Genomic DNA, 61,978 nt, shown 5'->3' with positions numbered 1-61,978 from the left:
TCTCTAGTGTATAAATATCCTTTATGAGTTTTGTGTAGTAATTCTTTGCGTTATTTTTGTTGCATATATCTTCTCCAGGTCTGTCTTATCTTTTAACTTTATGGTATCATTGGTCATGGCAAAGATTTACTTTTTTTTTTTTTGAAACTGTCTCATGCTGTCACCTGGGCTGGAGTACAGTGGTGTGGTGATGGCTCACTGCAGCCTCCAATTCCTGGGCTAAGTGATCCTACTGCCTCAGCATCTTGAGTAGCTAGGACTAAAGGTGTGTGTGCCATGGCACCTGGATAATTTGTGAATGTTTTGTTTAGAGATGGGGTCTTGCTGTGTTTCCCAGGCTGAAAATTTTACATTAATAGAAGGCATTGAGATAGAGTATGCTAAACTTTAAATATTCAGTAATTATGTTAAATGTAAATAATTATTAAAGTACAGTTTTACAGAACAGATTTCACAAGAATATCTGTTTACAATAGACATAAAACAATGATATGGAATGAGTGAAAACAAACAAATGGAAAACATCCTACACATATACCCATAGAGAACAATATTAGTATCAAAGTACACATTAAGACAACGTTAAGACAAAATGTATTATTAGAGAAAAAGCAGGTACTTAATAAGTGGTCTCATCAAAAATAATATAAAAATTTAAATTTGTATTCACCTAAATATAGTTTAGTAGTATGCAAATGTTAAGGCTGAAATTAATGAGAAAATACAAAAATTTAGAAAATTAGTGAAACCAAAATCTGGTTCTTTAAAAAAAAATTTGACACACCTTTACTATATTGGCCAAGATTATAAAAAGGCAAATTACTAGAATCAAAAATTAAGGACAGGCCGGGCGCGGTGGCTCACGCCTGTAATCCTAGCACTCTGGGAGGCCGAGGCGGGTGGATCGCTCGAGGTCAGGAGTTCGAGACCAGCCTGAGCAAGAGTGAGACCCCGTCTCTACTAAAAATAGAAAGAAATTATATGGACAACTAAAATATATATATACAAAAAATTAGCCGGGCATGGTGGCGCATGCCTGTAGTCCCAGCTACTCGGGAGGCTGAGGCAGGAGGATCGCTTGAGCCCAGGAGTTTGAGGTTGCTGTGAGCTAGGCTGAAGCCACGGCACTCACTCTAGCCCGGGCAACAGAGTGAGACTCTGTCTCAAAAAAAAAAAAAAAAAAAAAAAAAAATTAAGGACAGTACTACTGGCTTTGATGAATTTTTTGAAAAGTTATTAAAGGAAAACAATTTTTAAAAAGGAAAATGAACGATTGAGCACAAATTATATAAATTAGGTGAAATGGATAAATTTCTAGAAACACAGCAACTGCTGAAAGAGACTAAAGAAGATATAGACAATCTGAATAGAATTATAAATAGGGAAGAGATTGAATTAGTAATTAAAAAAACTACTCACAAAGCCCAGGACCAGGTACCTTCACCACTGAATTCTACCAAAAATTTAAAGAGGAATTCATGCCACTTTATCTCAGAGACTTCCAGAAAACAAAAGAGAGGGAATATTTCTCAACTCATTTTATGCAGCCAGTATTACCCTGATGCCAAAACCAAAGACATAATTAAGAAAACTACAGAATAGTATCTCTTATGAGTATGGATGCAAAAGTCCTTAAAAAAAAAAAAAAACCCCAAAAACCCATGGATATAAAATCCAGCCACATATAAAAAGAATTACACATGATAACTAAGTGGTATTTATCCCAGGAATGCAAAGCTATTTTAACACCTGAAAATTAATGTAATACATCATAAATAGAATAAAAAACAAAAATCATCTCTAAATGCAGAAAGAGCATTTGATAAAATCCAGCACCTTTTCATGTTGAAAACTGTCAACAAACTAGGAATAAAAGAAATTCACCAACTCAATAAAGGGCATCTATGAAAACCCCACAGCTAGCATATTTAACGGCAAAAAAAAAAAACAAAAACTGAAGGTTTTCCTAAAATATCAAGAACAGGACAAGAATATCCAGTCTTTCCACTTCTATTCTGCATTATACTGGAGGTTCCAGCCAGAGCAAGTAGGCAGGAGAAAGAAAGAAAATTATCTCTATTCACTTGTGTATAGAAAATCCTCAGTAATCTAAAAAAAAAAAAAGATTAGAACTAATAAGTTCAGCAAGTTAGCAGGATACAATAGCAATATACAAAATTAATTGTGTTTTTATACATTTGCAATAAACAATCCAAAAGGTAAAATTTACAAAGCATCCCATTTTTAATAGCATCAAAAAGAATAAGATAATTATGAATAAACTTAGCTAAAGACTGCAAAATGTATATTTCAAAAACTACAAAACACTGTTGAACAAAATTTTAAAAGACTTAAGCACTTGGGAAAACTTCCTACATTTATAGATGAGAAGACTTAACATTTTAAGATGGCAGTAGTCCTCAAAATGATCTATAGATTCACTTCAATCCCTATCAGAATCCCAGTTGACTCTTTTCTGAAAATTGATAGCTGATTATAAAATTTATGTGGGTTTCTAAGGGACAAAAAACAATTTTGAAAAAGAGGACCAAAATAGGAAGACATATTTCTGCACAGTTTCAAAATGTAGTACAAAATAATGGTAATCAACACATTATGGTACCAGAACAAAACAGACACAGAGACCAGTGGAAGAGAATTGAGAGTCCAGAATAAAGCCATATATCTTTAGCCAACTGAGTTTTGACAAAGGTGCCAAGATGATCTAATGGGGAATGAATGGTCTTTTCAACAAGTGGTGCTGGGATAACTGGATAGCCACAAAAATAAATGAAGTCGGACCCTTACCTCACTATATAAAAACTAACAGTGTGAATCAAAGACACAAATGTAACACATAAAACTATAAAACTCTTAGAAGAAAACAAGGTTAAATCTTCGGAGTTGGCAAAGGATTCTTATATATGATACCAGAAGCAAAAGCAACAAAAGAAAAACATAGATGTTGGACTTCATCAAAATTTAAAACTTTTCTGGTTCAAAGTATACAATCAAGAAAGTTAAAGATAGCCCTTAGGGAGAAAATATTCACAAATCATATATGGGATAAGTGATTTGTATCCATAGTATATAAGGAATGTTTGCAACCCAATAATTAAAAAACAATTCAATTAAAAACTGGTAAAGGGTTTAGATGTTAATTGTAATCCCCAAGGCAACCAGTAAGAAAATAATAACAATAACATATATAGAAAAGCAAAGAAGAGAATCAAAATGGTACAAAGCAAAAAATTAACTAAATACCAAAAAAGGCAGTTATGGAGAAATTGAGGAATAAAAAACATATATAAGACAGAAAAAAAGGCAGTTATGGAGAAATTGAGGAATAAAAAACATATATAAGACAGAAAACAAATAGCTAAATTGGAGAAATATATTTTTAAATTAGTAATCACATTGGAATGTAAATGTATTAAACACTCCTGTTAAAAGACAAATTGCCATATCGGATAAGTAAACAGAATATATCTATACACAGTCTACAAGAGTCTCAGTTTTGATATAAGGACAAAATGAGGTTGAGAATAAAAGGATGGAAAAAAGATATTCTGTGTGAATAGTAATCAAAAGACTGTAAGAGTGGCTATATTATTGTTACACAAAGTCCACTTTAAATTCAAAAAAAGCTTAAAGAGACAAAAAATGACATTGTATATTGTTAAAAGATTCAATACGGCAAGAAGTTTGAATAATCATAAACATATGCACATAACAAAGGGGCTCCAAATGTGTGAAGGCAAAATTGATAGGAAGGAAGAAATAGACATTTATACAATAATCAAAACTTCAGTACCCCACTTTCACTAATGAGTAGAAGAACCAGACAGATGATCAGAAGAAATAGAGGACTTGAACAACTCTATAAACTTATTAGATCTAACACATATATATAGAGCACTCCACCCAACAGTGGCAGAATACACACTCTTTTCAAGTGCACATACTCTTGGATAGACTGTATGTTCAGCCACAAAACAAGTTTTATTGATTTAAAAAATATTGAAATCATACATAGCATCTTTTCAGATTATAATATAATGAAACTTTCATATTAATAATAGAAAATTCACAGTATGTGGAAATGAAACAACACACTCTTAACAAATGGGACAAAGAGGAAATCACAAGGAAAAGTAGAAAATATTTTGAGATTAATGAAAACAAAAACACAACATACCAAAACTTACAGGATGCAGCAGTGATAAGAGGGGAATTTATAGGCATAAATGCATACATTATAAAAAAAGAAATATCTACGATTATTAACCAAATTGTACACCTTAAGGAACTAGGAAAAGAAGAGCAAACTAAAGCCAAAGCTAGCAGAAGGAAGGAAACAATAAAGTTTAGAGCTGAGATAAATAAGATAGAAGGTAGAAGAACAATGGGGAAAATTAATGAAATCAAAAGTTGGTTCTTTCAAAAGACCAACAAAATTGACAGACCTTTAGCTAAACTGACTAGGGAATAAAAGAGTGAACTCAAATTACTAATATTAGAAATGAAAGTGGAGATATTACTAACAACTTTATAGAAATAAAAAGGATTTTAAGAATACCATGAGCCATTGTATGCCAACAAACTAGATAACCTAGATGAAATGGACAAATTGATAGAAACACAGTCTACCAAAACTGACTCAGTAAGAAATAGAAAATCTGAATAGATCTATAAATAGTAAGGAGATTGAATCAGTAATCAAAAACCTCCCAAAAAAGGAACTCCAAGATCAGATGGCTTTACTGGTGAATTCTACCAAACATTTAAAGAAGAATTACCGCCAGATATTCTCAAACTATTCTGAAAAATAGAAGAGGACAGAATATGTCCTGAGGCCAGCATTACTCTGATTCTAGAACCAGACACCGACACCACAAGAAAACCACAGAACCATGTCCTTTATGAATATTGATAAAAAATACATCAACAAAATAATAGCAAACCAAATTGGCCAGCATATTAAGAGGATTATACACAATGAGAAAGTGGGATTTATTCCGAGAATGAAAAGATGTGAACATACAAAAATTAATTAGCACATTAATAGAATGGAGGAAATAAACTACATGATCATCCCAACTGAGGCGGCACAAACTTTTGACAAAATTCAACACCCTTTTTTGATAAAAATCAATAAACTGGGAATAGAAGGAAACTTCCTCAACAGATAAAAGCCATATATGAAACATTCACAGCCAACATCATGGTCACTGGGGAAAGTCTGAAACCTTTCCCCCTAAGATCAGGAACAGAACAAACATGCCCAATTTTGCCTCTTTCATTCATTGTAGCATTCATTGTAGTTCTTGCCAGAGCAGTTAGGCAAGAAAAGAAATAAAAGACATGCAAATTGGAAAGGAAGAAGTAAAATAATCTGTCTTCACAGATGATATGATTTTATATGTAGAAACCCTAAATGAAGTGCCTGTGAGGGAAAAAGATTTCAGTTTTAACAGACAAAGACTTCAAAGTTGCCACTAAAAATATGTTCAAAGAATTAAAAGAAACCATGCTTAAAGAAATAAAAGATATGATGACAATATGTCACCAAGTATAGAATATTAATAAAGAGAAATATAAAAATGAACCAAGTGGAAACCCTGGAGTTGAAAAGTACAGTAACCAAAATGAAAAGTTCATTAGAAGGCTCAGTAGTAGATTTAAACTGTCAGAATATAGACTTATGACTTGAAGATAGCATGATAGGAATTGTGCAATCCATAGAACATAGAGAAAAAGGAAAGAAGAAAGATGAACAGGACTTCAAAGAAATGTGAGAGACCATTAAGTGCACAAATACATGTGTTATAAAAATACTAGAAGAAAAGAAGATAGAATAAAAGAGCAGAGAAAAATTCATAGAAACAATGTCTGAAAACATCCCAAATTAGGTAGTATTAATTGCACACCTAAGAAGGACAATGGGCATTAAGTATTATAAAAGCAAAAATAGCTACATCTAGACACATCAACAGTAAAAATGCTGAAAGCCAGAGACGAAATCTTGACAGCAGCAAGGAACAACAACAAAAAAGACTTATCATGTACAAAGTAAGCCCAATAAGAATTATCACTGACTGCTTATCAGAAACAATGAAGAACATAAGGCAGTGGAATTATATATTCAAAGTGATCAAGAGAAAATACCTGTCAACCAAAAATCCAGCAAAACTATCTTTCAAAAATGAAAGTTGATGAAGATATTTCCAGATAAACAAAAATAAAGAACTGTCTGCTTTTAGACCTGTTTTGTAAAGAAACACTAAAGGAAATTCTTCAGACTGAAAGCAAGTGACCCCAGATGATAATTTAAATATTTTACAAAAATATCAAATAACACTGATAAATATAATAATGTCCTAATGGTAGGTTAGGTTGAGGAAAAGTAGAATTGTCTTCTGCAATAGATATAGCACTTGAACAGGATAAGGAAATGGTAAGTTTATGAGTTATGAAGTTACTGACTTTTGTGTTCTGTCTTAGAAGCCTTGAAGATAGGACAGATTCAAGTTAGCCAAGAGCCTATTGATGACATTATGTGAGGACTTACTATAGAATCAAAGAGTACCATGATGCTTGCCAGGGGTTGGGGACAGGAAGAAATGAGGAGTTGCTATGCAGCAGGTTCCAGTTATGCAAGAGGACTAAGTCCTAGAGATCTCCTGTGCAACACTGCACCTATAGTTAGTAATACTGTATTGTAACCTTTGTTACAATGGTAGATCTCATGTTAAATGTTCTTACCAAAATAAAAAAGGTGTGTAAAAGAAATACATTTTACATGCTCCTGTATATATTTTACAATAATTAAGTTCATACATGCAACTGAAATAAAAATTTCACAAAGAAAAATTAAAAAATAAAAACAGGCTGTGTGGATGTGCTCTTAAAGAATACACTTAGGTTAGGGCCAGTCTTGGTGGCTCATGCCTGTAATCCTAGCACTCTGGGAGGCCGAGGTGGGTGGATTGTTTGAGCTCAGGAGTTCGAGACCAGCCTGAGCAAGAGCGAGACCCCATCTCTACTAAAAATAGAAAGAAATTATGTGGACAGCTAAAATATATATAGAAAAAAATTAGCCAGGCATGGTGGTGCATGCCTGTAGTCCCAGCTACTTGGAAGGCTGAGGCAGGAGGATTGCTTGAGCCCAGGAGTTTGAGGTTGCTGTGAGCTAGGCTGATGCCACAGCACTCTAGTCCGGGCAACAGAGTGAGATGCTGTCTCAAAATAAAATAAAATAAACCAAAAAATAGACTCCTAATTAACATATCAATTAAAGAATAAATCTCATGAGAAATTAAAAATATTTTGAATTACGTGAAAATGCAACATTTCAAAATTTGTGGACTAACCCAAGACAGTGTTATAATCTATGCTTTAAACAGTCATATTTATTTTAAAGAAATCAAGATTTTAAAAACCCTTTTATTTTTACCCAAACATTTACTGTTTCTGATGCTCTTTATTTGTTCTTTAAAATCTGAGTTTCTTTCTAGTATCATTTCCTTTCATCTATAAGAACTTCCCTTAGCATTTCTTGTAGGGAAGACCTGCTGGATATAAATTCCTTAGTTTTTCTTTATTTGAAATGTCTGTTTTCAGCCTTCACTCTTTTTTTTTTTTTTTTGAGACAGAGTCTCGCTTTGTTGCCCGGGCTAGAGTGAGTACTGTGGCGTCAGCCTAGCTCATAGCAACCTCAAACTCCTGGGCTTAAGCGATCCTACTGCCTCAGCCTCCCGAGTAGCTGGGACTACAGGCATGCGCCACCATGCCCAGCTAATTTTTTCTCTATATATTTTTAGTTGTTCAGATAATTTCTTTCTATTTTTAGTAGAGACAGGGGTCTCGCTCTGGCTCAGGTTGGTGTCAAACTCCTGAGCTCAAAGGATCCACCCACCTCGGCCTCCCAGAGTGCTAGGATTACAGGCGTGAGCCACCGTGCCCGGCCTTTAGCTTTCACTCTTTAAGGATAATTTTGTTGGATATGCAATTGTAGATTGACCTTTTTTTCTTTCAGTACTGAAAAGATGTTGCTCCATTGTCTTCTGACGTTTTAAATGTATTCTCTTCATTCGTGTTTTTTTTTTTTTAGTAGTTTGATTCTCATATATCTAGACTTGGTTTTCTTCATATTCAATCATCACGTTTAGAATTAAATATTATTTTTATACAATCCTCTCTCTCCCTTCCTAGGACTCCAATCCCATGTGTATTAGACGTTTTGATTGGTTCCACATGTCTAATGTTTTAATTTTTTTCCCAACTCTTTATTTCTATCTCTCCTTTAAATTGGACATTTTCTATTAATTTTTCTTCAAATTTACTTACTCTTTGTTCTGCCGTTTCTATTATACTAATAAAATCATCCACTGAATTTTTATTTCAGATTTTATATTTTTCTATTTTAAAATTTCCAATTGGTATTTTTTAAGAATTCCTATTTCTGTGCTAGGACTTCCTATCTTTTCACTCATAAGTGTATTTTCTTTTATCTCACTGAGTGTAGTTATAATGGATGTTTTAAAGTTCTTATCAGATAATTACAAACCTGGACAATCTTGATGTTGGCCTTTTTTGATCATCTTTTCCCTTGAGAATGAGTTATACTTTCTTGGTTCTTCCCATATTGAGTAATTTTACATTATATCCTGCATGTGGAAAATGTAATGTTGTGGAGACTCTCGATTCTGTTATGTTGCCCTGGATGATTCTGTCTTGGCAGGCAATTAACTTGGTTAGACTATAGCTGAAAACTTATTTCACGTGTAGTGGGTCATAGCTGAAACATAGGTTCAGATCGTTTGTAGTCCGTCCTGTACAGATCAGATCCTGTGTGGGTCCAGAGTCAGTCAGTGTCTCGGGAAAGTTCATATACAGAATTTGATGTTTCTCTTCTCTACTTCTCCTGTTTTTAGGATTCTCCCCTGTCACTCTCCAACAGCCCTTGTTCTAGGCTCTTTCCTTGGCTCATTCAGCCAGAAAAATGGTGAATTTTCTGTTAGAATTTTATCTGCCGTGCCATGCTGTTAATGTGTCTGCCCTGCCCTGTGAACAAGCCACAAAAATGGAAAATTCACCCCATGCTAGCTTTTTAAAAAATTGACGGGCAGGGGTTGTTTTATTTTATCCAGAATTTATAGTTGTTATCTGTGGGAGAGTCAAATTGTTAGGAACTCAGTTTTCCAAGGAAGAAGCAGAACTTTGCCTCATTGCTTTCAGACTGGTAACTAACTCAGCATAGCTTAGTGGGGGAAATATTATACAATCTCTTCTACACTGAAAACTTACTCTGAGGAGTTTTTTGCCAGACCTTGTTGAGGAGGGACCCTGCAATGGCAGCACAAGTGTTTTCTATATATATTCTCCTAATCCTTTCCCTAAAGTATTTACAGTCATTTACAAGAGCAAATGAGCACCAGAGAAAGGGCAACATCTACACTTTTGGGGAACTGTGGGCCCAGAGTGCTATCTGACACCATCATGACTCCCAGTTATTAATAGAAGGGGTCTTATGCAGACCAGTTGATATACGGGCCTGTCACAGTTCATTTTCATAGTTAGTGCACCTACGGATCCAGCCTGCAGTCATTTCCCCAGTTCCCATGTGTGTTCTTGGGATGCATATAGCTAGCAGAGCCCTCATCTCAGTGCTCTACCCTGAGAGTAAAAGTCATTATGGTAAGAAGGGTCAAGTGGAAGCCTCTGGAACTTTTCCCTGGCCAAGATAGTACTTCATCCAGGGTGGTAATTTAGAGACCCTTGAAAACATAAAGGATTCAGGGCTGCTTTGTCCACATTATGTCCCAATTTGTTTTACTTATTTGACCCCTGAAAAAACCAGATGGGGCAGATGATGGTGGACTACCATAAACTTAACCAAAATTACCCAATTTTAGAAGTTTTGCTAGATGTGATATCTTTACTAGAATAAACACAGCCTTTTGTTTATAATCTGGAAAATGTGTTCTTTTTTATTTATTTATTTATTTATTTTTTTATTTCATTTTGTTATGGGGGATACAGAATTGCAGGTTACATACGTTGCTCCTGTACCGCCTTTTCCCCCAAGTCAGAGCTCCAGGCGTGTCTGTTCCCCAGGTAGTGCGCGTTGCACCCATCATGTAGGTATATATCCCTCCCTTCCCCACCCCCCTTCCCGAGTCAGCACCTTCAAGCGTGACCATTCCCCAAACGGTGCGCAATGCACTCATTGTGTAGGCATACACCCATCCCCCCCCCCCACCTCAGTCTGATATCCAATTGGTGTCGTTCCCAGATGTGTATTTAGGTGATGTTCAGGGAAACCAATTTTCTGGTGAGTACATGTGATGCTTGTTTTTCCATTCTTGGGATACTTCACTTAATATAATGGGTTCCAGCTCTCTCCAGGAGAACCATAGAGATGTCGTATCTTCATTATTCCTTATAGCTGAGTAATATTCCATGGTATACATATGCCACAGCTTACTAATCCAATCACGTATTGATGGGCATTTGGGTTGTTTCCACATCTTTGCTATTGTGAATTGTGCTGCTATAAACATTCGGGTACATGTGTCTTTGTTACAGAATGACCTTTTTTCTTTTGGGTATATGCCCAGTAATGGGATTGCTGGGTCAAATGGCAGGTCTACTTGAATCTGTTTCAGATACCTCCATAATGCTTTCCACAGGGGTTGCACTAGTTTGCAGTCCCACCAGCAGTGTATGAGTGTTCCTGTCTCTCCACATCCATGCCAACATGTGTTGTTTTGGGTTTTTTTGATAAAGTCCATTCTCATTGGAGTTAAGTGATATCTCATTGTGGTTTTGATTTGCATTTCTCTGATGATTAGGGATGTTGAGCATTTTTTCATATGTTTGTTATTCTTATATCTTCTTTCGAGAAGTTTCTATTCATGTCATTTGCCCACTTTTTGATAGGGTTGCTTGATTTTTTCTTGCTGATTTTCCTGAGTTCTAAATAGATTCTTGTTATCAGTCCTTTATCTGATGTGTAGTATGCAAAAATTTTTTCCCATTCTGTAGGTGGTCTGTTTATTCTCGTGACTGTTTCTTTGGCTGTGCAGAAGCTTTTTAATTTAGTCATGTCCCATTCATTTATTTTTGTTGCTGCTGTGATTGCCTTGGGGGTCTTCTTCATAAATTCTTTGCCTAGGCCAATGTCTGTAAGAGTCTTTCCTACATTTTCTTCTAGAATTCTGATTGTATCACGCCTAAGGTTTAAGTCTGTTATCCACCGTGATTTGATTTTTGTGAGAGGTGAAAGCTGTGGGTCCTGTTTCAGTCTTCTACAAGTGGCTAACCAATTCTCCCAGCACCATTTATTGAATAGGGATTCTTGTCCCCAGAGTATATTCTTTCCCAAAGCTTTGTCAAAAATTAGGTGACTATATGAGGATGGTTCTATATTTGGATTTTCTGTTGTGTTCCACTGGTCTGTGTCCCTGCACTTGAAAATGTGTTCTTTTAAACCCCATTAGTAAAAGGGATCAAAAGCATTTTGACTTTATGTGGAGTGAGCAGCAGTATACACCGTCTTGCTCCAGAGCTGTGGTTACACACCTTCTCTCTGTCACAATACAATTTTGGGGGGGCCTTGATCATCTTCTGTAGAAGAGCAAACTAGTCCATCATATTGAAGTCATTGTGCTAATCAGACCTGGTAAACAAGAAGTAGGAAATGCTTTGGATGCCTTAGTAGTTAGACACATTATGCCAGAAAGATGAGAGAGAAACCATCCAAAATTGTAGAGCTCTGCCACATTGTTAATTTTTTTTCAGGACCCCAAGGGTCTGGGAAAGACAGGGCATAACTTTAAATAAGAAGTTTTTGCAGTTTGCACCCCCTCCTACTAGAAGGTTCAGCACTGTCTGCGTTTAAGAAGCAAAACATAATGAACTTGGGAAAACTATTCTGACTCAGGTATTGCTGATCGCTTTGAATAGGGCCCACAAGAAGAATGGACGCTACAGCAGGTGTAGTCTTTCGTGCAAGCTTTGCTGACATTCAGGCCCTCTGACCTGCCAGTTTCAATCTTACTTTTCCCAGGCTCCTAATCAGCAAGGCACTTGCCATCGCCAGAGAATCCATGCACAGTCACACTTCCGGCTGCTTTTGTATACCTAGAATTGATGACTAGGTTTACTGCTCGCTCAGAGCATATCTCCCCCCACTGTCAGGCCTGGTGCTCAGGCAAACTCAAGACAGCATCAGCTCATTTTTTTAACTTTCGCTGTCATGTTGCACTAATCTATCCATAAACTGGGCCTGGTTCTTCCCCTTCTCCATCCGCTGGCTGGTCCCAGGAAACTCCAACAAGGTAGGGGAGGGGCAGTAGTGGCAGGTCACACGTGGTCTGGGCCACCTCTCTGTGCAGCATGCACTGTGGACACACGTTTCTGTTTTACAGTGTTGACACTTCATTTTGTTCTTTGCCAATCTCTTCTCTGTGTATGTACATATTTTACATAGACATGCAGACCCATAATCAGTATCATTTTGTACCTATGCTTGTTGTTTTCTTTTTTCTTTAACTTTATAGTTAACTAGTTTTCCATATTTAAATACAATTTGAAAACATAATTTTTTTTTTTTTTTTTTTTTTTTGAGACAGAGTCTCACTCTGTTGCCCAGGCTAGAGTGAGTGCCGTGGCGTCAGCCTAGCTCACAGCAACCTCAAACTTCTGAGCTCAAGCGATCCTCCTGTCTCAGCCTCCCGAGTAGCTGGGACTACAGGCATGCACCACCATGCCCGGCTAATTTTTTCTATATATATTTTTAGCTGTCCATATAATTTCTTTCTATTTTTAGTAGAGATGGGGTCTCGCTCTTGCCCAGGCTGGTCTCGAACTCCTGAGCTCAAACGATCCGCCCACCTCGGCCTCCCAGAGTGCTAGGATTACAGGCGTGAGCCACCGCGCCCGGCCTGAAAACATAATTATTAATGGTTATATAATAGTCTATCATCTATTTTCCATAATTTATTTATTATGTTCCCTCATCTCCAATTTTATTGATGTTACATGTAACACCATATAAATCTTTGTCTCCATCCATGACTTCTTTAGGGTAATATCCTAGAAAGGGGAATTAGTGAGTGAAAGGATCAGAACTAGTTCATGCCATGTTACCACCAAGGAGATTGCGCCGATTCACATTCCTACCCGCAGTGCAAGAGTGCAGTTCTCCAAATGCATGCTAATGTCATATTTGCTAAATTGGTAAGTGGAAAAAGTTATGGTTGTTTGATTTTACAATTTGTACTGAACATTTTTCCTTAATTTATTTTCATGTGAATGTCTTCTACTGTGTCTTGCCTAACCATATCGTTTGCCCATTTTCTGTTTTCATTTTAGGATTTTGTTTTTCTTGCTAATCCACTTTGTGAGGTCTTTTTATGCTTGATATATTAGCCCTTGTTCTCTCCAACACAATGGTAAATGATTTCCTAATTTTTAAATTTTTTTAAATTGACAAAATTGTATATATTGACCATGTAAAAAATGACGTTTTGAAATGTATATACATTGTGGAATGGCTAAATTGAGCTCATTAATATATGCATTACCTAACATAGATATCATTTTTGTGGTGAGAACACTTACAATCTACTCTTAGCATTTCTCAAGAATACAACATATTGTTAATATTAACTATAGGCATCATGTTGCACAATGAATCTCTTGAATTTACTGCTGTCTAACTGGAATTTTGTATCCTTTGGCCAACATCTCCCTTACTCCTCCCCCACCGCCCTAGGCCTGGTAACCACCACTCTACTCTCTACTTCTATGAGTTCAACTTTTTTAGATTCAACATATAAGTGAGATCATGTGGTATTTGTCTTTCACTTAACATAATGTCCTCTGGAATGTACCATTTCCGTCATAAGATAAATTGCTGCTTCATCTGTAAGACCTATCCTAGGGCTGGATATCTCAACAATAGCCAGTGCTTGGTGGCAGCTTCATTTTCATAGTCACCTCTTGTCTTGGTCAGACACTAAGAGGGCCAGTAGCATTCCCAGCTTTTCAAATGGAGAAGAGTTCTTTACTGAAAAATACGTTTCTAGCCACAGAAGCCTAGGAACTTGCACTGCAACTTTCCTATTGTGGTTCTCCAGAGATTCCCACGGCATTCTAATCTAACAGGACCATTGGCGCTGTCATCTTACATGGCCTGTGTGGTGGGATGCGTGTATTGCAGCCTGATCCTTTCTGAAAGAATCCGCTCCCCCTGACAGCAGGCAGGCCGTGGGTGGGCGGTGTTGCCCACAGTGGTGCACAGTATCTCCCAAATCCAAAGGGGCCTATTGATTGCTCTGCCTCTTTCTTGGTAGAGGGTGTGGTGCAGTGACTTGTCTTTTGCCTTGGAGGGATATCCCGTGGGCCCCAGAACACTGTCTTTGAGAGCTTCCCTGAAGTGACAAGCCCCAACTGTACTCCGCATCTGTCCCCCACCCTCTGTTGCTCCTGTTTCTGACCATACCATCTCAGTACTTGCTGCTTGTTACTGATACCATGTTATCAATAGAGGAATCACGGTGTTCTTCAGAATTCCATGATAATCAAGGTCCCTCAGGGATGTATTGTGGTGGAGAAAAGGAGAGTTAACAGTCACGGGGCAAGACAGCAAATGTGTACTGCTGTCCACCCAAGAGAAGCAGCGTTGATCTTTTGAGTTAAGTAAGTCAAGCAATACCCTCATTAATTAACTACTGACTGCCTGACTCTTAGGAGCGCGACAGTCTACAGGCTGCCACCTCGCATCCCTGGGGGTCGAGGTCCCCTGGTTGCCATTTTGGCCTGCTGCCCTTTGTAGTATTCCTGCCCACTTTGCTTCTGAGTGTGGCGCTGCTACCTGGTTGCTGCTGTTTCAGAATTCTGTCATCTCCACTGCCTTCGGGAGCCCAGTTCCACTGCAGCGTCTCCTGCCACTAATCTTGCCCCACAGAGGGCAGTCATGGCCGGGCGTCTCCAGGGTGCAGGGCTCCCTCGCTCACCAACTCCCGATTGCTTTAGAGTCCTCTGGGCCCTCTGGGGTAACACGTCATTTAGGAGTCTGTTGCGGCAGCTTTTCGCTCCTGAGCTCGGTAGCGAAGGAATAATTACTTGAGACATATAGTTTTAGAGCGAAGGGGGGAGGCCAAAGTCTGAAGGAGAAAATGGCCTCCTCACCTAACGTCCTTCCCTTATTTATTTCCAAGGACATGTGCAAAAGGTCAGGGCTGTTTGCTAATTTCTTTAACAACTTCCCTACAGGTCACTTCACACACAGCAAACAGGCAGGTTCGGGCAGGTGTCTTCGCCTGACCCTTCATTCACCTGCTCATGTTCTTTCCATCCATCCATCCTTTCTTTAGGCCCAGCCCCCACAGGAGTCCTCTACCCCTTTGTGATAACACCATTCTAAATTGCGGTTACCCGAGTCATCTGACCCTTTCCTCAATGTGCTGTCAGTGTTGTTGCATTATCTGCATCTTTGCATTGTGGAGTATTGTTCTTTCCAAGATGCAGTGAGCCTCCAGGGCCAGCACCAGGTGTTCTTGCCAAGATGCTGACTCACAGGAGGGCGGCCCATTATCAATAAACTCTCCACATCAAGTCTTAATTCCACCATGCCTGGTCCAGGATCTATCACTTGCATTTTATCTGGTCGTATAGGTGTTTTGATGGCATGTCCATTTTCTCCACTGAGACACTGAATCCAGCAATCTCATTCCTCTTTGTAACCACCGCAGCTTTGGTTTTAAGCCTGGGGCAGAACACCCATTAATTGGTTGTGAAATTCTTCAGTGGATTTGGGCAAAATGTTTTCATATATGAGGTTGCAATTAGAATATAAAATAGAGTATATTGTAGTGAGAGTATTCTTTCCAGAAAATGTTTTGGGATATCTATTTTCTTAATTGTTTGTACAATAGATATACACATTTTTTTTCTTCTGCCTTTAATGCTTTTACTCTAGATAGCAACATGGGCTCCTTCTCCTATATTCTTCAGGTTTTCCTCAAATGTAACCTCAATGAGAATTTCCTTGACCACACACTGTATGCCTCTTCCTTGAATTCTCTAGCTTTCTTTCTGAGGTTTTTCTCTAAGAATTTACCATAATCGCCCATAATAAGTATTTTACTTTTTCCCTCCTGTCTTCCCCAAGTAGAATAAAACCTCTATGAGGGTATGTGGTTTTCTTTTGCTTACTGCTGTAAACCCCATGCCAAGAATAGTCCCTGCTACATAGTAAGTGCTGAAAGGTGGTTGTATTCAGGATGTGCACATTTATGTTTTTATTGTCATACAAACAAAAGTGCATTGCTTAGAGTGGATTAAGTCTAAAAAAGCAGAAAAAAAAAAAACTGTCTAGAGAAACTCTCATAATCTGTCCAAGACCTATATAAGTGTTCATATCAATAAGAAAAAGGATAAAATAGTACAAAATTGATTAGAAAATATAAAACACATCATGGGTAGAAATGGTAAGTGTTGTTTCTGAAACTCAATGTTTCAAGTTGATATACGTATATTATTCAGTTTTGAATACATTTGTAAATATATGTATAATTATGTATATTATCTATAAATACCACATATCCACATATATATTCCCACACAAATCCACTAAGTCCACTTCCTCATTCTTTAGTTATTTGCTGAAATGTCAGTTTCTCAGCAAGACCTTCCTTGACTACCTTTTAAAATTGAATCACCTCTCTATAATTTCCTACCTAGTTTTCTTTCTTTAAATAGCACTGGCCAATCTCACCTACTATATATTTTTATTTTTTATATTGCTCAGATTCCGTTCCTGTCCTCTCCCTTCCCTCCTCTAGGATATAAGCACCGTTAGGGCAAGGGTGCTGTCATTCACTACTGTTTCCCAGCACCTGCAAGAGTCCCTGATGAATGGTAGGCACTTAGCACAATTTGTAAATGAACTTAGGTATTTGTGGGTGTGTTGAGTCTTAAAGTATAACAAATTATTTCCTACAGGGTGTTAAGCATTTTCATGTCTGTGTTGTAGTGTTTTTAAAAAAAAAGTTTAAAAATATGTTTAAAACACTCTATAAAGAAATTCTTACATGCAGAAGACATGAGCAAAATTTATTTTTATTATAATAGTGAAATTATTTTACTATATTTCACTACTTATAGTAATGGAAAATTGGAAACATTTAAAATGTTCAACAATTGAGAACATTATTGTAGTTTTATAAACTAGAATATTACACATCAGTTAAAATAACCAACTGGAGCTATATAGATCAACATGGATAAATCCCAAAACCATAGAATAGCGAGTTTCAGAAGAGCATACGTTACCATTGATATAAAAACCAGCAAACCAAAAATACACATTTACAGATACAAACATAGGAAGTAAAAATGTGAATAAGTAGAGAGGATCAGCAAACACCGAGCTGAGAGTGGCTGTCCACAGTGGGAGAACTGTTGGCCAGGGGATGATTTTACAAGGATATATGTGGACATTGAGTTTTGTAATCTTTTACTTGTTAACAGGGGAATAAGTGGTCATGTTATTCTCTGTTCTTTCCTGTTCACGTGAAATCCTGTATTTAAAAAATTACCAAGCGTCCTATACCCTAAGAGGGTTGGCTCTCAGTGCATGTCCCCTGCCCCCACTGCTTTCTGGGAACGGAAGCCCTGGGGGCCTCTGGGATGGCAGTTCTCCAGCCCTGGGTGCCGCCAGGAGAGGCAGAATACCCTTGGGGTAACAGTGTCACCCACTACCACTGGCTGCTCTCAGTCTCTGTTCAGGGGAAGTTTTGACCAACCTTAAGCGTCCCTAAGGACAACTCTAGAATGAAACAGACAGGCAGGCAGCAAAAGCTGACAGTCGTGTGACAAACAGGTGAAATGCGAAAGTCACAGTTTTGCAAGGATTGCCCCCAAAGTATGACAAGAGGCTGAGGACAGACTTTGATGCCAAGGGAATGATGAGATACAGGCACTAAGTGTTGCAACCTCTGAAAGGATGTCTATAATTAGGAAGTGGATATTTTGTCAAAGAATTACTTAGACATATTTTGCTTTCTACATACAAATTTGCTGATATTAAAAAGCTGCTCATTGGGCTCTTGTCAATGGACAAATGATGAAATAGGATTCGTATGTGAGGGCAAGTAGGCAATCGGAGATACAATGGGAAAATGAAGCTGCTGTTTATATTTTTAGGTAGACGTAGTTGGCAGCTACGAGATCAGTCTGGGAAGTCTGTGTATCCTGTCCAGAACACCCAAAAAAATATTAGTTTTCATGGATTCTCTGAAAAAACTTGAGAATTTGGCTGTTGAGTATATGTGACAGGTTGTCTCTTTAAAATCTGTCTGTATCCTATGAACAACTCGGCTACAGCAGATCTGCATTAATTACCTCATTGGAATTGCTCAATTTCCCTCATTTTGATCAAAGCAATTTTGACTATGAAATCTTTAGTTTCCTTAACACACAGTCATCATTTGGATGTCAGCTGAGCAAACTGGCTGTGTAACAACATTTAAGCATCTGGAAATCATATAGATAGATAGATAGATAGATATACTCTTTCTATGTGATGTGCAACATCAATTTCATTACTGTAGTCAGTAAATTTATTTTAGTCTGAAGGGCCTTTACAATTTAACCTGTTTTGTCATTTGTTTCAAAGTAAGAAATAAATAATGAACCACACATTCTGGTAATTTTTAGCCATTGTTTTCTTCTTGATATATTTATATAATGGTCATCTTCCGTGTGATTTTAAGGCTTACATGGATTGGTGTCTTTCTAAACATACTTAATCTCATTATGTTACTGTCTGCTGAGTGGAGGTTCTTTTGGGTTCTTGGTGATCATTGGAAAAAAAGAATTTTAGGAGGTACCACACAAGCCAAGGCAAGCAGCTTTTACTGCAAGACTGAAAGTGAAAATACACCCTTTTGAGAGAGAGGGCGCTGCACCAGGAGAATGTGGTTTTTGGTCTTACGAAGTCCTACTAATTGGGGGGAGGAATATTCAAGGCTAAGGGGTTGGTGTTTACTAATAATTTGGGTAGTAATTCCTAGAATTGGGTTCCTTCCCATTTTCATACTTTATATAGTTGTTTCAGAACTTTCATGGTGATTTCAAGGGCAGAGAAATTTTAAAACCACAATGCAAATGATATTGTAATTAGCCAAAGTTCATGTAAGGTGACCTAGATAGCTGACAAGCTGGCTGAAGCTGGTTCTGGTTTCTGGTTATCAACCCCCCTTAGTTAGACTTAAACACCTGCAACCACTTTGCAAGCCCCTGCACCTGCTCTCAGCCTTGTCTCCTACTCTAACAATCATATAATATGTAGAGATGTTTCTGGTGACTTCCCCTTTAGAAATGCACAGTTTTCACCTGTTGGGCATATGACTGTGTACCTGACATGAGTGATTTGGTAATCTCAATTTGGAATCTGTGAGGGGAAAATCCAAGCCAAGTTTCAGATTGTTTAGTAACAATTTTATATGACAGTTTATAGGTATTTTATGGTTTAGATCATATTGTCATTATCGTTAAGGATAGTTGTAGAACTTTCAGCTAAGGAATATGAACTTTTTTGACAGTATAGTGTATTATATTAATTATGTTTTTTAGAATTTTCTGTATCTATAATATTTTGACATTTTAAAAAACTTACTGGCCCCAGAGAGACTGCCCCGCCCAAGACTAGACAATTCCTACGATAGCAAAGTGCTCCGCCTAGAGCACATCTTTGATTTGCAAACTGACAGTCCCAACCCCAGTCACCTCCTTATCTCACTCTCACACATCAAGCCAGTATTTATCCTACCCTAAATCATCCCAAGGTCAGGTATCAGACAACTAGAGACCAACCCCAAAGCCTGCTGGAATTATTTACACTAGCCAATCCTAAACTGTTTGTGTACCCTGCCTTGTCTTTTCCCTGGATACCCCAATAAAGGGCATGGCCTAGGCCTTCCCCTCAGTCCTGCTTCTGCCTCCTGACTGACACTAGTGGCTTGCTGTAGCCCTGTGTGGCACATGGTGACCACTCTCTGGGACCTGTGAGCGTAATAAATGTCTTCCTACCAAGCCTTGTTCTCATTTTCTCCTGTGGCTACACCAACTTTCCCACACAGTGTCCGACATTTACATTCTTAGAACACAGAGAAAATTTTGAATCTAAGGCAATTCACTTGTTTTATCTTTTCAGAGATTTGTGGATTACATAGATGGTGAAACTTATTTTTAATGAGAGTATCTTCATAGTTTAAGTATTTCACTAGGAAATGAATCTCAAGGTAGGAAAAAAAAATCAGAACACTCTTGAATCAAAATATTGGTTCTTTCACAAGGGAAAGTTTTAATCCAAACAATTTACATAAACTATTCTAAAAACATTTCATGCTTGAAGCAGTTGAATTGAATTCATTTGTAAATGGCTACATGCTCTATGAGGGTGGGTCCCAAGCCATGTCTCAAACTTTACAGATAAGGCAAGATCTGATCACCTGTTGAATCTCCTGGATAAAATTCTTATTTAGAAAAATATGAACAGGTTTTTCCTGTTATTTGGGTGTATTCTTTGCTACATAAGTTTCCAGTTCTGGACATAGTTTTGGGTGACACCATGCATTATAAGACAATCTAATTTCACCAACACTGCTTTTCTTTCATGGGGGCAGATTGTTATATTTGAGTAAGTCCTTTTTAGAAATCAGATTAAACAATTCTCATTCTAAATGTTTTCAGACTTCTGATGGCCACTCACACTGCATAACTATAATTGTGAAAGAAGGGACTATCCAGTTTCTCAAAAAAGTTTTTTTTATTGCTTATTTCCTGTTTCAGTCCAAAGTGCCCAAAACCTAATGGCTTAAAAAAATTATTTATTTATTACTTCTGTGTGTAGACTGGGTGGTTCTTCCGCTACACTTGGCATTGGCTGGAGTCTCCAATCGGGCCAGCTATGTTCGGCCAGCAGAGAGGCTGGGCTGGAGAGGCTAAGAAGGCTTCACTCATATGCCTAGTACCATGGGGTCCACCACAGGTGGCTTGACTTTCTTCGTGACATGTCCACAGACTAGTCCCACTTTTTGCATGATGGTTAGCTTCAAGAAGGAAAGTGGAAGCTGCCACACTTCCGAAAGGGTATGCCTAGAACCTCTGCCATACCCTACTAGGCCAAAGCAAGTCACAGGCCAGCCCAGATTCAAGGATGGGAAAGAGAATCTCCCTGCTGTGAGCAGAGTGGCAGGAGGGAAGGAGTTGATAGTGCTCCTCTGGCCGTCACGCTAACCAAAGAACCATACTTGTAAATCACAGTCAAAGTATGAGATGGTACAAGGCTTTGGGAAATAGAGGATTCAGGGAACAGCGAGCTTTCGAAAGCAGGAGTGTTGAGGGACTGGCTTTCTTTCAGCTGTAAAAGTGTGGTCACTGGGCTGAGCCAACTTGCTAACTTTCCAAAGCATGGTCAGCGTGAAAGCTGTTGTTGACTGCCTTTCAGAAATGTGTCACTGTCACAGATTGGGTGGCCTTCATAAGCATATATGCTGATAAGGGATCAATTAATTTCTATCAATGTTTGATCAGTTGTCTCATTAATTTTGGTGTGACCAATTCATGGCTTGCAACTATGCCCAAGAAACAGTCTCAGGTTTGAATCTGGAGAATAGGAACATCATTGAATTATTGAATAGGAATATTCTCATCAGCTAGAACATTTTTTTAAGTATTCTCAAAAGTATAGGCTTTATTCTTTTTAACAGATTTGCCTTGTCAGTTATTTGAATGTCCCCAGAGAGTACTAATTTCTATTTAATTTTTGATTGAGAAGCCTGAAGAATTTAGAAAGTTTATTTCTTTATTTCACACAGGCTGAAATAAAGAACGACCTTAAAGGCCTATCTATAGATAGATGTTACCATAAGCCTCTATCAAGATGGCTTGCTCACAACAGAGCTGAGTAGAATGAGATATTGGTAACAATATCTTCCCATAGAGTATTCAGAAGTTATAACATGTAAGTACAGAGTATACCTTAGTTAATCACTAAATATCTTCATATTAGGTGTTCATCAGTGCTTAACATAAGACAAATCAGAATGAGGAATCATGCTTAAGAAGCTGAACATCAGTGAAAATAATCTGTATTAGGAAGGGGAGGCAAGATGCTGGCAGGGTTTAGGTTGGAGTAGCATTTGCAAATTATAGGAAATGCAGGCAATGAAATAATTTTATAGGTTACTAGTAATGTAGCTGGTGTAATTGGTATAAGTTTTTTGTTTCTGGGTTATGTAAGTTAAATATGACATAAAGATGGTATCTTATGGGATAATAATATAATTATAAGATGATATAGCAAAAACTGGCCATTCACTTGAAGGAAAATAAAGGAATACTGTGGGGAGGAATCAATTAATAATTTGATTTAATTTAGACAATGTTTATTTCATATATTTACTGCTTCATTCCATCAGGAAACATCTTATTTTGATGTTATAACAATTCAGCAAGTAAAAAACACATTTCTTTGGGAAAAAATACTTCTAAACTTAGGCTTTTAACATATAAATATAATACACAAAATAAATATACTGAACAAAAACCACCCACCCAAATGAAGCTGTCTGCTTCATTTCTGAAACACATAACATTTATCAAAGTGTATCTCTACATTGGTTGTGATGTTTGCAGCTCTAAGTAACAGAAAAACTTATTTTGTGAAGTGCCAAAGAGTAAGTACCTTATGCTCTGTAGGCCACATGGTATCTGCCACAGCTACTCAACCATGCAGGGGTAGTACAAAGATAGCCACAGGCAAAACATAAACAAATGGTTTTTGTTTGTGTTAGTGTTCTCAAAACTTTATTTATGGACACTGAAATGTGAATATCATATAATTTTCATGTGTCACAAAATATTCTTTGATTTTTTTTCATGCATTTAGAAATATAAAACCATTCTTAGCTTGCAGGCTACATAAATGGGCAGTGGGCCAGATCTGTCTGACAGCTATAGTTTGCCAACCCCTGACTTCACCTCCTCAGGACCTGCCCCTGAATCACTTACAGGAAAATGACCTACCAAACCAAATCAAGGCATTAGCAGCAATATGGTGGGGCATGAATTTGGGTAGCCAACTTTTTTTTTCCCAGCACAATTCAGGAAATACAAATAATAATAATGATGTCTAACATGTAACTCTTCTTGTGTCTCGGACACTATTCTAAGTGCTTTAAAAATATTAATTCATTTGGACCTCAAAGCAATCCTAAGGAGTTGTTACTATCACTACTCTTACAGAAAAAGAACTGAGGTCCAGAGAGGTACAGTGGCATGCCTCATGCTGGAATCTGGACCTGGGCAGCAGGAGTCCAGAGTCCACACCCTCAATTGACTATGCCATGTTGCCTCTACTGGGAAGGACAAGGTAGTGAAGAACATTTAGGACTCCCAGACAAAATATAAACGCAGATAGCTCTGCACCCTGCTAAAACATCAACAGTATAATAAATAGTATTTCTTACATAGCACTATTCTATTTCATTGTGTAGACTGTAATAAATATTACTGTTTTCAGCTGCTTGAAAAACAGCTCAGGCTTTTGCTATAAATAAAGGCAAAATTTGGCTGACCACAAGACAGTTGAAAATTTTACAAAAACATTTTAGCTTCTTTTTGAAGTGCTAGTTTAGTAACAATGTCTACATCCCATTTACAAATAGGATAAAAAGATACATTATAATTTAAAAATATTACACTTACAATATATTAACAAGAGTCACTACTGAAACTTAATGTGAGACATCTTCATACACATAATAGTTGTTGAACTAAGGTTATATATTTCCCTATGTACAATTATGGATGGGTTCCACATACAGGCCAAACACGCACAAGATATGTTTTGTAGCATGCTCACAAAGTCCTGCATACTAAAGGACTTGGCATGTGTGTTTAATGCTGTTGCCTGATTTTTTAATTTCTTTGTGCTTTTTAAAAGCTTCATATATGTAGACATTTAAAGGTTTCCTTTAAAGACAAAAAAAAAAACCTTAAAATCAGATCTGCAACAGGACTTCTAGTATAATTGTTTCTCTTGTTCAAATTCTTTGAATTTTTGTTAAAAATCTTTCAAATATTTAAAGTATCTATCCAAGTACCATTGATCTGACAGTCAATGAAATATCAGTTCTTGATAAAGGCTTCTACATCTGTCACGATCTTTGTAGCAATCCCTGTTGAATTCTCTGATATAAGAGCCCCACCTGTGTAAGAGATTTTTGAATACTCAGGATCCTCAAAGGAGTTTCTCACTCATGTGACGTTTTGCATGTCTAGTGCTGGCTGCCCTGACAGAAAACTTCTTGACATTTATTTCACTTACAGGATTTCTCTGTGTGATTTCTATGTTATAAAACAAAATATGACTTTTAACAGAAAGGTTCCTCTCATGTTTTACAAGTTGTATGATTTCTGCCACCTATGCCGTCTGACATTTAGTAAAGTCTACCACATGGTAAAAATTTCTCCCTAATAAGTTTACAGAATTTTTATGTATTTGTTGATATACTGTAAGGAAAGATTGTGGCTAAAGATTTTACCATTTTGATGATATCTCTAGGAATTCACACCTCAATATCATTATGAATGAACCTTATGAACATCACTCCCTATTGATATTCATAAGGTTGCCCTCATGTGAATCATCTTATTATTCTGAAGGATGAATTCAGACAGAAGGATTTCTCAACTCATACTACTTGTCAGCTTTTCCCTTCTTTGTGTGTATCTTCTGATGTGCAGTGAGTTGTGACTTCTGGATAAAGGTTTCCCCACATTCCTTACACTCATAGGGTTTCTCCCCTGTATGTTTTCTCTGATGTATGATAAAATGTGACTTCTGAGAAAAGGACTTCCCACATTCCTTGCATTCATAGGGTTTCTCTCCTGTGTGGGTCCTTTGATGTAATCTGAGGACTGAATTCACAGAGAAAGATTTACCACATTCTGTACATTCATAGGGCTTCTCCCCTGTGTGTTTTCTCTGATGTTTAGTGAGGTCTGATTTATAGTAAAAGTTTTTCCCACATTTATTACATTCAAAGGGTTTCTCCCCTGTGTGAGTTCGCTGATGTACTGTGAGGGCTGACTTCTGGTAGAAGCATTTTCTACATTCCTTACATTCATAGGGTTTCTCTCCTGTGTGAGTTCTCTGATGGGTTTTGAGATGTGAATTTCTAGAAAATAATTTCCCACATTCCTTACATTTATAGGGCTTCTCCCCTGTGTGTGTTCTCTGATGCACTGTGAGGTGTGACTTCTGGGAAAAGGCTTTCCCACATTCCTTACACTCAAAGGGTTTCTCCCCTGTGTGTGTTTTCTGATGTACCATGAGGTAAGCCTTCACGTAGAAGAACTTCCCACATTCAGTGCATTCAAAAGGTTTCTCTCCCGTGTGTGTTTTCTGATGTTCAACGAGATGTGGCTTCTGGTAGAAGGATTTCTCACACTGATTACATTCATAGGGTTTCTCCCCTGCATGGGTTCTCAGATGTCTACTAAGAGATGACAGGTGGTAGAAAATTTTTTTACATTCTTTACACTCATAGGTTTTCTCTCTGGTATGAGTTTTCTGATGGGTTGTGAGTTCTTCATTTTTAGAGAAAGATTTCTCACATTTATCACAGTCATAGGATTTGTTCTTTGAATGACTATGCTGATGTACTATGAGGGCAGTCTTCTGGCAGAAGAACTTTCCACATTCCTTACATTCATAGGCTTTCTCTCCGGTATGAGTTTTCTGATGTTTTTTGAGTTTTCCATTCCTAGATAAAAAGTTCCAAATTCATTAATGTATGAGAATTTTAAGGCGTCTTTTCCCTGCTGTGTATATTTTCCAAGTAACTCTGAGGGCTGATTTTTAGAGATGTTCCCATATTCATTAGATCCACAGGGCTTCTCTACTGTGTGCATTCTCTGACATACACTGTAGTTTACATCTGATAGAATGAACCTTACCTGCATTATATTGACAGGGTCTCTCAACTGCCTGTGTTCTATTTTGTGTACTAAAGCCTTCCTCATTACATAATTCAGAAAAGTCAAAAGATTACTTCAAAGTTTGAATTTCCTAATCCTGAATAAGGCTCTATGAAAAATGGCATTCCCATCTGGATTATATTCTTTGGGATTCACTCCAGTGTTAGTTTTCTCACATTAGTATTAACTAGTGCTCTCCCATTTCCAGTAATCACTACAGGATTCTGTTTTTACAAAGCTTCTATCTTAAACATTAATTCTTGAACTTGCCTTGAATTTCCAGCTTGGCTTTCCTGGTTTCTTGCTCCTAGGTCATGAATATTCCATAGGTCTTCTACAAAGGAATCCAAAATTTAATACTTAATAAATCTTAACACATTATTATGATCATAGGGTTGATTCTAGCTTCAGGCCAATCTCTCAAAATGAAAGAACTCTCAAATGCAAATTTCCTCTCTCCTATTGTTTTAGAAAAAAACTATAAAAAACACTATAGCAGACAGGGGAAGGAACCTGGTTATAAACCCAGGTAGTTTGACACTTTAACAAAGTTTTTAAAAAACTTAGAGGAGAAAGTTCAGATAAAAAACAAAAAATAGGAAGCAGAGAACAAAATATATTCAAAGTGTTGCTGAAAGGGAATGCAGGAGTCATAGAGAATGCTGTGGGTCCCTTAAGAACAATGAACAGGAAGTAGGATAAGAAAAAGCTGTGTTCATTGGAAATATCAGGGAAAAGATTAAATTGGATAAAGGAGCTAAAGTATAGGCCTTATCCCCTCAAACCTAGATTACTGTGTTAGGATTCTTAGTAGTTAGCAAACTATAAGCTTCTACTTTGTTTCCTCTTTATCCATCTACAACAATCTCGTCGACACTAAAGTGATTTTCTCAGAACATCAGTTTCCTCCCACTTAGGGGAATAGTTCTATAGCTTGGGCTTTCACTCTCCATCTAGTTGGCTTAATTGTCACTCGGACAGGAAGGCCCAGGAACACATACATCCAAAAGAAAGGATTTTTTAAAAAGCAGAGGGTAAGCCTTCTATCCAAAGATGAATTCCCAGTTGCATCATCAGAGATTTTCAATCCTGAACTTAGACTGGGCACCAAATCCTGCACTTCCAAAGCAGCGTTACTCACGGCCCAGCACTAGGAGTTCTGCTTTCATATCTGGCCTCCTATATCTCTACTTCCAATTTACTACATGATCTTTAAAGATTAGATTATTTAACATCATTCTAGAACCTTCACTGACTTCCGTATTTATTCATCTTTAAATGCATGGAAGCAAGTGAAAGACTATAAGCAGAGGCTTGGGGTTAGAATTTCATGGCATTTGTGGGTCACACATAAGAGAAGTCATTTGATGGGGACTTGTGTAACTTCAATACAGACTAAATAAGATCCTATGTATGGAAAATATTTAAGAGGATGGTAAAATGGAGATTAACATGTGTTTGGGGGCTATAAGGAGAAATAAGAGGTGGTAGGCAAGAAAGGGCCAGACTAGTTCTTGACAGAAAATTAATTTAAATGTGTATTGAACTAGTGAGTGAGTGTAAGTTTACCATGACAGGCTAGTGGCAATATAAGTTTGCCAGATTATATAAGTACTATGAGACTTTAAGAATTTGTTTCTGAAACTGGGTGCAGTGGCTCACACGTGTAATCCTAGCACTCTGGGAGGCCAAGTCAGGGAGGATTACCTGAGCTCAGGAGTTCGAGACCAGCCTGAGCAAGACAAGACTCTGTCTCTACCAAAAATAGAAAAAATTAGCCTGGTATGGCAGTACGTGCCTGTAGTCCCAGCTACTTGGGAGGCTGAGGCAGGAGGATTGTTTGAGCCCAGGTGTTTGAGATTGCTGTGAGCTATCATGACACTGCTGCACTCTCCCCGGGGTGACAGAGTGAGACTCTGCCTCAAAAAAAAAAAAAAAAAAAAACCAAAAGAATTTGTTTTTGATTCTAAGAAGGAAGAAAGCAGACTCAGTGGAACTATTTTATAAGAATGTAAAATATGGGACCAGAATACAAATACAACAAGGATGCTGGAGAGGTCGATCTTAGGACTTCTTAGCGTAAAAACCAATCCTTAATAATGGATGAACCCTTGCAGGAGTTACCATGAAGAGTATAAAGCAAAAGATAGAGAGTGTCTGTCTCTTGTTAATAAAAATTCACTTCAACAAATATCTAGTGAGCAAGTAATATGTACCAAGCATTGTTCCTGATCCTGGCAACACATCAGAGCACAAGTCAGAAAATACAAGAAAAACAATGAAGGAAGCAGGATGAGATTATCTTAGTGTTATAACACACCAAATAAGGTGCAGGAGATTTTAGGAAGGATAATCAGCATTTTGTGTGAAAGATAAACACAAGATAGAAGGAAGTATCAATTCTGAAATGATATACTAATAACTGATGAGTGGCATAATGATTTATAATCTGCATTCAGAGTTTACAGAAAGAATAGGAAGTTAAAACTGGTGCCAAAAATAATTGAGGCACTTTGTTGTTAGTAAAAGAAGAGAGGTGTCATTTGAAAAAAAATTGTAAGTCAGATTTATAAACACTAAGGTTATAGTTGTATACTCCAATGGCAGAGAGTAACTGGGAATTCTACAGAAAAAGACGAAATGAAAGTCTCAGACAAGGTTATGTAGAGATTAGAGTTTGTATGTAGGTAAGAAAAGTAAATCAATTTTTTGAAAGTCAAGCAAAGAAGAGAATTTAAGTGGAGAGATTGGAGGTGTGATTTAGGTTTCTGACATGCGTACATCAAGTGTCCTCAATCATTTCCAGAACGATATTTAAGAAAGTCCTGAAAAACATTTCAAAAGGCAAGAGGCACCAACCACCTCACCAGTAACACAGAGTATTTCTTCTAGCTCACCAGGGAGGCTCCGACGTGGAAATTCTACTTCCAATATCCATGGCTCTTTTCCTTGCTTCAACTTGAAAACTCCATTTGGCTTATTCACATGATAACCTATTAATGCAAAAGATAAAGGAAATGATACAAATTGCTTAGAATTTAGAGACTCTGAAGGATAAAGAAGTAGTTTGAGCAGAACAATAAAGGTCCCACTTAGGCTTGGCAAATTTAGATTCTTTCAGTGGGGATGTAGGGACACAAATATTTTTTCCTACCACCCAAAATGGATTCATTAACTTTGACTTCTGAAACAAACCTACTATCATTCAACCCTTAGGGACCTTATATGTTCCAGCAACTGGGAAAGGAAATGCAAACTAATGGGAGCTACATATGGGGAAGTTTTTCTCACCCACTGAGACCAGGTGACTATAGTTTTCCCGCATCACATCCTTGTACAGGGTCCTCTGAGCAGGGGTCAGTAATTTCCATTCCTCCTTGGTGAATTCCACAATAACATCCTTTAGTGTCACTGGTCCCTGGAACAACATATTTCAGTTCAATCTGAAGTAACCAGAATAGAGTACCATTGAACAGACACATACCAACTGTAGAGTTTACTCTGGAAAGTTACGGTATGCTGCTACTCTGTATCCTGCTGTCTACATAGGTCAAATATTTGCTCAACAGATTATCTACTGAGCTACCAGTCCATGCCTGGAACTCTGCTGGAGATACAAAGATGATAAAAGCAACTACAGTCTGCATTGCATAATGACATTTCGGTCAATGACTGACTGAATATATGACAGCAGTCCTATAATACTGTATTTTTATTGTAATTTTTCTATGTTTAGATATTTTCTATGTTTAGATATCAAATACTTTCCATTGTGTTACAACTGCCTACAGTATTCAGTACAGTAACATGCTGTACAGGTTTGTAGTCTAGGAGCAAGAGGCTACATAGCCTAAGTGTACTATTTAAGTTGGTGTAAGTACTGTGTATTCTATGATGTTTGCACGATGATGACATCACCTAAGGACACATCTGTCAGAATATATCCTTGTTGCTAAATGGCGCATGACTGTATTCCTGTTATCAGGGAGCTTCCATCTGGCACAGAGGCAAAGATATAAGTGCTTAAAATGCAATGGACGTAGCAGGTGCTATGACACAAATATGCACACAATAAAGATGGTCACAAATGGGGACAGTTATTTGCATTTTGTATTATCATGTTAGATTTTATTAGATGCTCAAATTGACTAATGTAAACTTTAGGAATAAAGAAAACACAATTGGCAAAGGCATGGATGTATGAGAAATGGCATGATATGAGAATAGGGTGTAGAACCAAGATTAGTTAGAAGGTTATAAAGTCAGGTGACAGAACGTGAAGAAATTCTGAATTTGTGTTTTGGACCAATAAAGTATATTTTACATACATAATAGATCTCTGCTTATTAATATATTACATACATTTATGTTAATAGGTTTATTAAAAATAAGTTTTTTATCTATGTGAGAAAAATATAAATATTCTGTTATTTCATACTATGTGGACTGTCTTATACAGTTTTGGGATGCTCACGCTTCACTTGCAGAAGCAAATACAGACAGCAGGAGCCACAGAAGAGACAGGTGAGCACTGGGGTTACAGGAGTGGATTAGTAGTTTAGAAGAAAACTCTAAAGTGACAAATGGCACATGAGCAGGAAGAGACAAATGTAATACACGTTTGCATTGAAGTAGCAGTATCGGGGAGAAAGAAGTATAATACAACTTTGTAATTAATTGGAAATTAACTAATAACCACTGGGAGAAAGGGGAAGGATCATTCCCACAGTGTCTGTATGCTTTGGTAGGGGCTAGACTCAGAATGCCAATTATTTTCATTCATCTGTATTGATAGGACTGTTTAAGGCTATCAAATTTCCTCTAGTCATTACTTTATTTATATTCCATAAAATCTGAAATATAGTATTTTCACTTGAAGAACATCTTGGCTAGATATAAATTCTTGGTTCATACTTTTTTCTTGAGTTTCCTGAAAATAATTGTTCTACCACTCTTGTTTTATATGTTTCTATGTTGCTTTTAAGAATTAAGTGAATTTTATTTTCTTTCCTTGCCAAGTGGACTTTTTCCCTTGAGACCAAAAGGAATTTTTTCCTTTTTTTTTTTTTGAGACAGAGTCTCACTATTGCCCAGACTAGGTGCCATGGCGTCAGCCTAGCTCACAGCAACCTCAAACTCCTGGGCTCAAGCAATCCTCCTGCCTCAGCCTCCCGAGTAGCTGGGACTACAAGGCATGTGCCACCATACCTGGCTAATTTTGTATATATATTTTTAGTTGTCCAGCCAATTTCTTTCTATTTTTAGTAGAGACGGGGTCTCACTCTTGCTCAGGCTGGTCTCGAACTCCTGACCTCAAACGATCTGCCTGCCTCAGCCTCCCAGAGTGCTAGGATTACAGGCGTGAGCCACTGTGCCCAGCCTAAATATAGCAGTTTTAATAGTCTCTCTTGGCATTTACCATTCTGGGTCAATTCTCTCTGGCATTCAGGGGGCCTTTTAAATATGTATATTCAGTCTTATTTACAGAAAGTTTCCTTGGATAATAGTTTCAATATGCGTTTACTTTCACTAGTTTTTATTACTTTCGGACTCCACTCTTTTTTCTATTTTTAGTACTGTCTTCCTCGTCCTTATCAATTCTGTTTCATCCTCCACTTTGGTCTCTTTCACCCCTCTCCTCCTACATGTCAATACTGCACTTTCGTTCATCTCTTCTCCCTGGGCACACTGGAACTTACTCAAAAATTTGAGTTGATTTTCTATTCTACTACTTGTTTCCTGAGTTAATTCACCTATATTTTATATTTATTTGTTTTTCTATTTCTGTTGTGAGTCTTTAACTTCTGGTTTTTAAGGTTCTTTCCTATCTGAAATTACTTAATATTTGAGAAGTACAGTTTTCCTCTACTTTGTTTTTGTTTGGGGGAGATTTATATAAATTAAAAATGTTAATTCATACTTTCTGCTTTCATCTTATATTAGTATTATATAGATGTTGGGTAACTTATTTTATTCATGATCAAATGAAGATAAAAGTTGATTTTTATGGTGGGGAGGAGTGAAGGGGTTACTCTAGGCCTAGTTCAAAAGCTCCCTCTTCTCTTTGCATAGTAAGTTACACATTCTTCCACAGGACCATTTGGAATGGTGTATTTAGGTTCTGTGATACTTCTAGGACCCCCAATTTTAGCAGCTTACTTTCTTATTAGCCTCCATTATCAAGCATCTGAACCATTCCTTCCTTTCCTGTGAGGTGTTACCTGCTCCAGGTTGCAACCTGTGTTCCTGCACGTATTTCTAGTCCCTTCCTTTCTATTCCCAGTGCCAGTGCTTAGATCCCACACATCTTAGACCTCTTCTCCATCCTTCCCCAGTGAGGGTTCTCTTCCAGCAGCATGCCTACTTGTAAAGTAGGTGTAAATTCTGCTTCCTTCATGGCTATAATATCAGCAACTCTTCTCTTTCCTCCTGACGTCCTGCTCTGGTGTCATTTCCAAGCTGTTTCTGCCATGTTGGCATGAATCTCCCAACTTATATGTGAATTGAAGTTTCCTGTCTCTTAGTCATATAGTAGGAGTGGGTTACAGCGTATGAAGACATCTGAATTTTACCCACTAACATTATTCTATAACAACCACTGAATCCATAAATGAAAATGGGAACACAACGAAAAGGATAAGTTGGACAGAAAGAGGCAATGATTTGAATTTTGTTCATGCCGTGCTTGACGTGACTATGGAACACAGAGCTGGAATTGCCCATTTTGGCAGATATACATATAAGTAAATTTCTACAAATAATGCCTTCACATATATGAAAAAACAGAATTCTAGAAGAGCCCAAAAATGAATACATGGGAGCAGCACTGTTTGAGATGAGAGCAGGAGAATCTAGGCCCAGACAGTGAAGTCTGAGAGAGCTTCTAACTGTAAGAGTAGGCCAGGAGGAGAGTGTTTAGGAAACCAAAGAAAGGGAGACTCACAAATAAGGGGCAGTTCTAGTTCAGAATCCAAATGTGAAAAGTCCAAATTTATTCTGTTCCATAACAGCACAGCAAAGGCGTGAAGGCGGTAATCAGTAAGCAAGACTTTTGAGAAATTTTTGAAAGATCTAGAATTCATAAGACTAGATAAGAGAATCCAGCTTCTGGACACAGATCCTAACAAAGGGCTCATGAAAATTTCTATGTTCAGAGTCAAAGGGCTAGGGTTTGACAAGGGCAGAAGAATGACTGATTATTAGATAGGGAAATAAAGATCTGTCAGTCAATCTTAGTGACTCCTCACTTTTTTTTTAAACAAACGACATCCAGCAGAAAGCGAAAGATGATGAAAAGAACTCATCACATAGAGAAGTAATTCAGGGTTTCTGAATATGGGCACAATACAGCCAAAAAGAGAAACACAAAATTGTGGTATACACACACACGCATTCTTTTACAATACATATGGATTTTTTTAAAGCAAGATTTTTGTGAAATATATACAAGTACTATTTTTCTAGAGTACAGCAATCCCACTTCAGCAATTAAGAGATTACCTAAGAGAATAAGAATAAAACTGACATACAACTTTTCATATGTAGAACCAAATGCCAAGAGACAAGGAATGCTCATACATTCTAAAGGATAAAGGTTTTGAACCTAGAATTCCATGCCATGCCAAATTTTTCATTCAAGGATAAGAAAAAAAATACAGATGTTTTCATGAACACAAAGATGTTAAAAGCACACAAATTTATAAGCATACAAACTATTCACCTGTTTTGCAAAGCACTCTAGAATATGCTTCACAGAAACCATGAAAGAAACGCACATGTCAAACCAGATATAAAAGCTAACAGATATAAAAGATTAAGAAATTATTTCTGGTATAGCCATAATAGGAAGCTGTGGAAATTAAAATGGATTGCTTACAGAGGAAGTGAGAAGGAAAAGACTGTTCTATATACTAAACAATCACACTGTCCTTCCAAGATACTTATAAATATGTTAGCAAAGTACTCACATCTTTTCATGGAATATTCACTGAAAGACCATTTTCTGGGCCAGAAAACACAAACCTTAAACTTAAAAGAATTGAAATCATACAAAATATATTCTCTGACTATAGCAGATTTAAATTAGTAATCACAACAGAAAATTATCTGGAATATTAACAAATACTGGGAAATAATAGGCAAGCACTTTATTTAATGTTATTAGAAAACAGTAACACTCCAAGTTGGTTCTCTGAAAAAGCCAAGAAAATTGATAAAGATATATCCAATGATCAAGAAAAAAGAAAATACATGTTAACAATATCAGAAATGAAAAGGAGGATAATTACTACAGATCCTACAAACATTAAAAGGATAATGAAAGAATACTATGAACAATTCTATTCCCATAAATCTGACAACGCAGATGAAATGGACCAATTCCTTGAAAGAAACAAACTACCAAAAATCAGGAAAAAAATACCTAAGCTGAAGTCCTTAATCTATTAGTCCTATATCAACATGAATGATGGCACAAGAGATAGTGACTTAGGGAGCTCCAAAATTGGACCCTCTATCGAGGCACCATTAAAATTGCAAAAACTGATAGAATCAACTTTTTGGAACTCTAGAATTTAATTTAAAAAAACTGATAGCAAACAGTGGAGTACTTAATGAAGAGGCTGCTAAATTTTGGGAAGAAAGCATGTAGCATTTTTTGCTTACTGGCCTACTATCCCCTTCTTTCTAGCTCTGGTAATAGTGAGGACAAGGCCCATGTTTCAGGTGCAGCCTGCTGTGCTACAGGACCTTGTTCTCAAATAATTGCCATGCATTTTGATCTGTCTGACAGTTACCTGATGGACAAATGTAGGGGTGTGCCTTTGTTTCACCCCTCTGAGACTGGAGTGGCTTCCTGGGCCAGGGTCAATTAAAAGTACTCAAAGACATAAACTATCCACAGCCATGAGGGACACATGGGGCCATTCTGGGGATGGAGCATGAGGCAAGCAGGAGACTGTTCCAAATACCCAGGAAGGAGGAGGCAGAGGAGGATGATACTAGGGAGAGTAGAGATTTGAAGGACTTTAGCACACAAACTGGGGAATCCAGAGAGCAACGTGCATGCCCATGGCTGGACACATGCGAAAACACCTGCGAGCACACTAGGCTTGTACCTCTGGCTGATTTTAGGACTTTGTACAAGCCAAGAGGTGAAGGATAAGACAGAGGTACAGGCAGTCTGGCTAAATGTTGAAGGACTGCCCCAGTTCAGGGCCAATCTGTAAAGACGGAGTATTTGATTTTTCTTTTTGGCTCCAGAAGTTTAAAAAAACTTCTGTCAGATCACTAGCTGACCACTGAGATAATAGCACAGAGACAGTAGTGACCACACATTACAAAAGATACAGGTTTTAAAAAATAGTTTGGAAAAATAACTAAAAAAATGAACAACTCCAACTTTCAATAAGCAACAATGGCAAACCCTGGGAATGGGGCATAATCTGATTTCCAGAGTAGCCACATTATGATATTCAAAATGTCCAGGTTTTAACAAAAAATTACAAGGCATACAAAGAAACAGGTAAGTATGACCCATTCATAGGAAAAAAAGAAATTGACAGGAATAGTTCCTGAGGTAATTGAGACATTGGACTTACTAGATAAACAATTTAAATCAACTTTTTAAAGTATGGTCAAAAAGCTAACAGGAAACCATGGAGAAAGAACTAAAGGGAACCAGGAGAATGATATATAAAGAATACAATAAAGAGATAGACGTTATAAAAAAGAACAAAAAATAAATTATGGAGCTCAAAGGTAGAATAACTAAATGAAAAATTCACTAGAGAGGATCAGCAGCAGATTCGAGCAAGCAGAAAACAGACTCTGCAAACTTGAAGATAAGACAACTGAAATGATCCAATCTGAGGAGCTGGAAGAAAAAAGAATAAAGAAAGATGGACAGAGCCTAACAGACTTATAGGACACCATCAAGTGTACCAACACAAGAAGAATGAAAGTTCCAAAGTAGAAGAGACAAGGAAAGGAATAGAAAGAATACTTGAAAAAATAATGATCCCAAACTTCCCAAATTTGATGCTAGACAGAAATCTACACATCCAAGAAGTCCAATAAACTCCCAAGTAGAATAAACTCAAAAGAGATCTACATTGAGACACAGTATAATCAAATTGTGAAGACAAAAAGAATCTTGAAAGCAGCGAAAGAAGTGACTCATCACATACAAGGAATCCTCATTAAGATTAAAGCAGGTTTCTCAACAGAAACTAGGAAATCCAGAATGCAATGTGATGACATGTTATAGTACTGAAAGAAACGGAAAAACAAAAAACAAAACCTGTCAACCAAGAAGTCTATATCCAGCAAGACTATCCTCCAATAATGCAGAAGAAATCAAGGCATTCTAAGATAAAGGATAGCTAGAAGAGTTAGTTGCTAGTAGATCTTCTCTACAAGAAATGTTAGAAAGAGCCCTTCAGCCTGAAATAAAAGGATACTAGGCAGTAATTCAAGGCCATATGAAAATATAAAGAACACAGGTAAAGGTAACTATATAGGTAAACATGAAATCCCATATTGTATTTTTGGATTACAACTCCTCTTTTTGCTTCCTATATGACTTAAAAGACAAATGTGGCTGGGTGTGGTGGCTCACACCTGTAATCCTAGCACTTTGGGAGGCTGAGGCAGGAGGATCACTTGAGGCCAGGAGTTTGAGACCAGCCTAAGCAAAAGCAAGAACCTTGTCTCTACAAAAAAATAGAAAAATTAGCCTGGTGTGGTGGTGTGCCTATAGTCCCAGCTACTCGGAAGCTGAAGCAAGAGGATCACTTGAGCCCTGCAGTTTGACGTTGCAGTGAGCTATGATGACACCACTGCACTCTAGCCTGTCTCAAAAAAAAAAAGAACCAAAAAGGACAACTGCATGAAACAATTACTGTATGTTAATGGGCACATAACATACAAACATATAATTTGTGACAGTAACAACATAAAGGGGAGAGAATCAATAGATTGTTATAAATTAAGGATGTTAATTGTAATCTCCAGGGTATCCTAGGTAAAACAACTAAAAAAATATTTACAAAAGGAAATGAATAGGAAAGCAGACTGGTACACAGAAAAAAATCAAACACAAGAAGGCAGTAATACAGGAATTCAGGGAAAAGATATAAGGCATGTAGGAAAAAAAATATCAAGGTGTAAAAGTAAATCTTTATCAAAAATCACTTAAAATATAAGTAGATAAGACTCACCATTTAAAAGCAGAGATTGGAAGAATGGATAATAAAAATATGATCCAAATATGTGCTGTCTAAAACTCACTTTAGAGCCAAAGACACACATAAAATGAAAGTGAAGGATGGAAAAAGAAGTTTCACGAAAATAGTAACCAAAAGAGGGCTGGCTGGCTATAATAAAATCAGACAAAATAGACCTCAAATTAAAAAAAAATGATACAAGAGACAAAGAAGGACATTGTATATTGGTAAGAGTCAATGCCTCAAAAAGATATAACAGGCTGGGCATAGTGGCTCACACCTATAATCCTAGCACTTTGGGAGGCCAAGGCAGGAGGATCACCTCAGGCCAGGAGTTCAAGACCAGCCTGGGCAACATAGCAAGACTCTGTCTCTAAAAAAAAATTTTTTTTAAATTAGTTGGGCATGGTAGTGCATGCCTGTAGTCCTAGCTACTTGGGAGGCTGAGGCAGGAGGATTGCTTAAGCCCAAAAGTTCAAAGCTGTAGTGGGCTATGATCATACCACTGCACTCCAGCCTGGGTGACAGACTGGGACTCTGTCTCTAAAAAAACAAAAAGACATATTTGTAAGCATATACTCGTCAGAGGCCCAAAACATATAAAGCAAAAAATGACAGACTTGAAAGAAGAAATAGAGAGTTTGACAGTAATAGTTGGAGACTATAATACCTCACTTTCAAAAATGGATAGAACATCTAGACAGAAGATCAATAAGGAAATAGAGGTCTTGAATAACATTAAACCCAACTAAACCTAACAGACATATATAGAACATCACACCCAACAACAGCAGAATTAACATTCTTCTCAAGTACACATGGAACATTGTCCCAGATAGACCATATGTTAGGCCACAAATGAAGCCTCAATGAAGTTAAAAAGATTAAAATCTTCCAAGGTATCTTCTCCAACCACAATGGAATAAAGGGAAAAATCAATAACAAGAAAAACTAGAAATTCACAAAGAAATGTGAAAGTTAAACAACACACTCTTAAACAACCAAAGGATCAAAGAAAAATCACAAGGAAAATGGGAAAACACTTAAAGAAGAATGAAAATGAAAAAAAAAAGCATACCAAAACTAATGGGATGCAACAAAGGCAGTGCTTAGAAATTTATAACACTAAATACCTACATTAAAAAAGAAAGAAATTTCAAATCAATAACCTAATTTTATACCTTAAGGAACAAGAAAAAGAAGAGTAACCCCAAAGCTAGCAAAGGAAGGAAACAATAAAGACTAGAGTGGAGATAAATGAAACAGAATAGAAAAACAATATAGATACAAACAAAACCAAAAGTCAGTTCTTTAAAAAAAAATGATAAACCTTTAGCTAGAATGACTAACAACAACAACAAAAAAGACAAAAACAATTAAAATCAGTAGTGAAAGAGAGGACATTGTTACTGACCTTTCAGAAATATAAAGTATCACAGGAGAATATTAAGAACAATTTTACACCAACAAATTGGATGACCTAGATGAAATGGACAATCTTAGAAACATAGAAACTACCAGAACTGACTCAATGAGAAACAGAAAGTCTTAAGGGAGCTGTAACAAGTAAAGAGATTGTTATAATAAAACACCTCCCTCTCAAAAAAAGTTCCATGACTAGATGGCTTCACTGGTGAATTCAGTCAAACATTCAGAATTAACATCAATATTTCTTGAACTCTAACTCATTTTATGAGGCCAGCATTACTCTGATATCAAAGCCTGAAAAAGACATCAAAGGAAAAGAAAAATACAGACTAACATCTCTTATGAATATAGAAGTGAAAATAATTAATGAATTACTAGTAAACCTATTAACGTAAAAAATAGATTACTGGGTGGGTACACTGGCTTATACCTGGGAGGATCACTTTGGGAGGCTGAGGCAGGAGGATCACTTGAGGCCAGGAATTTGAGACCAGCCTGGGCAATACAGCCAGACCCTATCTCTACAAATAAAAAAAAAATTCGCCTGGAGTACTGGCAGGTGCCTGAGTAGTCCCAGCTACTCAGGAGGCTGAGGCAGGAGAATCACTTGGGCCCAAGAGTTGGAGGTCATGTCACTATACCTGAGTGACAGAGCAGGACCCTGTCTCAAAATAAAAAATTATATAAGGTAACCTTTGTGAAAGTTGATCATATGAATTGGGTCATTCTTGCCATATCCAACTAAAACAGAGTTGAGAGGCCAGAGGGAAATGCACTCAGGGCACAAAATATTACTCCAAAAATTACTCTGCAAGCCTGGTGGCTGAAACTGCCTGCTGTAACCTGATCAGCACGGGAGTTTTGACCTGCTCCGTTTCCGACCTGGGCCGGTTCACCCCTCCTTAGGCAACCTGGTGGTCCCCCGCTCCCGGGAGGTCACCATATTGATGCCGAACTTAGTGCGGACACCCGATCGGCATAGCGCACTACAGCCCAGAACTCCTGGACTCAAGCGATCCTCCTGCCTCAGCCTCCCGAGTAGTTGGGACTACAGGCGCGCGCCACCGCGTCCGGCTGCCTGCTGTAACCTGAAACCACTTTTATCTAGTGATTACTGAAAAGACCTGCTGTAACTCTTTAGACTAGTTTTGCCCACTGCAGTTACTTACCAGTCAGAACCTGCCAGGTCCTTAAAATCTCACCAGTGCCAATGGAATTTCTCAAAGAGCAATAATTAAAATTTCTCCTTTTTATACTACCTCTAACCTCCTGTTTTCAGGAGATACCAAAGACCAGCTGGTCTGCATTTATGCCCTGAATTGCAATTCTTTCCTCCCAAATAAATGTTTTGAGAGATTCATCTCTGTATTTTATTTGACTTGGACACCTTGTATGATTTATCCCAGAAATGCAAAGGTGATTCAACAAATGAAAATCAATTATATTAATAGAACAAAAAAAAAAGTAGATGATTAGTTCAATTGATACAGAAAAAGATTTGACAAAATTCAACACTCTTAAATGATTGAAAACACTCAGTGAACTAGGAATAGAAAGGAAGTTTATCAACATGATAAACAGCATTTATAACTGATTGCCTCCTCCTTCCCCCAGATAACAGAGTACACAATAGTGAAAGACTGAAAACTTTCTCACTATGACTAGGAATAAGACATGGCTTTTGCCACATTTAATCAACACTGAACTGGAAGTTCTAGACAGAACAATTGGACAAGAACAAGAAATAAAGGCACCCAAATTGGAATGCAAAAAGTAAAACTATCTCTATTTGCAGAAGACATGACCTACTATGGAATATTCCAAAGAATCCATCAAAACCCCCACAAACTTTTAAAGCTAATAAATTCAGCAAATTGCAGGATATAAAATCAATCCACAAAAGCAACTGTGTTTCTATAGGACAGCACTGAAAATCCAAAAAGGAAATTGAAACAATTCTATTTAGAGTAGCATGAAATAGAATACCTAGAAATAAACTGACTTAAGGAGGTGTAAGACTTGTACACTACACTGAAACTTCAAATCAGTCCTAGCCTGCTCTTTAGTTTCCAATACTATCATAATGTTAATGGGAAAAAAAAGCCAAACTCTGTAAAATAATTTTAAAGAGATTTACTCTGAGTCAAATATGAGGACCATGACCCAGAAACACGCCCAAGAAGCCTTGAACACGTGGATTCGCTGTGGCTGGGTTCTAGTTTGGTTTTATACATTTCAGGGAGACAGGGGTTACAGGTAAAGTCATAAATCAATACGTGGGAGGCATACATTGGTTTGGCCTGAAAAGGTGGGCCATCTCCAAGGGGGGGGGGTGCTTACAGGTTATAGGTGGGTTTAAAGATTCTTTGACTTGTAATTGGTTAAAGACATGAAGCTTTGTCTAAAGGCTTGGAATGTTTTAACAAAAGGAGTCATTTATCAGAGAGATAAGCCACCGGACATAGATTTGTTGTGTAAATTGAGGACCTGCAGGTTTGTCTTGCAAACCCTTAGGCCTGATAATGGGTTACAAAGGATGTCCCCAGGAAGGGGGGGGGCATGATGAGGCAAGTCTGACCTCCCTCCTCCTGGCAGGCAATTTAGTTTTAGGATATTCCTTTGGCCACCAGGGGGTCCCTTCAGTCAGTCGGTGGGAGGGTGAGCCTTAAGGTTTTATCTTAGTTCACAATAACATCATTGGTATAGTGTATTTATACCTGAGATCTGCATCAAGTCCAAATCCCTCCTAACCAAATTGTGACAGTAAGCTGAATTCACATAACCCCGTGGCAGACCCTTCCCATGTGAAAGCAAACTGTGGTTAGCTCTTTTCTGAAACTGAGATAGAGAAGAAGGTGTTTGGGAGGTCAGTCACTGAGTACCAGTCTCCTTTGGCCTGTTGTATGTTCTGTATGGCTGAAACTATGTCTGGGACTGCTGCTCTGGGCAATACAACTTCATTCAAGCCTCGACAGTCTGCTGTTAGGAGCCATCCACCTTTCTCACCAGCCACACAGGACTATTGTACAAACTTCGTTTGGTACCAGCACTCCAGCTTCTAGCATGTCATTGATTAAAATGGTAACCTCTTTCTGCCCTCCAGGTATTCTATATTGTTTAAAATTAACCACCTGTGTGGGTTCAGGCATTTCTAGTGGTTCCTATTTAGCATGCCTCTTCAAGACTGGCCCGAGGGTGGCCTTACATGCCTTCTGTTTTACAGTATTAGGTAGGGGAAGTGATTTCCAGGTAGACATAATACCCATCCCAGTAATACAATCAGGAGATTATAATGTAAAGGAGATGTGACCACTTCATATAAAGTTTGTTTAAAAATCCGAATTTTCATCCAGACTTTCACCTTAGTCCCATCAACTGCTGCAAGTCCATATCCTCCCAGTCTAACCTTAGCCACCATTAAGATGTGGCTTTGGCATCACAGTGTATTGGGCTGCTGTGTCAAAAAGTATCAAAAAGGTTTCTTCTCCCCCATCTGGCCATTTTACCTATACATATGCACCTGGCCTCAGGTCCCCAGTGGGGGTGGGGGGACTGGGGGAGATTGTGGGGGTTGGACCAGGAGACCCTGATCTGTCAGTCATTACCCAGATTAATCAGTATAACCATCCTCCAAGGTGATCCCAGGTGAGATTTCTCATGTAATCATTGCCTTCTGACTTTTTAAATTCCTCCAAACTAGGATAATGGAGCAAATTTACTTGGGGCATTTTAAGGTTGGTGGTTAGTAATGGCGGGGTCCCAAGGTGTTGTATCAATGCCTTTGTTTCAGCCCCATCAACATCTCCCACATTCATCCCATTTTTTAATAACCAAAGTTCCCTGATTCTCCCCTCTGCCTCTCTCCCCATTTTCTTTTTAATCACTTTAATATCCGTGGTATCAGTAAGACCAATACAGGGAAGTTAAGACAGCAAATCAAGTAAGGTTTCGGGCAATGTCTGCCACGGTGCAGAAAGGACACTCTTAACCACAGCATTTACCATAACCTGGGTAATGGGCATATTTAGCAGGTAAATATCCCAGTCATCATAACCAGTGCCATACTGGTTGCATACAAAGCAGGTCAGCTGCTTCCTTTGGTGTCCTCCGCTTAGCATTTATAGGGAGAGTCTGGCAGTTCCTCTTCTCAGCATAAACACACTTTATAATGGTTTTTATCGATAGTCCCCCAGGCTGGCCGTTCCCTCGGGAAGAACCTTCCGTGTGTCTGGATCATGTATAGCCATCTCTGATTGTTAAATAGTAAGTTGTCGGTCCTGCATCATCCCAAACATGTTCTTCCATTGTGTAGCATTTAAAACCAAGGATACTCTCCTAAATGAGTTATTCTCACAATCCATTTTATTAAAGGCTCCTCAGGGAGCTGATGATACCAATCCACAAAATGAGACAATTCCTTCACATTATACTCCCTGATCTCAGTAGTTTCTTGGTTTTTTCTTCCCCCAACATTGACTACTTTCTTGGTGACCAAAGGTTGCAGAAGTACTTCCTGTTGTCCTGGCGTAATCTTCCCCTTTGTGGGTGGCTTTGAGGCCAGTGGCCTGAGCTCAGACAAACCCACATCTGAACTTGGTAGAGCCTTAAGGTCTAACCCAGCACTTCTCTTTTACTTTCATTTTACAGGTAGCAATAACCAAGAGATTATGTCTTTATCATGATTCTTATTTTTCATTTCCTTAAGTATCCAATGAGCCAACTCCTCTGGAATTGGGTCTACCACCATTTCTAAATTCCATTGGTAACTTTTACCTTTAGTCACTGAATGCAGAGCGGGTGCAGTTTCATACCAGGAGTGTCTAGGGGGCCATCCAGAGAGCAAAGGTACCTCATCCCCCACCCTTTGACCCCTTCTCTTCCCGAATCACATGTTTCTGTGAGCTAGGGCTGTTCTAGGAAATCTTGTGTCACTGACACCAAATGAGTAGAAAAAACAAACCATTTTTCCTCTGCTTTCACCCTACAACAATTAATAGAGAATACTTCTGTGACCAGATGTGTGGGGTTACTTTCCCACACACCAAGCAAGCAAGCAATTCTGCAGTGGATCCCATCTGAGCGTCCTCTGATTCAATTCAATTCCAACTCTATCTACTGGGAGACAGCGTCATATCCCACAAGTTGAAGATGCAGTCCCAAAAGACTGAGCCCCACTTCTGATGCCAATCACAAGCCCAAGGTTAGGTTAGGTTAGGTTAGGTTTTTTTTTTTGCCTGTGCTTCTGACCAACCAGGTATAAATCAGGGTTCCCACAGCCCTCTCCCTGGACTTGATTAATTGCTGGAGTGGCTCACAGAACTCAGGGAAACAGTTACTTACATTTAGCAGTTTATTACAAAGGATATTTTAAAGGATACAAATAAAGATGAAGACATACATAGGGCAAAGTCTGGAAGGGTCCCAAGCATAGGAGCTTCTGTCCCTGCAGAGTTGGATTGTGACATCCTCCCAGCACATGGATGTGTAAACCACCAAGTGTTCAACTATCTGCAAGCTCCCTGAATGCTGTCTCTTTTTAATTTTTTATAGAAGCTTCATTAAGTAGGCATGATTGATTAAACCACTGGCCACTGATGATCAACTTAACCTTTAGCCCCCTTCCCTCTCCCCAGAGGTTGGGGCTGGAGCTGAAAGGACCAACCCTCTGAGCTTGTGGCTGGTTCCCCTGGCAATGAGTCCCCATCCCTTGGTATCTAAGGGCTTTCCAAAAATAGCCTCATTAGCATAAGCTCAGGTGTATTTGAAAGAACTTGTTAAAGTTAATAACAAAAGACTGTCTTTCACCTTTGTCATTTAAGAGCTACTTCCAAGAATCAAGAACAAAAGACCAAATACTTTAACAAAAGATATTCTTATTGCTCTAGTCAGTTAGGAAATGAAAAGGCTTATAGAAGCTGAGAGCCAGGAGTCAGGCAGAGAAAAATCAAAATGTATGCATTATAATGTCACAAATAGTGTTTGCTAGTTTTCTCTACTGTAAAGTAACTGTTCTTCTTTTTCTTACTCTATTCTTTAAGAGCAAATTAAAGTCCAGTCCAGTCCATATTCAAGGAGAGAGAGAATAAGCTCCACCACCTAGAGGGGACAGTATCTACACATATTATTTGGAATTCATAAAGGAGAGTTGTCTCTTCTACCCATTTATTGATTTATTCAATTGTTTATTTTTATCAATATGGCCTCGTGTGTTTATTTTATGCTTTGAGTAAGAATCCAATACTGTGCTATTTGTTTTGTTGCTCAAATCATTCCAGCTTTGCCCATTAGGGGCTATTTCAGGTCAGCTCCTGTGTCTATTAATATTTAACATGTCTCCATCATTTTTTAAAGCCCTTTCTTACTTTCTGATACCACAAAATGCTCTGGGCTTATTTTGCATTTCCCTTGCCTGGGTCCTAGAATCAAGCAATTCTCCACAAAGTTCTAGTTCCTTTTGTTGGAGAATGGTATCCAAGATCTGGATGCTGAGATACTGGGATGTTTCTTTGAGAAAGAAAAGAAAGTTTTTATCTGAGGAATCAGAGCCCCCTTTAATTATCAGGCCCAGAGAGGCACTGAAATGCAAGAGCAGTCATGTCTCACTCTTCCTTTGAGCTAAATTATTACCTCTTGAAGCCACTTGCTATATGGCTCTAGACTGACACCAAGTACCCATAAAATGCCATATGCCAGACACCATAACTCATACCCTATAGTTCTACAATGTATAGCCAATAACTAATCAATGAGTGATGAGTTATCAGTGAGAATTCCCATCAAATAACTTTCTAGCAGCCCACTTCTAGTCCCTTTTGTCTTTAAAAACCTGCCTGTAACAAGGCTGAAGAGAGCACTCCCCAAGGCAACTTGGAGTGTGTCCTGGGTAACAGTCTTCAAACTTGGCCCAAATAAACTCGCTATATTAATTTTGCCTCAGTTTCTTTCTTTAGCCTCAGCTTCTAGGCCTTCTCAGCACAGTTTGTAAATATACATATGTAAGTATATTGACTAATTTATTTACACATATCTATAATTATCCATATACCAGTTAAGCCAATATGTATTAAGATTATATAAATATACACATACACACATTGCTTTTCAATAAATGGCATTGGAATATATGTGAATCTATAAATAAAAAATAAACCTAACCTAATAACTTATACTTTATAAAAAATCACCTCAACATGAATCACACAGCTAAATATAAAATGCAGAACTATAAAATTTTTAGAAGACAGGAAACAGTCTTTGAGACCTTCAGTTAAGCAACAACTTTTTAGACATGACACAAAAAGAAACTAAAAAAGAAAACATTTGGAGTTCATCAAAATTTGCTCTGCAACAGACACAAATGGGTGAAAAGAGAAATCACGGAAAATATTTGGAAGTCACAAATCTAACGAGGCACTTGAAAGGACAGCTTTGCTAATGAACTATCTCCCCAAAAAACATAAACCATCTAAAATGTAAACCATCACTGTCTCCAAAACTGATGGCAGGGACATTAACCATAAACTCACTGCTCTTGAGATTAGTCACCTGTCTTCTCAGATTAACTAACTGTGGAGCTGTTCTTTTTACAGCCTGCACGGATGTTTACACAGCATTTGAAAGGAGCTGAGCTACAAAAGGAAAGTGTAAATTCTCCTTTCCATTTGCCAGAGGGTCTGGTAGTCAAGACCACATTCCAGAGAAGCTGATAAGCAAGTCTCCAGAAGAAGAAAAGAAAAGGAGAAATGGCCTTCAGCTACCTCCTGTTATCAGTCTTCAGCCAAGAAAAAAAGGAAAAAGCAAAAGCAGCAGTTTCATAGCTGTCTTCTGCTAATTAGCCTACAGCAATAAATTTTTCTTTAACCCTTTACAACCACCAATAAAAGGCCTGAAGCTGCTTGGCTTTAGGGTCAGCACTCCCTTCTTCTCTATTTCTGTGCTGTGTCCTTTTTACCTTCTCTGGGAAAAAGTAAAATAAACTTTTTACTTCTTTCTATCCTAATCTTTGTGTGAGCATTCTTTCTCCACCTGTGCCGTGAGCTTCTAGTGAATTTCCACTCTAACAGCACTTGTATCCAGAACACAAAGAACTCTCAACATCAAGACAAGACCTGCCCTCCAAGAAGTACTCAGAACAGTGTTACACATGGATCAGTACAAGAAACACTCACAAATGTAAAATCATCCAAAAGCTAAAGGTCAAAGGCCAGATAACACAATGGTTCAAGTGAGAAAACAAAGCAACAAAGTTCAACTCAATAGGATGAACAGAAATCTACCCCACTTATCAATTCTCTCCATAAATGTGAATGGCTTGAACTGCCCACTAAAGAAACATAGGCTGGGCGAATGGATAAATACACACAAGCCAAGTGTCTGCTGTCTTCAGGAAACACATCTAACCTGCAGGTATGCATTCAGACTCAAGGTGAAGGGATTGAAAACAATATTTCAAGCAAACAGAAGCCAAAAGAAGGCTGGCGTGGCAGTTTTGATTTCAGATAACATAGTCTTCAAATCAACAAAAATGATGAAAGACAAAGAGGGTCACTATATAATGGTGAAGGGTACAGTTCAGCAAGAAGACATAACAATTCTAAATATTTATGTACCCAATTCAGGTGTGCCCAGATTCATAAAGCAAATCCTACTTGATCTAAAAAAAAAATGATAAACAGCAACACCATAATAGCCGGAGATTTCAACAGTCCTCAACAGAACAGGACAGATCCTCTAAACAAAATAAACAAAGAAACAGTGGATTTAAACATAACTCTAGAACAAATGGGCCTGACTGACATTTACAGAACATTCTACCCAAAAATCACTGAATATATGTTTTTCTCATCAGCTCATGGGACATTCTCTAAGATTGACCATATCCTAGGCCAAAAAGCATGTCTCAAAAAATTTTTAAAAATAGAAATTATACCATGCATCTTCTCAGACCACAGTGGAATAAAATTAGAAATCAACTCCAATAGAAACTCTCTTCTCTACACAAAGTCATGGAAACTAAACAACCTTCTGTTTAAAAATTATTGCGTTAAGGAAGAAATCAAAAGATTCTTCAAACTAAATGACAAAGGACACAAGTTATCAAAATCTGTGGGACACAGCTAAAGAAGTTCTGAGAGAAAAATTTATATCCATAAATGCCTACATCCAAAAGAGAGAAAGATCACAAATAAACAATCTAATGAATCGTCTCAAAGGACTGGAAAAGGATGAGCAAATAAACCCTAAACCCAGCAGAAGAAAAGAAATAAAAAATATCAGAGCAGAACTAAATGAAATTGGTAACAAAAAAAAAACTATACGGAAGAGTAACAAAACAAAAAGTCAGTTCGTTGAAAAAAATCAACAAAATTGACACGCCTCTGGCTAGATTAATGAGAAGCAGAAAAGAAAGAACTCTAATAAGCTCCATCAGGAATGAAAAAGGAGAAATTACAATTGATGCCATGGAAATATAAAATATCATCTATGAATACCATAAAAATCTATACACACATAAACTGGAAAATGTGGAGGAAATGGACAAATTCTTAGAAATACACAGCCTCCGTAGGCTCAATCAGGAAGAAATACAATGCCTGAACAGGCCAATATCATGTACTGAAATTGAGCAGCAATAAAAAATCTTCCTAAAATGACAAGTCCCGGACCAGATGGTTTCACACTCAAATTTTACCAGACCTACAAAGAAGAACTAGTGCCTATCCTGCAGAAATTATTCCACAGCATACAGAAGGAAGGAATCCTCCCCAACACGTTTTATGAAGCTAACATCACCCTGATACCAAAACCAGGAAAGGACACAACAAAAAAAGAAAACTACAGACCAATATCCCTTATACATGCAAAAATTCTCAACAAAATCCCAGCAAACCAAATTCAGGTGCTTATCATAAAAATAATCCATCACAACCAAGTGGGCTTCATCTCAGAGATGCATGGATGGTTCAACATATGCAAATCTATAAATGTAATTCACCACATAAATAGAAGCAAATACAAAGACCATATGATCCTCTCAATAGACACAGAAAAAGTATTCGACAAAATTCAACACCCTTTTATGATAAGAATGCTTATTAACAAAATAGGCATAGAGAGACTTACCTAAAAATGATACAAGTCATATATGACAAACCCACAGCCAGCATCATACTGAATGGGGAAAAACTGAACACATTCCCACTTAGAACTGGAACCAGACAAGGTTGCCCTTTATCACCGCCTCTATTCAACATAGTGCTGGAAGTCCTAGCCAGAGCAATCAGATAAGAGAAGCAAGGGCATTCAAATGGGGGCACAAGAGGTGAAAGTATCTATCTTTGCTGATGATATGATCTTTTATCTACAAAAAGATTCTGCCATGAGACTACTGGAATTGATAAACAAATTCAGCAAAGTCTCAGGTTACAAAATCAACGTACAGCAATCAGTAGCATTCATATATGCCAACAACAGTCAAACTGAGAACCAAATCAAAGACTCAATACCTTTTACAATAGCAACAAACAAAGTAAAATACCTAGGAATATATTTAAGGAGGTAAAAGACCTCTACAGGGAGAACTATGAAACATTGAGGAAAGAAACACCAGAGGATGTAAACAGGTGGAAAACCAAACCATGCTCATGGGTTGGCAGAATCAACATTGTTAAAATGTCTATTCTACCCAAAGTGATCTACGGATGCAATGCAATCCCTATTAAAATACCAACATCATTTTTCACAGATACAGAAAAAAGAATTTCACACTTCACATGGAACCCAAGAGGACCCCATATAACAAAAGCAATCTTAATCCAAAAGAACAAATTGGGAGGCATCAATTTACCAGACTTCAAGATATACTACAAGGCTATAGTAACTATAACAGCATGGTACTGGCACAAGAACAGAGACATAGACCAATGGAACAGAACTGAGAACCCAGATATAAAACCATCCTCATACAGCCATCTAATCTTTGAAGAAGCAGACAAAAACATACACTAGGGAAAAGAATTCTTATTCAATAAATGGTGCCGGGAAAACTGGATAGCCACATGCAGAAGACTGAAACAGGATCTGCCCCTTTCAGTTCTCACAAAAATCAATTCACAGTGGATAACAGACTTAAACCTAAGGTGTGAAACTTCAAGAATTCTAGAAGAAAATGTCTAAAGAACTCTTATAGACATTGGCTTAGGCAAAGAATTTATAAAGAAGACCCCAAAGGCAATCACAGCAACAACAAAAATAAATAAATGGGCCCTGATCAAATTAAAAAGCTTCGGCAAAGCCAAGGAAACTACCATGAGAGCAAGCAGACAATCTACAGAATGGGAAAAAATATCACATGTTACACATCTGATAAAAGGCTGATAACTAGAATCTATATCGATCTCAGGAAAATCAGCAAGAAAAAAATCAAACAACCCTATCAAAAAGCGGGCAAACGACATGAACAGAAACTTTTCAAAAGAAGACAGAATGGCCAACAAACATAAGAAAAAATGTTCAACATCTCTAATCATCAGGGAAATGCAACTCAAAACCACAATGGGATATTACTTATCTTCAGTGAGAATGGCCTTTATCAAAAAGTCCCAAAACAATCAATGTTGGCATGGATGTGGAGAGATAGGAACACTCATACACTACTGGTGGGATTACAAACTAGTACAACCTCTGTGGAAAGTAATATAGAGATACCTCAAAGAGATACAACTACCATTTGATCCAGCAATCCCATTACTGGGCATCTACCCAAAAGAACAAAAGACATTCTATAAAAAAGACATCTCCACTCGAATGTTTATAGCAGCACAATTCACAATTGCAAAGATGCGGAAACAACCCAAGTGCCTATCAATACATGAATAGATTAATAAAATGTGATATATGTATACCATGGAGTTATACTCAGCCACAAAAAACAATGGTGTTCTAGCACGTCTTGTATTATCCTAGATAGATCTGGAACCCATTCTACTAAGTGAAGTATCCCAAGAATGGAAAAATAAGCACTACATGTACTCACCATCAAATTAGTATTAACTGATCAACACGTAAGTCCACATATACTAATAACATTCATCGGGTGTCGGGCAGATGGGAAAGGGGAGGAGGGATGGGCATATACACAAGTAATGGGTGCAGTGCATACCGTCTAGGGGATTGACATGCTTGAAGCTCTGACTCGGGTTGGGCAAGGGCAATATATGTAACCTAAACATTTGTAACCCTATAATATGGTGAAATAAAAAAAAATTAAAAGAAAAACATCCTATGAAGTATATATAGCAAAAAAGAAAAAAAAAAACTCTCAAAACTCAACAATAAGAAAACAACCGAATTTAAAAATGGACAAAAGATATGAAGAAATACTTCACAAAACAGCAAATAAGCACACCAAAAGATGTCCAATATCATTAGTCATTAGAGAAATGCAAATTAAAATCATAATGAGGTATTACTATGTACTTATCAGCATGACTTAAAAAAAACCTGATAATACTAAGTGCTGACAAGTAACATAAAGCAAATGGAATTCTAAGACATTGTGGTAGGAATATCGAATATTACAGCTACTCTGGAAAACAGTTTGGCAGTTTCTTATAAAATTAAACATAATACTTAAACCATATGACTCAACAAGTGTATTGCTAGGCATTTACCCAAGAGAAATGAAATCTATGTTCACACAAAAATCAGTACACAAATATTTGTAACAGCTCTGCTCATAATTGCCAAAAAACTGGAAACAATGTTTTCAATGTTTGTTCAACCAGTGAATGGATAAATAAATGGGGTACAATTTATTTATCCCATTTTTTATTCCATAGTGAATACTAATTAGCAATTAAAAATAATGTACTACTGATACATGTAACAACATAATCAAATCTCAAATGTATTATGCTAAATGAAGAAAAAGCAGTCTCAAAAATTTCATACTATATAATTCAATTTATATGACCTTCAGGAAAAGGCAAAATTATATCAATGAAGAATAAATCAATGATTGCCAGGACTACAAAGAAGGAGATGATAGAACTGTTCTGTAGCTTGACTATGGTAATGAAAATGATTACGTGCTTTTATGCATGTGCCAAAACTCAATGAAATGTGCACCCCAAAAGAGTAAATTTTGCTGTGTGTAAGTTAAAAAATGAATAATAAAAACACAACATGAAACAAAAACAAAACCACTTTACACTTATTAGGATGGATATCATCCAAAAAACCCAAAAATTAACAAGTATTGGTGAGGATGTGGAAAAACTGAAAACCTTGTGTATTACTGGTGGGAATGTAAAATGGTGCAACCGCTATGGAGATCAGTATGGCAGTTCCTGAAAAAAAGTAAACATAGAATTACCATATGATTCAGTATTCCACTTCTGGGTATATACCCAAAAGAACTGAAAGCAAGGACTTAAACAGATATTTGTATCCATGTTCATAGCAACATCATTCACAATGGCCAAAAGGTGAAAAGTAACCCAAGTGTCCATCAATGGATGAACAGATAAACACAATGTGGTATATACAAACAATATATTATTCAGCCTTAAAGACAAAGGAAATTTGACACATGCTATAACATGGATGAACTGAAGACATTATGCTAAATGAAATAAGTTAGTCACAGAAGGGCAAATATGTATGAGTCCACTTACATGAGATGCTAGAGTTATCAAATTCATAGAGACAAAAAAATAGAGTGGTGGTTGCCAGGGGCTGGTAGAAGAGAGTATAGGGAGTTGTTTAATGGGTACAGAGTTAAAGTTAAAAAATAAATAAAAATAAAAACACAATCATGAAAGAAAAACAAAACCACTTCACATTCATTAGGATGGCTATCATCCAAATAACCCAGAAATTTACAAATGTTTTGCAAATTAAAAAAACACTAGACATGGATGTTGATGACAGCTGTACAACAATATGAATGTGCTTAATGCCACTGAATTGAAAGCTTAAAAAATTGTTAAAATGGGCTAGGTGCAGTGGTTCATATCTATAATCTGAGCACTTTGGGAGGCGAAGGTGGGAGGATTGCTTGAGGCCAGGAGTTAGAGACCAGCCTGGGCAACATAGCAAGATCCTGTCTGTACAAAAAATTTAAAAATTAGCTAGTATGGTGGCACATGCCTGTAGTCTAGTCCCAGCTACTTGGGAGACTGAGGCAGGAGGACTGCTCAAGCCCAGGAGTTGGAGGTTGCAGTGAGCTATTAATATAATGGCGCCACTGCACTCCTGTTCTGACAATAGAGCAAGATGCTGTCTCAAAAAAAAGAAAAAAGAAAAGAAAAAAGAATCAAGGTGAAATAAAGACATTTTCAGAAAGTAAAGCCAAGTGAATTTGTCACCATCAGTCCCTGAGTACATGAAATGATAAAAATAAGCTGTTTAGGCTGAAGGGAAAAGATATGACCAGAGAATCCAATACCTGTAGGAAGGAATAAAGAGCCTCCGAAGGATATATATATGTATGCTATTTTATTTGCATACACACACATAGAATTTTTTAAAGATTAATAACTGTTTAAAGCAGAATTAACAAGTATTTGGGGTTAAAATACATGAGAAATGAGATATGAGACAAAGACCACAAAGGGGAAAAAGGAAGTAAATAGGATAATACTACTGAAAGTTTATTATATCGTCCATGAATAAGTATATTATTATTTCAAGATGCTGTGATAAGTTAATTATGTGTATTATAATCTCTAGTATAATCAACAAACACCACAAAAAAGTACAGTTTAAAAGTCAATAAAGGAAATACAGTGTAATACTCAAAACACTCAAATACTCAACCCCAAAGAAGCACAAATAAATCTCATTAGGATAAAGAGAAATCAACACATAAATACATTTTAGTAAAAGATGTCTTAAAAGCAGCTGGCCCAAAATAGACTTGCCTCAAAGGTCTGGCAAATTGACATGTGAATTTTCAACAGCATCAGTAATTGAAGACAGTGAATGCTTTTCAATGTTTTAAAGGATGAAAACTGCCAACCAAGACTTCCATACACCATGAAAAAGTTCTTCATGAATATTTTAGATAAACAAACTGAAGGGTTTCTACCAGCAGATCCTCACTAAAACAAAATAACAGTAACTAAGAAGAATGTTTTTGAACAGAAGAAATTTATTCCAATAGAAGTTGAGAGACATAAGAAAGAATGTAAAAGAGATCTAATCTAGCCAAAATGGCTATGAACAAACAAAAAGTTCGAAGATCTGCATCAAGTAAACTTTTCCAGGAGTCAGTAGTGACAACTGCACTCAGAATTACTTCAAAAAATAAAAAAGCTAACTAGTCATTTCTACTATTCCAGACCATTCAGCAATTAGTTATAGACCATAATGTAGGGAAAACATCATGTGTACTCTCCAGTGAATTCTGGATAAGGAGAATTTCACATAGAAGTCAGAATTATGTTCAAGATCAACTGAAGCAGAACTGTAGAATAGGTTAAATTGTTTCAACTTCCTCCTACATTTTTTGTCCTTCTTTCTAGAGATTTTCTCTCTACGAAGATGCCCAAAGGCTGTGGTTTGGAAAGACAAGCAGATGGTGTCGACACTGAAATTTGACACATTAATAATAACACTTCAAAAGGTGGTTGTGAAGATTATGCGAAACAATGTGAGGTGCTTACCAGAGAGTTAGGTATTTAATTAATTGCCAATTATACTGTTTTGTTTATAAAAAATTAAATTAAAAAAACAAGGAAATAGTTATCATAGAATTCAGGATTCATTTTCTCTTGGTGATAGCAGGGATAAGACTGAGGAGGGACACAGAGGGGCTTCAAAGGTACTAGTAACTATCATTTTCTTAAGCCAGATAGGGGATATACTGGGGTTTGCTTTATCAATATCACCTAAATCATACATATATTATATACATTATGTACATTCTTTTGATTGTATAAAAAGAAAGATTTTTAATTTTTTTTTAAGACAAGTTCTCACTGTCGCCCAGGCTAGAGTGTAGTGGCATCATCATAGCTCACTGCAGCCTACAACTCCTGGGCTCAAGTGATCCTCCTGCCTCAGCCTCCTGAGTAGCTGGGACTATAGGCACGTATCACCAGACCTAGCTAATTTTTAAATTTTTTGTAGAGATGGGGTCTTGCTATTGCCCAGGCTGGTCTTGAACTCCTAGGCTCAAGTGGTTCTCCTGCCTTGGCCTCCCACAGTGCCGGGATTACAGGCATGAGTCCCTGCACCGGGCCGAGTTTTAAATTAACAAATAAAAGTAAAGTTTTCTATGGTGTACAAGGTCTTATGTGTCCTAGTTTTCCTTTCCTCTTTGATCTTACTTCTTACCATGCTTTCCCTAGGTCACTTCTCCCTAGCTTCAATGTCCTCAAAATGGTTTCTAGAACATGCCTCGGAGTGTTTGTATTTGCAGTTCCTTCTACCTAGAATGTTCTTCCCCCAGATTTCTATCTTGCTCCCTCTCTCATTTAATTCAGGACTTTCCTCAAATATTACCTTTCGGAGTGTCATTCCCTAATCAACCTATAACCTGTTCCTTTCTTATCTGCATCGCTCTGTCCTCAAAAATTGCTGAGTTTGTCTCTGAGCATACACCTTAGAAATATTACTCAAATGTTGACATTTTATTATAAAACACACTTTAAAAATCACATTTGTTAGTATTGGTATCATTGTCTTAATTCATGCAAAACAGGCAGCAATCTACGCATTGCTTTCATGCTATCAATGCAAATATTTGATAATACTATGAGTATGGACCCCACAGACCCCTTGAGAGGGTCTTGGGCTCCCAGGGATCTGCTGACCACACTTTGAGAACTGCAGTTTTATGCAAATAGTATTTTTCCTGAAGTTGATTTTTAACTATTTCCACTTTTCTAATTCTATGGACTCTCTTTCATGAAACAAAGTAAGGGCTAAATAAATGACTCACCTGGAACTTGTTCATTTTCTGCTGTTCTTTGGAAAGTATCGAAACTATGAAGCCAGAGCAGGGAAAGTTGGAAGACAGAAGTCATAAGAAACCTTATCTTGCAGCTCCAGGAATCACCTGTGAGAAATTTCCATATAACATTTTAGTAAGATATGTACCTCTGGGAAAATGTCCCTATGACCCATCAGAAGGATTAGGAAGGAACATGATAAAGTAGTACCCACCTGTCCACTGGTGACTCTCAAATAAATCATGATGAACCTAGGACATTTCTGAGGGAATCTAAACATTTCTTTCCTATTGGCTGTTTTGAAAATTATGAGTCTGTTTACTGAATAATACAAAAGAAATGAAAACAAATATCCAGTAGTAGCAGATTATTAAGAAGTAGGTGTTAACATATCCAAAGTATGGAACCCTATGCTGACATTAGAAGTGATGTTGAGGCCAGGCGCGGGGCTCACACTTGTAATCCTAGCACTCTGGGAGGCCGAGGCAGGTGGATCGCTCGAGGTCAGGAGTTCGAGACCAGCCTGAGCAAGAGCAAGACCCCGTCTCTACTAAAAATAGAAAGAAATTATCTGGCCAACTAAAATATATATAGAAAAAAAATTAGCCGGGCATGGTGGTGCCTGCCTGTAGGCCCAGCTACTCGGGAGGCTGAGGCAGGAGGATCGCTTGAGCCCAGGAGTTTGAGGTTGCTGTGAGCTAGGCTGACGCCAAGGCACTCTAGCCCGGGCAACAGAGCGAGACTCTGTCTCAAAAAAAAAAAAAAAGAAGTGATGTTGAAAGACATATTTATCAAATACATAAAAGCTATTTAAAGTTATATCATAATTTTTCCTGTGAATATTATAAACCCCACAGGGTTGTAAAGTCTTTTTCAAAGTTCTCAAAAATAGGATGATTCTTCTCCCTAAATTGCAGTTCCTAAAAAACCACTTCTCCAAGAACCTGTCTCTGACTTAAATATGATATTGCGAACCTGGAGACTTCAGTTCTACCCTAGGCTCTGCTATTAACAAACCTAGTGATTATCTTAGTTTCAATGATTTATTTTTAAAATGAAGAGGAATTAGATAATCTTGAACAAACCTTCATGTGCCATTATGATTCTGTAAGTCTTCACATAGAGCTACAAATCCAGACAGGGTACCTGGAATTCACTGTACCCTCGAAACTGGGGCTGGGCCTAAGGTAAAATTTAATGAGATCCTGATGAACTCTGACATGGACATCTAATCTGTTGCTATGACAAAAATATAGCTTCTAAAATAATAGTTTGGCCCCGTAATTCCCAAACAGGTACTTTATGTCTGTAGCAAAAGACAACCAGATACCTTAATCCTGAGGTCCTTTTCATAAGCAGCAGAAACCATAAAGGGCATCCAAATTGGCATGGAAGAAGTCAAGTTATACTTGTTCACAGACAACATAATCCTACATTTAGAAAAACCTGAAGACTTTGCCAAAAAACAGTTAGAACTTATAAAAGAATTCAGTAAAGTTGCAGGACACAAAATCAAGATACAAAAATCAGTAGCATTTCTACACTAACAGTGAACAATCTGAGAAAATCAAGAAAGCAATCCTATTTATAATAGCTACAAAAAATATTACCTAGAAATAAATTTAACCAAATAAGTGAAAGATCTCTACTATAAAATATAAAACACTGATGAAAGAAGTGGAAGAGGACACAAAAAAATGGAAATATATCCTATGCTCATGGATTAGAAAAATTAATGTTAAAATACTCATACTACCCAAAAAAATCTATAGATTCAATGCAATTCCTATCAAAATGCCAATGATATTCTTCACAGAAATAGAAAAAAACAATCCTAAAATTCATATGGGGCCGGGCGCGGTGGCTCACGCCTGTAATCCTAGCACTCTGGGAGGCCGAGGCGGGTGGATCGCTTGAGGTCAGGAGTTCGAGACCAGCCTGAGCAAGAGTGAGACCCCGTCTCTACTAAAAATAGAAAGAAATTATATGGACAACTAAAATATATATATATACAAAAAATTAGCCGGGCATGGTGGTGCATGCCTGTAGTCCCAGCTACTCGGGAGGCTGAGGCAGTAGGATCACTTAAGCCCAGGAGTTTGAGGTTGCTGTGAGCTAGACTGACGCCACGGCACTCACTCTAGCCCGGGCAACAGAGTGAGACTCTGTCTCAAAAAAAAAAAAAAAAAAAAATTCATATGGAACCACAAAAGGCCCTAAATAGGAAAAACAATCTTAAGCAAAAAGAACAAAGCCAGAGGCATCACACTACCAGACTTCAAAATACACTACAAAGCTATAGTAACCAAAACAGCATGGTGCTAGCATAAAAACAGACATATAGACCAGTGGAACACAATAGAGAACCCAGAAATACATCCACGCATTTACAGCCAACTCATTTTCAACAAAAGTGACAAGAACATATATTGGGGAAAGGACAGTCTTTTCACTAAATGGTGTTGGGAAAACAGGACATCTATATGGAGGAGAGTAAAATTAGACCCTATTTCTTACCATATACAAAAATCAACTCAAAATGGATTAAAAACTTAAATCTAAGACCGGAAACTATGAAACTACTAGAATAAAACACTGGAGAAATGCTTTAGAACATTGTTCTGGGCAAAAATTTGGGGGGTAAGATCTCAAAAGCACAGGTAACAACCGAAAAAATAGACAAATGGGATCACATTGAATTAAAAAGTTTCTCCACAGCAAAGGAAACAACCAACAGAGTGAAGAGATAACATAAAGAATGGGAGAAAATATTTGCAAACTATCCATCTGACAATGGACTAATAACCAGAATATATAAGGAACTCAATTCAATAGCAACAAAAAAACAAATAATCCAATTTAAAAATGGGCGAATGATCTGAACAGACATTTCACCAAAGTCATACAAATGACCAAGTATATAGAAAATCCTCAAAATCACTCATCATCAGGGAAATGCAAATGAAAACCACAATGAAATATCATCTAACCCCAGTTAAAATGGCTACTATCAAAAAGACAAAAAATAACAAATGTTGGCAAGGATGCACACTCATACATACACTGTTGGCAGAAATGTAAATTAGTACAGCCACGAAGGAAAACAGTATGGAGGTTTCTCAAAAACCAAAAAATAGATCTACCACATAATCCAGCAATCCTATTGCTGGGTATATAGTCAAAAGAAAGGAAATCAGTACATCAAGGAAATATCTGCATTCCCATGTTTATTGCAATACTATTCACAATAGCCAAGATATGGAAGCAACTTAAGTGTCCATCAAGAGATGAATGAATAAAGAAATATAGTGTATATACACAACAGAATACGAGGAAAGGAAATCCTGTCATTTGCAGCAACATAGATGGAATTGGAGGACATTATGTTAAGTGAAATAAACCAGGCACAGAAAGACAAACATCCCATGTTTACATTCATGCATGGGAGCTAAAAAAGGTTGATCTCATGAAGATAAAGGGTAGAATGGTTACCAGAGAAGAGAGAGGATAGGGAGGAGGTGGGCAAAGAAGAGAGGTTGGTCAATGTGTACAAAAACAAGGTTACATAAGCAGGAATAAGTTCTAGTGTTCGACAGCACAGTATGAAGACAATAGTTAACAATAATTTATTGTATATTTCAAAACAGATTTGTAATGTTTCTAACACAAAGAAATGATGAATGTTTAAGGTGATGGATATGCTAATTACCCTGTTTGGTCATCACACATTGTATGCATGTATCAAAATATCACATGTACCCCATAAATATGTACAATTATGACATATCAATAAAAAAATAGAAAAAATCTAAAAAAATAAACAAAAAACAGCAGAAACCACTTCCAGCCAGCTTGGTGCTCACAAAATGCCTAATAAGCTCAGATATCATCAGCCAGTCAGAGACATTATATCACCAACATAATATGGAGCATGGATAAATTGCAGTTTTCATCTTTTAAAAAAAATCTATCCCATTCCCCTCTTTAGAAACTACCCTCTGGCCTAGATAGGATTCCCAGCTTCTCCAGTAAAATTTAAAATTGAGGGCTCAAATTGTGGTTTCAATTTACACGTTTAACAGTCCTCTGAGAAGACAAAGACAGTTTGGAGGATGCTGGATGGATGGCCTTACATAACATTTTGGCTCACGGGTTCTTAGGATTCCCCAAGCATTTTTGGAAATAGAACACTACATGAAAGATCAGGTTCAGTACACTCCACAGCTATATTCTAGTGGTGCTCAGGAACAACTGCTGTGCTAAATACAAGCCCAAACTGTGGGTTTCAGCATGGGAAAGAGCACAAACACATTTCAGTGTGGTATAGAGTAAAACAAGTGAGAATTTAAGTCCCATCTGCTAATATTGGGTAAATCAATCTCTCTGAAGGTTTAGTACTCTTATTTATTAAAATGGAGGTGGTTAAAGGGAAAGGATGGTTATGAAGATTCAATGAACCAATAATGAACACAGCATGCCTTGTAATAATAAAGGCTGCTCACCGTTACTGAGTCTTTTACCATACTTTATAACTACTACCCTACTCAATACGGCAAGCGACCCTAAAGGTTACTACCATCATTTCACAGATGAGTATCTGAGACGCACTGATGCCGTCTGCAGACGCTGGACCCTGGCCCAGGCCCTGCCGCTTTCCAGCCGGCGTCACAAGCGGCCCAACGCTGCGGGCCGAGCCACGTCACTGGGGCCGCTCCCTCCGGGAGCCCCGCTTTCCCGGTCGCCCCAGACCTCCTCGGGCTGCCCCTCAGGCGTGTCGCGGAAACAGCTTCTGAAGACAAGTGCCGAGGGCCGCCGGCCTCGTCGCCAGGGCCGCTCCCAACACGGGTGCCCCCTCGGGTACCTCCCACGCCAATGTCGAGACCCGCTTCCGCAGCCCCGACCCACCCGCAGAGGCCTTCGACACACCTGCAGGAGCTCGGCCTCTGCTCCCAGCCGGCTCCAAGCCCAGGCCCCGCCCTCTGCGGGACCGCGGAGACCTGGATGCTGCGAAGACTGCTCCCCCTGAGGTAGGAGACAAAACGCCGACGCCTGAAAGGAGACGGTACTGCCCATGCGCAGAGCGCGCCTATTGCCCCTCTGCAGAACTACGCTTCCCAGAAACCCCGGCGCCTACGCCGCCTCGGACAGCGTCTGGGGTTGGGCTCCCCCTGGCGGCACGCGGGGCTGCTGCTGCGTGCCCGGAGGGGCGACCGTCCCGCGCAGGGACTATCTGGTGGACCTGGCGACAGCTACCCGCGCTTGGAGGCCGAAAGCTACCGTGACGTGGCGGGAGGAATGTCCGTGGGTAATTTAATTAAAGTATTTGGGACTAAGTACGTACAGGAGTGCATTCAAAGAATACTCCGTAAGAGCTGACTTTATCTTAGGAATGCTAGCTTTCAAAATTGTGCAAATGGTGCATGAAACATGTAAGAAACTAGAAAACCTGTGTAAGCTGAAACAGAAGACGAGCGCCACATATGTCGCTTCTCAAAAGAAAAAACGATTAATGTTATGTATACATTGTTCTCACATTTTTACGCAAATTTTATCCTAATGGTATTGAATATCATGGCTATCATTTCTCTAGGGAATATATACAGTCTCCCTCCTTATCCGTGGGGTCTATGTCCGTGGATTCAACCAGCCTTGGATAGAAAATATTTGGGGGGAAAATTGCATCTGTACGGAGCATGTACTAACTTTTTCCCTTGTCATTATTAAATAAACAATACAGAGTAATAACTATTTACATAGCATTTACATTGTATGAAGTTTATAAATAATCTAGAGATGATTTAAAGTGTATGGGAGGATCCATGTAGGTTATATACAAATACAAGGCCATTTTATATTAGGGACTTGAGCATCTTCAGATTTTGGTATGGGAGAGGTCCCAGAATCAATCCTCCACAGATATCGAGGGATGACTTTACTGAATATGTAAAACAAATTACATGATTTCTTGGTCCAATGACTATATGACGTCAGTTAACTCTTTCTTTCTTTCTTTTTTTTTTTTTTTGAGACAGAGTCTCACTCTGTTGCCTGTGCTAGAGTGCCGTGGCATCAGCCTAGCTCACAGCAACCTCAAACTCCTGGGCTCAAGCAATCCTTCTGCCTCAGCCTCCTGAGTAGCTGGAACTACAGGCATGCACAACCATGCCTGGCTAATTTTTTCTGTATATATTTTTAGTTGTCCAGATAATTTCTTTCTATATTTAGTAGAGACGGGTCTCGCTCTTGCTCAGGCTGGTCTCGAACTCCTGAGCTCAAACGATCCTCCCACCTCGGCCTCCCAGA

The 61,978-nt window shown here is 37.8% G+C and overlaps 1 protein-coding gene across 2 annotated transcripts; it reads right to left on the bottom strand.

Annotated features, from left to right (window-relative positions):
- Positions 1-24,741: 24,741 nt before the first annotated feature.
- Positions 24,742-60,708, bottom strand: ZNF25 (zinc finger protein 25). 2 transcript variants are annotated; one of them, XM_069460910.1, is made up of 6 exons: positions 60,602-60,708; positions 55,666-55,782; positions 29,356-29,482; positions 28,962-29,057; positions 26,335-26,398; positions 24,742-25,850 (listed from the first exon to the last, which is right to left on the bottom strand). In XM_069460910.1, the coding sequence occupies exons 2-6, from the start codon at positions 55,678-55,680 to the stop codon at positions 24,782-24,784; spliced, it is 1,371 nt and encodes a 456-aa protein (XP_069317011.1). In that variant the 5' UTR covers positions 55,681-55,782; positions 60,602-60,708; the 3' UTR covers positions 24,742-24,781. The 2 variants fall into 2 exon arrangements, with proteins under 2 accessions (XP_069317011.1, XP_069317012.1); XM_069460911.1 differs by having other exon boundaries at positions 26,335-26,395.
- Positions 60,709-61,978: the final 1,270 nt, after the last annotated feature.

Source organism: Eulemur rufifrons, chromosome 28, assembly GCF_041146395.1.
Source record: "Eulemur rufifrons isolate Redbay chromosome 28, OSU_ERuf_1, whole genome shotgun sequence".
NCBI classification, from domain to species: Eukaryota; Metazoa; Chordata; class Mammalia; order Primates; family Lemuridae; genus Eulemur; species Eulemur rufifrons.
Note: the sequence above shows the minus strand (reverse complement) of the source record. Positions and strands in the feature narration are given on the sequence as shown.

Bases quoted from the DNA above. Each gene is read 5' to 3' on its own strand.
- ZNF25 (XM_069460910.1), bottom strand. The intron at 29,058-29,355 runs GTGAGAAAAACT...TTGCATTAATAG, and splicing joins TAGTCACCTGGTCTCAGTGG to GTTATCATGTGAATAAGCCA. The intron at 25,851-26,334 runs GCAAGTTCAAGA...CTTTTTATCTAG, and splicing joins AGCCAAGCTGGAAATTCAAG to GAATGGAAAACTCAAAAAAC.